The 72,089-nt window shown below is 38.0% G+C and overlaps 1 protein-coding gene and 1 non-coding gene across 2 annotated transcripts; one reads left to right on the forward strand and one right to left on the reverse strand.

Moving 5' to 3' along the window:
• Positions 1 to 29,556: 29,556 nt before the first annotated feature.
• Positions 29,557 to 33,152, forward strand: LOC133797070 (DNA-directed RNA polymerases II and IV subunit 5A-like). The gene is made up of 6 exons (XM_062234855.1): positions 29,557 to 29,870; positions 30,037 to 30,271; positions 30,572 to 30,782; positions 30,925 to 31,104; positions 31,590 to 31,703; positions 32,722 to 33,152. Exons 3-6 carry the CDS (start codon positions 30,582 to 30,584, stop codon positions 32,845 to 32,847), a joined length of 621 nt encoding a protein of 206 aa, XP_062090839.1. The 5' UTR covers positions 29,557 to 29,870; positions 30,037 to 30,271; positions 30,572 to 30,581; the 3' UTR covers positions 32,848 to 33,152.
• Positions 33,153 to 68,637: 35,485 nt separating this feature from the next.
• LOC133798947 (small nucleolar RNA R71) lies at positions 68,638 to 68,744 on the reverse strand. The gene has a single exon (XR_009876163.1). It is a non-coding gene; the product is annotated as a small nucleolar RNA R71 (small nucleolar RNA).
• Positions 68,745 to 72,089: the final 3,345 nt, after the last annotated feature.

The raw sequence follows: 72,089 nt of genomic DNA on the forward strand, positions 1-72,089 counted from the left end.
TAAGTGTCAGAAGAAGCATCCTGGAGAATGCCACACAAACACCAAGGAATGCTTTAACTGTGGTCAGGAAGGGCATCGTAAAAGAGATTGTCCTCAGCAGAAGCCAGAAGGGAAGAAGGACGAAAATATGGTTCCTGCTAAGGTTTTTACTTTAACCCAAGGAGAGGCTGATGCTAGCAACAAGGTGGTCACAGGTCAGGTTTCTATCCTCAATAACTTATGTTTTGTATTATTTGATTCGGGAGCCACTCATTCGTATATCTCGTTAGGAATGATAGAAAAACTAGACAAACCTTGTGAAAGATTTAGAACTAGGTTTGTAACCGAGTTGCCTTCAGGCAAAGTAGTTCTATCATCACGGATAGTACGAGGCGTACCAATCAAGATTGAGGATATAGAACTAGAAGGAGACCTGATAGAACTGGTGATCAAGGACTTCGACGTAATATTAGGCATGGATTGGCTAGCACGGCATGGCGCAATCTCTTTGCTTTTTCCACAAAAATGCCACTTTCATTTCCTTTTCTCTTCTTTTTCAAGCATAAAAAATTGCAAAGTACATCCTACAAAATAAGTAAATATTAAATTAGAATAAACTATTTTCAATTGTAAAATAACTCATATTAAGTCCATGAAAATACTAATTGAAATTTAATTTACTTTGGCAATTAAGTTCAATAAAATCACATTTTTTAACTTATGATCTAACAACACAAATTTCAAATAATTAAACTACAACATATTATAATAAAATAACTATAAAAACATATAAAAATCTAGAAAACTACAATAAGACTAATAAATTAAAAATTACATAAAAACTTTATAAGTTAATTAAAAACTCAAGAACTAAGCAACAATTAGCATATAAAATATGGTAAAATAACTCTATTTTGTAGAGTTATCATTAATGATGGGACTAAGAGCTCCCTATATCTGTATTATGTCATAGATGGTATTATGCCATGGGACATGTGATAAACGACCTAAGAGTGCCGTAATCAATATTTGCGCACAGGGCGCGGCTCGGCCACTGGTAGCTGAGGACAGCTTAATATTCACTGAGCTCGATTTAAGCGGGCCGGAGTCAGTGGGATAAATAGGGGGTGCGACCTAAGGGCGTTGACCCTGATTAATATGTGAATTGATGAGCTTGGTATGCGGAATGCCTGATTGTGTGAATATTATGGATTGCTGAGTATATAGCTATGCTTTATGGGTTGTTTAGCTGTTGATTTGTAAATTGATTGATTAATGGCTATGCTATGTTATCTGGTTTCTTGCTGGGCCTTGGCTCACGGGTGCTACGTGGTGTAGGTAAAGGCAAGGGCAGAGTGGACCAATCCTGAGTTGGAGAGCTTTGGGGCTGAATGTACATAGTCAGTTGATCGGCCACCACGACCGAGGAGTGGTACAGAACGGGAAAAGCCTAAATGTCTGTCTTTCCCTTAGAGTGGCTAGTAGTTGTACGTATATCCTGAAAATTTGTAAACTGTCTTTTAAACGTTATAACTTTTGGGATCCCATGTACAAAAAAAAAAAGTTTGATTATGGAAAATGTACTTTTGTGACCGAAATCTTTTAACCCTAGTTCAATTATAGTTTCAGTAACACTTTTCTAACTAAATGACTTGAATAACAAGTCTCGCACCTTTATAAACACACAGTGTAACGGTCTTGGCTACCCAGGGCTGTGACTTACTAGTCAAGTTCGACAGTAGTTTTGAACACTAGTCGTATGTTACTGACTTAAGAGTCAAGAATGACATAAGCGTCAAGAATGTAGAGCCAATGAAAGATTAGATCTAATCGACATCTGCATTGAATGACTCAACATGAGCATTAATTCCGGACCGACCCCAAATTCGATGAAAACTAAAAGCGCTTGTCTAGTCTAAAGGCTAGTTAATTAGAGCCAGAGCCAGAAAGGCTAAGGTGACCTACACGTCACATGGCTAGGAGGGTATGGGACCTCCAAGATTGACTTACTAGTCATCTACCTCAGAGTGAGAGACTTACTAGTCATCTACTCAGAGCATAGGACTCCATAAACATTTATTTGTACCTGCTTGCATGCGTGATTAAGCCTATTATTGCAAGGCATGCACATTATGATTTGATGACATGTTATTACTGTTCATGAGAATATTGAGTTTTCTTGCTGGGCTTCGGCTCACAGATGCTATGTGGTGCAGGTAAAGGCAAAAGAAAGCTGGACCATCCTTGAGCTGGAGAGCTTAGGTGACGATGTGTACATATGCGGCTGCTTGACCGCCACGACCGATGGTTTAAAGAATAACTAGGGTTAAACCCTATTTTTCCACTTAGGTCGGCTGGTTGTAAATATTTTATTGTAATTAACCTTTAAATTATATTTTGGGATCCCAATGTATACAGTAAACGTTTTAGTGAAACGTTATATCTTAACCAAAAATTTTAACCCTAAACCGCTAATCATACTTAGTTACACAATTATGACCAAATGACTCGATTAGAGAGTTTAGCCCCCTGGAGTTTAGGGCGTTACAAATTTGAGCTTTTCCTTCTACAATGCAAAAAACACAAAACCAAGGCTTATACACGATTCGTACCACTGTCCTAATTCTCTATTTCCTAGCCACCATTGATGCTTTAGGCCTTTTTCTAAGAGGAAATTATGATTGAGAATGAACAAGCCTATGAGGGCCCTAGAGAAAACTAGATGTTGACCGTGGTTTTGGCCAACGACGTGTAGACGTCAAAACGACAATAAACCTTCAAGAGAAAAATACGGCACAGAAATTTTTTATAGTGGTTCAACCCAAATGTGTTGGTAATAGCCTAGTCCACTTAGAGTTATGATTATGAATCTACACTCAAGATCAGATGAACCTAAGTCAACTGAGTTTCTTCAGTGCAAATGAAAAGAATACAATATTTATCTCAAGATACAAATACTCTCTTAGGAAAATTAGAACCTGAATCCTCTCTATGATGCCATGAGCTTTGTATTTATAAGCCCAGGATCTTACAAATGCAGTCCCTCATAATCGGGATCTTTTTGTTATTCTTTCAATATTTAATTAATAATAACATCTAAAATACAACAATATGCGATTCTTTGGAATAATATGAGAGATTCCTGCGCAGGTATGACCGATTCTAGATGAAGCTGTTACTGGGATCTCTTGCGTAACAATGATCTGTTTAGTCGGTCCACATCACACCCAGAAGGAAAACTGGAGGGCCAAAACACTAATCCGGTCGGCCAAACCCTCACTGGTCGGCCAAGACAAGTGACTGGTCGGCCAAACACCTGACTGGTCGGACAAGCACCTGACTGGTCGGACAAGCACATGACTGGTCGGACAAGCCCCTGACTGGTCGGCCATGCACTCCACCGATCGGTCAAGCACCTCACTGGTCGGCCATGCACTTCACCGATCGGCCATGCACTCCATCGGTCGGCCAAACACCTCACCGGTCGGCCATGCACTTCACCGGTCGGCCAAACACCTCACCGGTCAGCCATGCACTCCACCGGTCTAACATGACACATCTCTGGTCTAGCATGACAATTCTCTGGTCTAACATGACAATTCTCTGGTCTAACATGGCACATCTCTGGTCTAGCATGGCACATCTCTGGTCTAGCATGATACTTCTCTGGTCTAGCATGACACATCTCTGGTCTAGCAAAACACTCGACTGGTTAGTCAAAAATCTTCACTGGTCGGACAGAAATTCTATCAGATCGGTCAAATCACTTTATCACAACTCCAAAGAGCCAACAAATTTATTGAATATTAATGTGCCATTTACTGACCATGCATTGCCACTTGTCACTTCTGATTGCCACGTCATCGAACTAAAATTTTAGGGATAACACTAGAGATTCTTGAAAGTTAGAGAGAGAGAGAGGCATTGGAGAGAGTGATCAAGTCTTCCAAAAACTCTATGAGGACCCTTTTATAGTGTAGGCACAGTCATTATTTATAACCAATAGGATTAGAGATAAATAACTCGTCATTTGGAGTTTAAACTACGTGTTCGTACGGACATGCCAGGCAATACGTCGCCTGCATGTAGGCGATGTATCGCATGTTGAGGCTTTTAAGCCCCTTCGCATTTAGGTGATGCGTCGCCTCTTAAGACGTTTGACTCTTCCAATGGTCCTAAAATTGCTCCAAATGCCACCAAACTTTTTGTGGATCCTTAGATACCTCCGTGTATCACTTTGGACCCAAAATCACATTTTTTAGAGTGCCTACAATTGAAACTCAAATTTCACATCTACACTATGTGAAATTCACTAAGTATTTATACTTAGCTTGTATATTAACACTTGTCAGATTATTTAATCTAACATTATATTATATAAAATAATATAACATTCTCCCGCTTAAATTAAATAATCATTTTTTTGTAACACTTATTTAATCAATCAAACATTATATTAAAATATAATATTCCCCCACTTGATTAAATAATTACTCTCTTTATAGGATCCATTGCATTAGTGGATAAGGTAAAATATCTTTCGACTTGAATTTTACCTAAGTGTAATTATCACAAAGTTTGTTGAAATTTTGGTTGTCGAATCATTGAACCACTATTCCCAATAAGGCTTAGTGCATTGATTAGTGGGTCGGGAGGGTCTAATTGGATTTATATGTGATTTTATTGAATACTTATGCGATTATGTGAATTGCATGAGCTATATTATAATATGATTGATTATGCATGTTCAAATGTATTAAATGTGCTTAAAGGCCCGCTTTTCTTAGAAATGGGCATATTCGTAATTTTGACCCATTGAGGGTATATTTGTGATTACATGTTTATTATATGATCAAGACCACATTATTATGTGGATATATTTGAGATATTCGGCAGGAGTCAGCCCTTTTGAGCAAAGTAGCGGTAAAGTCACAATGAAGATAAATAACTAGCTCGGGGTGAGCCTAGGGGTATTTTGGTAATTTTGGGGAAAATACTGGGACTCGTTGGAGTATGAGTTAAATTTGGGGGAAAATATTTATGTTGACGCCGTTTTTTGTCCACTTAATTATGTAGAGCACTAAACAATGATTTGGAGAAAATAGGAGAAGTTAGGTATTTTAATGTGGTTCAGCACTTAAAATCTGCCTTCGTCCACGAGTCACTGTTGTTAAGAACACTCTCTAAAAGTTTCGGCTGAAAGCAATTTGGCAGTGTCTCTTCTTAGTACAAATTTGTGCGCTAATACAAATGACCTAGTCTAGACTATTTATAGACCTGGTTGTAGGAATATATTCCCCCCAATTCAGGGAAGTTACAATCAAATGTTTAAATTCAAATAAATATCTGAATAACGATCCCATGAAAATAGGGATTCAAGACATGGTTTTACCAAATCCGTAAGAAATAGGAAACTCCTAACAACTTTTATCGTGTGATAAGCGCTTCATCGAGCTCGAACATTGCTTCGACGCGCTTTCGAGATCATTCATAGATTCGAACTCATCATTTCATCTGTTGCCTTCTTCTCACTTGCTAAGTCGATCGAGCTCGTTCCTCAGATAAGGCTGGAATCCTCGAGCCTGCAACCCATGCTCGAACGCTACAACTCATGTTCGAGCGCTAATAGCAAATCTATAACTATTTGACAATTTGTATAAGTGTAATGCTAACACTTGTAACTCCCGAGCTTATCCTTTTCGAGCCTGCATTTCGAGGCTCTCTATTTAATATCAAAATTTGGGTGTAACAATTTATATTTGGAGGATTATTGAATTTAATTGGGAATATTAAGTGTAATTTAAGGTTTAGTGGGTTTGTTGGTGTCAAATGACCATTTTGCTCTTAGGGCCTTTGAAGAGAGGCTTAGTAGGCAGGGGTCTAAAGCCAAAGGAATAGCTTAAGAATACTAATACAAATTCTAAAGCCAACCTCACAATTCACGTTCTCTTCCTCTCTCCACTCTCACTCTACCTTATCTTCAAGAAGAACACTTTGGAGTTTGATTTTTGGAAGCTAACCTTGGTGGAATTAGAGTTGCTTCTTGGAGGATATGAGGCTGTCAAGCTAGGAGTCCAATTGGGGGAGCTCGATTCTCAGAGGTAATTGTCGTTTTGAAGCTTTCAAGTTTCTCAGGTGTCTACGGCAGATCCGATCAGTCTCGTGATGAAGAGAAAGATTTTTCGATCTTCCACTAAGAAATGGATTGTCATGAGAACTAAATTTTCCTAGCAAACAACTTTGGGGCTCCCCATGGTTTAGTAAAAGGGAGGGGAGATTTTCTCTTTATCAGGGGGGGTCATTTCATTCATTATGAACTAAAAAGTGTAAGGCACGCTTGTGTATTCGAATTGCAGGGATATGCAGTTTGTTTTACTAACTTGCTTGGTAATGGGGTTCTCGCTTTGACGGTCATCTTTAAGAATACGTTATTTGATTAACCAAGTTCCCTTTGTTCTATATTTTTTGTGTTTTTTGAAATCTCTGAATTCTGAGTCTGGGTCTGTGTTAGAGGTGTTTGATGGTTGGTTTCTGCATTTCTGAGTTACTGGAGTTGTTTGGGTGGTTGAAACTGGGTTGAAGTTGAGTTTTGATGGATTTTGGGAGAGTTACGATTTCTGAAAATTGCAGGTTTTTTCTTGGTTTCGGAGTGGTGCCGCGAGGCTTGTCAAGAGCACTGCAGCCCGCTCAACTCGATAAGCGAGTCGTTTGAACTAAAACGTGTAATTAGGGTTAATTAAAAACTTCGTATAAAATTTTTTGGTCAAAAGAATGCTACTTCTCATTAAAATATTTGATATGTACATGGGATCTAAAAAAAAGGGTTTATAGATGATACAAGTGAAAATAAATAAGGCACACAATATTCGTCCTAAGCGGCAAAACCACTAGACCCTAGATCCAAAAGAAGTCTTGACCGTGGCAGTCGAGCAGGCTGCCTATGTACACGCCACCCTCGAAGCTCTCCAACTCATTGTTGGTCCAGCTTCCCCTTGCCCTTACTTGCACCACGTAGCACCCGTGAGCCAAAGCCGAGCAAGAAAACGCAATTAAGCAAATAGATAATCGACATATTATAATTATAAACAACCTGCTTAATAATTATAAACAACACTCAGCAATATTCAATTTATTTATGTGGCCATAGGGCCACCCAAGTGCGCATCGTACTTGCTTCGTCCAGACAAATATAGAGTCGGACGTGCGTAACTGACGTTCCAGTCTCTTTTCAAGCGGCCATAGGGTCGTACCAGTGCGTACCGCACTTCCAGATATAAACAGACATACATAACACAACAATGTACAGCATAATTATTCATACTCAACCAAACATTTCAAAACCGAGTTATAGCCATGTTCATTCACAGGGGCTCAAGCCCTAATTTCGACATGGGTGCAGTTTTCTTACCTCGAGTTCCGTGTGAATGACGATACAACCTCAAGTGCGATCCTGATCCTGAGTCTTGCAAAAATCTAGTCACAACATAAACATACTCCTATTAGGGATTGAATCCAAATCTCGAGGCTCACTCCGAACCCCAGCTTATAGAGTTACTATTCCCAGTTGTTGGGATGTTAGAAACATCCCCCGAGCCCCCTAGTAGGCCCCCAAACGTATTCTTGAACTCCCCATGTTAGGAACCGTTCTTAGTGCGCAACAGAAGTTGCGGTAATGGTAGTATTGTATACAACAAAAATTTTCATATAAACAACTTTATATGATGTTCCTTTAATATGCAATATGTTAATCAACAAAATATGTATATGTAAAAATAATATGAAATCATTTACCTCTTGTAGCCTATCAAGAATCCTTGAATCTTTTCGTATATATTTCGATCTTCCTATCCTTGCTAGAGTACTCACACCAAGATCTTCCAAGACGTTCTCTACACCTCAAGATGTGGGTGGACACATAGAGAACAAGAATCAAATTTGTGAATCAAAAGTATTCTCAATACATGTAACTCTTGACTATAGGCTAGAGAGAAAGGTTTATCCTTTTTTGAGAAAAAAATGATCAGTTTTTCTTATTCATCTTGTAAAAACTATTCTTTTCCTATTTTCTATCATATAGAATATATAGGTATTATTATCATAATAATAACAGTTAAATAAAATTGATCATCTTAATAATAATAAAATAACTGATAATTAAAGACAAAGTCTTACATTTCATTTTTGTTAACCGAGATTTTCGGCAACTCTATTAATAAGTGATATTTACTGATAATAATAATGAAAGCAGAAAAGCAACATGGGATTTTTACGTGGTTGGGGCGTTAACTAGCCTTAGTCCACGAGTCTATGTTATTAGAGCTTGAAGAAGCTTTTACAATGGAGTTCTTCTTGTATATTTTGACAGAGTTCCTCCCTTTTTCTTTTCTTTTTTCAGAAGAGACCCCGTTTACGGTACTCTGTAGCTTATATTTATAAGCTGATGGGAATATCGGGTCTGGACCGGATCCGATCCGGGCCCATCGAAGAAATGGATACAAGGGGCCTTTCTAGTGGAAGCCCAATACAAAAAGATACAAAATTCATAAATCCAAATCCAGCTAAGGCCCAACAAGATGACCTTAGAGCTATATCTCGCCCGACAAAACGACGCTTTTGGCCTGGCCACTTCGAGTCACGAGGCAGATTCAGGAGACAAGACCAGTCAGAGTACTTGGCTGCGCAGTCCTGACACATTGGCGTGCAATCCCGAGATGACCTTTTCTGCAGGTGAAAAGTGGGGGACAACGCCCACGTGGAGCGAGGCGGCGTCAGGGTCCTGGAGGCCTGGCCCCTTCAGCCAGGGGTGAGACGATCCGGGTCCATTTACCTTTGGCCCGCTTTGTTTACCATCGGCCCGGACCGCGTCAGTGGTCCGGGATAGGGATCCGTAGGACGCAGCGGTTGGAACGCTCTGCAAGCCTCCCGGACTATCTTCGCTGAGGATGGACCCGGAGGGACATCCTGGACATCTCCAACGGGCCCAGTCTTGAGATCCCGGTTCATACCCTTCTCCTTGGGCATTCTCCATATCAAGGGGCCTTGGGCCGGGTCGACGTGCTGAGCTGGCCCCCTGACAGTGGGCCAAGACGAATGCCCCAAGCCCATGCAGGAAATGGGGATAACAATTTTAAAAACCATTTTCAAAATATGTTTTTAATTAAATAAATAAAATAAAAAACCAACAATTGATCACTATTGGTAATGGTACATGCATAGGGCAGTCCAGGAAGCCCTATACGTGTAACACCTCCCTAAAATAAGGAGATTTGATTTTTCATGCATTTTTATTTTAATTAATTAATAATTATAAATTAAAAAAATTATCATCTTTTTAAGAAAAAGATAACAACTTAAATTTCAACTTTTAAAATTTGAATTTCCATTATCATCTTATTATTAATTAAATAAATACAATAATCAAAAGCAATTTTGACTATCCATATTTATCCTTTCTCACTTAAATAAAATAATGGATTAAAATCAATTTCTTTTATTTCTACACAATTTCAAAAATTGCATTAATGCAATAATAAATTGTGCAACTTCAATTATTACATAATTGCATATTTATCCCGAAGAATAAATATTCTCTCAAATAGCCCATTCACAATTTGATCATTGTATCAATTCTTACCTTGAATAATGTTGATAGAGCCGCCCTGAGGACCTATGGACCAATAATTCCAAGCTCCAATAAATAATAGATTATTAACCAAAACTCTTTGGTTCAATAATCATATTTATTAATCTTATGATTATTCCACTATAAATATGAGACTGCACTCTTGAGAATTAAAGACATATATTTACTGAGTACCTTATTGTAACCATAAAGTGTCCATTGATGTAATCATTACATACAAATTAATCCTCTATTGATGATTCATAATTAAGTGGGAATAAAATAATCTGATTATGAATTTGACGTCAATAACCTTTTCAGTTCCAAAAGCCAACTCAATAGGAAACCATCATTCAATCTATAAGAAGGTATAAATTCCATATCTATTAAGCTATGTCCCCAGCTATATACATCATTGAGTCCTCAAACACAATAGTTCTTAGCCTTATCATCCTGACAAACCGTAATGCATGAATCAAATTATCAAATGACATATATAGGAGTTCATAGTAACTTCAGGATTAAGATCAGTTTGTATATAATCATCAATTGATGTGTTTTATAATATTATGTGTTGACCCACGATTTGGCCAATTGACACGGAGTCAGAATATGCTTGATATTAATGAAAGTAATGAGAAGAACGTAATGACAAAAGTAAATAAGACACAGTATTTTATAGTGGTTCGGCCCCAGGATCTGGTAATGACCTACGTCCACTTAGGTTGATATTGATATAAAAATAAGATGAGTGATCAAAGAACTCGGGTTCAATGAGTTTCACTAATCTCTGAAGAACAATACAATCTTACTAGGAGAATTACTATAGTCTCGAGGGATTCAAAAGCCAAAAGTCCCCTCCCTTGAGCTATCTCTTGCTATTTATAGGCTCAAGGGGGATTACAAAAGATTGTTACAGATATTCTCTCCTGAATAATCGGATACTCAGGAGATTGTGTGAGATAAATTCGGGATTCAAAAAGATCTTCCCATTAATGTTGCCTTGTACGCGGAACTATCGACCAGACTGGTCGCAGGTAAGACAGGTTCGTACCGCTTCCAATGAGTCTTCTGGTCGATACTCTAGCAGAACGTTTCCAGGTGTCAGCCACGTGTCCAGGGATCACTTGCCACGTCATCAATGCTAATTTTTTGGATAACATTTGCCCCCTAAGTTTATTTACCACGAACAGTAAATAAACTTTTGAACGAACGACTCTTCGGTAACCCCACTTGACGTGTAGAACCCTTCGTGTGTTCTTGAAAAAAGTAACCTTTCTCTGTCCAATCACGTCCTTTCGGTTCCCCAGAAAAGATTTTGACGGCCATCCCGCTTCCCCATACTTTGAAAAAAGGGAAACTGATGATTACATCTTTTTAATGCCACAGACAAACTTATATAAGACATTCGAAGTCTTTATTTTCTTTTTTACGCACGCCATCGTCTCCACAAGAAAATCTAAAATCCAGAGCCCTTAACGTTCCTGAAGACCGTTCCATCTGCACTTTCAGAACCCCGTCCGAGAGCTCCTTAATCACCGAAGACCTTTCTTCCATCTCCACGATCACTTTTCTTGGTAAGTTTTCGAGTTCCCACGCTTTTAATTTTTCGTGGTGCATGCTTCTGAATGTGTACTGTTTGAGTTTATCTATTTCTGGTTTGAGATGCTTGTAGACATAATATTTTGTAGGCAAAATAGGGTTACGAGTTAGTTTAAAATTTAGGATCATGCTTTTTAGGACGTAAAATCGAAGTAAAAATTCGATCTTTAAGCTAGTTGAAAAACAAGTTTTTCCCGCCCTAAGGGGAGTTGAAAAAGCTTTTTTAGAAAAACTTTTTACTTTCACCCTTTGATCCATTTTTCAAACTCTTCGTGTAGAAAAATTTAGCTTTTTGTTAGAATGCTGTTGTATAAAAACTTAATTTTTATACTCGACTAGCGCCATTCTAAAAAGCTTTTAAAAGTTTTCTATCCTCACCTCCCCATTCTTCTGTATGCAGACTTTAATGCCAGATTTGTGGGGAGGTGAAAGGCCTATTGACGACGACCTTCTCGCCCAATTGCTCGAGGGAGAAGAACAACCAGCTGACCATGTCCACGAGATCCCTTTTTCGCGATCCTCTTCCAGACCCCATTCTTCTCTTCCAATGGCCCGTTCCAAATCTTCAGGCAAGAAAAGACCCGAGTCTGAAAACAACCAAAATTCTCCTGCTCGGCCTGATTCGCAGGTAAGGGCTCCCTTGACCAGCGGTCGAGAAAATCTTGCTCCTGACCCTAATATCCAAATCAGGGCCAGCCCTCGCCATCAAAACTTGCCTGATGTCGAGTGGTATACTTCCCCGACCAGTTCAGTGACTCTTCAGATGATTGCTAACTTCTTCAGGAGATTCCCTCTCACAGGGGTTTCCATTATACATCCTGCCGCAGACCAGAGGGCTAACCTCCCCGGAGGTGTCAACAGCGCCTGGTCTCGGTATCATATTGAGGCGGAAGCTTATCTCCCTCTTCATCCCTTTTTTGTGGGGGTGGCCAATTATTTTGGTGTCGCCCCCTTCCAAATAACTCCAAACGGATATAGAATGCTGGCCGCACTCTATATCCTGTATAAACTTAAGAAATGGCCAGAACCTTCACTCCACGAGGTCAACTATCTCTTTGACCTCAAGTCTAACCCGCAACAACACGGAACGGGTTTCTTCCATTTTTGTCACCAGGAAACCAATCGAACATTCCTGAGTGACACTACGCATATCTCGAATGTGGGGCAGTATAATAAGGAGTACTTCCTTACCCCGGACATATCCAGCAACAACCTGGCCTTCGCACGAGGAGGTAAGCGTCGTTTCTGACTGGTCGATACTTTTACTCAAGGTGTCTCCTTTCGTTTTTCTTAAACTGTAATCTGTTTTTCAGGCCCTTGGTTACGTTCAACCCTAACACCAGACATGGTGTTGAGGTCTAATACTCTGGCCAGGATGTCTGACGCAGCAAAAAGCGTCAAGATCCTGGTGATTGAAGAAAACTTGAGGCGGTCTGGCCTCCTGGCTCCTCGCCATGAAACTAGAGGGTCCGTGGTGGACGAAGCCACTGCCGAGGGGGTTCCCGAGCAGCAACCTCCTGTGTCTCCTCGGAGGAGGAGGCCAACGGGGATTACTATTAGGGAGCCCACGGGCAATCCTTCCGCAGAAAGGCCTTCTGCTCCCCAAGGCAAGGGGAAACAAAAGGCCAAAGAGCCAGCTGTGGACTTGGGAGAGTCCTCTGATGAGAACGGTAACACTATTTTACTTTTAAATGGTTTGCCAATTCCCTGTCATTTGTTCGACGAGGAAGGCAACTTTACATATACTCCAAAATTAGGGCCAGACTTCTTCATGCCAGATAATGAGTATATGACTAACAGAGTCAATAGTGTAGCGACCAGTAGTTGTAGCTCGGGTATTCACTTTGTTACCTCTTTTCTGTTGTATAATAACTTTTCACTTGCCTCTTGTCTTATCATTTTCCTATGTTTACTTGCATGCAGACATGGCCACTCCCAACATTTTTGACATGTATCAGGCTGAGGAGGAGGAGGAAGTTCCTCAACTCCAACGGAGGTCCAAGAGGAGAACTGGTGAATCCAGCCGAGGTCCTCCAGCCAAGAAGGGTCGAACAGAAGACCTTCCCAAGGACGGGCCAACTGGGCAAATTCCTGAGCCAACTGGGCAAACTCATCCACCAGCTCCTTCTGAGAAGCAGACCCCTCCTGCCCCATCCAACCCTCCGGCCGCACCTGCCAGAGAGGAAATTACTCGTGAAAAAGCTCTCGGGGCCAAACTCATGAGCCGTACCCTTCGATCAGCCAGGGATCGCCTTGACCGCATTGGCAAAGGTGACCGTGTCAGAGATGCAATGGTCGAGGCTGAAAACATGGGGGTCGACCAGGTTCTGAACAGGGCCCTGAATGAAATCTCCAGTGTGAGTATTTCTTCACTTTTTAAGCCTTAGTCTTTTATTCTTCACGGCAGGTTCTAACTCTTTCCTTTGTTCATAGGCCTTGCTATCTGCTATCACTGCTCGTACCCGTATCCAAGCTTCCATCGAGCAGGCCAAGGCAAAGGCCACTGAGAGGCATCAAGTGAAGGTAGCTGAGGAGCTTTCAGCTGCAGAGGCTAGGCACGCCAAGGAGTTGGAGGCAATGGCTCGAGAAAGGGATGCTGCGGTGACCAAATTGTCAGAGGCTGAAGCTGCAAAAGATGCCGCGGTAAAGTTGAGGCAGTAGTATCGAGAGTCCAACCAAACCCATCTTCGCGAGATCAAGCATTTGGGAGAGACACTCAAGTCCAAGGACGAGGCTATTGTCACTCTTGAAGGCAAGGTGAAGCAGCTGGAGCTTGACAACTCCAAAAATCTTGAAAAGTACAAGAGGACGACGCTCCGATGTTTCTACAACTTCTGGAAACATAATCAGGATGCCGACTTTAGCTATCTTTCGGAGGAAGTTAGGACTGCTGAGTTGGCTCGTTGCACTGCCCAACTGGCCGAAGAGGAGGCAAGATTGAGGATTTCTGCCTCTCCAAGCATTATTGGTGTAGAAGAAGAAGAAGTTGTCGAGGACACGACCAACCAGGATGCTGCCCAGGACCCTCCGGCCCCAAATGCCTCTTAAACTTTCCATTTATTTTTTTCTTTCTTTTTGGCTACACGACCCACGGGTCGTGATGTAAAGACAATATATTTTCGTTTTAAACTTTGCTGCACGGGCAGTAAATCTTTTTCCTTTTACTTGAACAGTTACATCTAAGCAGCGATGCTTGCGGTGTAAAGGCTTAAATCTTGATGCTATAATATCTTTATTTATTATAACATTCGTCCGAATGACCGAACTTAGCATAGTACTTTGGCATGATTTAACAAAACATAAATTTTGAAAAATACTCTAAGTACTGTAGCATGCTTTCACTCATTTTGTTCATGTGTTTACATACCTTGCGAGTATGCTTTGCTATCGATGTGCCTTATATGCCCCCCAAGTGATCGAGGAGCTTTAGGTCCTTGGTCACTTGCCCTGACCATGACCTGTTCGAACATTCCTGTTCGTATGAAAAATGATACTTGTAATACAGAAAAACAACACACGTAATGAACAAATACTTGTAAACGTAAATTCACAATGGTTGGCAAGAATAACTGGCTGCGCACAGTCCCTTATAATCTCGTATTAAAAATGGACTAAACATGTCTTTACGAATGATTCTATAATAGAACCTTACATATACGAGCAGTTAGCCATACAACGTGGCTAACCCTCTTTGCAAAACTTGTAAAAATTGAAATTTAATACAAGCCAGTCCTTTAAAAAGGGATGTTTACTGATAATACTTGCGCAGGTGTTCTCCATTCCAATAGCGAGGAACGAGATCTCCATTTAAGCGTGCAAGTTTGTATGTGCCTGGATGAAGGACTTCTTCAATTTGGTAAGGTCCTTCCCAATTGGGTCCGAGCACTCCAGCTGTAGGGTCGCGGGTATTTAAGAAAACTCGTCGTAACACCAAGTCACCGACGTTGAATTTTCTTTCTTTAACTTTGGAGTTAAAGTACCGGGCGACTTTTTGCTGATATGCAGCAACTCGGAGTTGAGATTTCTCTCGTATCTCATCGATTGAGTCTAGAGACTCCATCATTAGCTAGCTGTTCTGATTTTGGTCGTAAGTCAAACGCCGATGTGAGGGGGGATCTAACTCAACAGGCAACATGGCCTCATACCCATAGGCTAAGGAAAATGGAGTATGTCTTGTCGCTGTTCGGTGAGACGTTCTATACGACCAGAGGACTTCAGGCAACTGCTCTGGCCATGCTCCTTTAGCCTTTTCAAGTCTTTTCTTCAGGGTGTCCTTAAGAGTTTTGTTCACGGCTTCGACTTGCCCATTCACCTGGGGGTGTGCGACTGAAGAAAAGCTTTTAATAAATCCATGCCTCTCGCAGAAATCGGTGAATAAATCGCTGTCAAACTGGGTCCCATTGTCTGAAACTATCTTTCTGGGCAAACCATACCGACAGACAATGTTCTTGATGACAAAGTCGAGAACTTTCTTGGTCGTGATGGTTGCGAGTGGTTCAGCCTCGGCCCATTTGGTGAAGTAATCAACTGCCACAACTGCGTATTTCACTCCGCCTTTCCCTGTAGGCAGGGATCCAATTAAATCTATCCCCCATACTGCAAAAGGCCATGGACTCTGCATTTGTTTCAATTCGTTTGGAGCTGCTCGTGGAATCTTGGAATACCTTTGACATTTGTCACATCTTCGTACATATTCCACCGAATCCTCGTTCATCGTTGGCCAGAAGTAGCCCTGCCTTAGAATCTTTTTTGCCAAACTCTGCCCCCTAGCGTGATCCCCGCAGAAGCCTTCATGCACCTCTTTCATGAGTTCCTTAGCTTTTTCTGGTGTAACGCACCTGAGTAGTGGCATCGAATATCCTCTTCGGTACATCACACCATCGAGCAGTATGTATCTAGCAGCTCGCCTTTGTAGAGTCCTAGCCTTGTTCCTATCTGTTGGCAGCGTACCGTTCATCAGATACTCCAAGAAAGGACCCATCCACGTATCTTCCATCCGAATCTCCATACTGGATTCTGTGGTTTGTATGCTCGGCTTACTCATTCTTTCTACTGGGACGATGTTCAAGGTGTCAGCATCCTTTGCGCTCGCGAGTTTGGCTAAGGCATCTGCGTTTGAATTCTGATCTCGCGGGATTTGCTGGAGGGTGTACTTCGTGAACTGGGCTAACAAGTCTTTTGTTTTATTTAAGTGGGCCACCATTTTCAAGCCTCGCACTTGGTATTCTCCCAAAACCTGATTGACCACCAGCTGTGAATCAGTGTAGATATCAAGCGTCTTTATGCTCATATCCTTTGCCATTCTCAATCCAGCGAGGAGTGCTTCGTATTCCGCTTCATTGTTTGATGCAGTGAAGTCGAACCTGATGGCGCAGTGAAATCGATGCCCTTCCGGCGTTATCAATATCACTCCCGCTCCAGCGTGGGATTCGTTGGATGAACCATCCGTGAATAGCCTCCACGAAGGAGTTTTATCGTGAGGCACAGGTGCTTCAGGCTGTTCGCACTGCTCGCTGTATGGGAGTTCGGTGAACTCTGCAATAAGATCGGCCATGACTTGTCCCTTTACTGCTGCTCGCGGTGAATAAGTTATATCGAACTGCCCTAGTTCGACTGCCCATTTTAACAATCGCCCCGCCGCCTCAGGTTTTTGGAGGACTTGCCGAAGGGGCTGGTCAGTTAGAACTGTGATAGGATGGGCTTGGATGTAAGGACGTAACTTTCTAGAGGCTAGAATTAGGCAATATGCTAACCTTTCGATTGGCGGATATCGTAATTTTGCATCGATCAGCCTCTTGCTGACATAATAGACTGCTTTTTGTACGTCTTCTTCCTCCCGTAAAAGTACCGCGCTAGCAGCAACTTCGGTAGTCGCCAGATAAATGAACAAAGTTTCTCCTTCGATCGGCTTCGACAAGATGTGAGGTTGTGCCATATGAGCTTTCAACGCCTGGAATGCTTGCTCGCAGTCTTCCGTCCATTCAAACTTCTTATTCCCCCTAAGTAGATTGAAGAATGGGACGCACTTGTCTGTTGATTTCGAAATGAATCTACTTAGGGCCGCGATCCTCCCGGTCAAACTTTGTACATCTTTGATCTTTTCTGGTGACTTCATGTCGATCAGGGCTTTTATCTTGTCGGGATTGGCCTCTATTCCTCTTGAGTTCACGATAAATCCCAAAAACTTCCCTGATCCGACTCCAAAGGAACACTTGAGGGGATTCAACTTCATCTGGTACTTGTTTAACACATCAAAGCATTCTTGTAAATCCCTCACATGTCCTTCTGCCTTCTTAGACTTTACCAGCATGTCATCCACGTATACCTCCATGCTTACACCGATTAGCTCCTTAAACATGTGGTTGACAAGCTGTTGATAAGTCGCACCTGCATTTTTCAGTCCGAAGGGCATTACTTTGTAACAGTACAAGCCCGTATCGGTCCGAAAGCTGGTGTGATCCTCATCAGGGGGATGCATGCTAATCTGGTTGTAGCCTGAATATGCGTCCATGAATAAGAGGATCTCATGTCCTGCAGTAGCATCGACCAGCTGGTCGATCCTTGGGAGTGGGAAGCAGTCTTTTGGGCAGGCTTTATTGAGGTCTGTAAAATCCACACAGGTCCGCCACTTGCCGTTAGGCTTGGGGACCAGCACCGGATTGGAGACCCATGTCGGATAAAAAGCCACCCGTATGATCCCATTCTCCTTTAGCCTTTCGACTTCTTCTTTTAAGGCTCGTGATCTGTCTTTATCAAGCAGCCTTCTCTTTTGTTGCACGGGTGGAAAGGTTTTGTCTATATTTAGGACATGGCTGATTACTATAGGATCTATCCCAACCATGTCTTTATGCGACCAGGCGAAGACCTCCTGGTTTTTTCACAGGAATTCCACCAGTGCGTGCTTCGTGGTAGGCTCTAAGTTTTTCCCAACCTTAACGACTTTGGTTGGGTCTTCTTTGTCGAGTTGGACCTCCTCCAGGTCCTCGACGGGTCCAACATTTTCTTCAAAATCCCCAAAGCGAGGATCCAAATCTCCATCCTCACTTTGGGCAACACCCTATTTAGTGACTTCATCACCTGATTGGGCTTGCGTATCAACTGCCATCTGCAATCTATCTGGGGTGGTGCTCCTCGACGTTCCACTTTTCGCCTTTGTGATCGAGGCGTTGTAGCACTCCCTGGCTTCCCTTTGGTTTCCCAAAACGCGTCCTACCCTCGCGTCTGTCGGGAACTTCATGGCTAGGTGCCACATAGAGATGACGGCCCGTAGATCAACCAGTATGGGCCTTCCAATAACGGCGTTGTACGCCGAAGGACAATCGGCCACTACAAAAGTGGCGAGTAATGTCCTTGTTGCAGGCGCTGTACCCGTCGTTACTGGGAGTTTGATCAATCCGGCTGGGGCGAGTCCTTCTCCAGAGAAGCCGTATATCATTTGATTGCAGGGCTCTAAGTCCTTCATGGACAATTTCATGCGTTCCAACGTTGACTTATACAGGATGTTCACTGAACTTCCTGTATCGACCAGTACTCTCTTCACCATCATATTGGCCATCTGGATGTCCACGACCAGCGGATCGGAATGTGGGAACCGGACATGTTGGGCATCACCATCAGAGAAAGTTATCTCACCTTCCTCTGACTGAGCCTTTTTTGGTGCACGGTCCTCCATAGTCATCATCTCAATGTCCTGGTCGTGGCGCAGAGTCCGAGCATATCGTTCTCTGGCCTTTCTGCTATTTCCCATGAGGTGCGGGCCTCCACAGATGGTTAAGAGTGTTCCAGCCACGGGGAAGGCTGTAGTGGTGGCGAGCGTTGGCGTGTGGACGCCTGCTCGTTGCCACCTGGAGCTTCTCGTTGGGAATTTCCCGAGGCCTGTACGTATCTTCTCAAGTGTCCTTGTCTAATAAGGAACTCGATTTCGTCTTTTAACTGGTTGCATTCATTAGTGTCATGTCCGTAGTCATTATGGTAACGACAGAACTTGGTGGTGTCTCTTTTCGAAATGTCCTTTCGAATGGATCCAGGTTTCTTGTAAGGCACACTGGAACTTGTGGCCTGGTAAACCTCTCCCCGAGACTCAACGAGGGCAGTGTAGTTAGTGAACCGAGGTTCATAACGATTACCCTTGGCTCGTTTGTTGTCGGAGGTGGAAGGCTCGTTATACGGCCGTTTTCCACCGTTCTTGCCATTACCGTTGCCGTTCCCGTTACCTTTGCCGTTGCCATTTGGTTTGGAACCATTGGCGGCTTTGGCGGGTTCGGATGCCTTCTTATCCTTGCCTGAGGGCTTTCCATCATCGACAATGGCCTCTTCAAGCTCGATATAGCGATCAGCTCGATCAAAAAATTCTTGGGTAGTTCTCACCTCTTCCTTTCGGAGACTCTTCCAGAGGGGAGAACGACGTTTTACTCCTGCAGTTATGGCCATCATCTTCCTGTCGTCCCCGACCGTCTTCGCTCCAGCTGCTGCTCGCATAAAACGTTGGATGTAGTCTTTCATTGACTCCCCATCCCGCTGGCGAATTTCGACTAGCTGGTTTGCTTCGGTCGGGTGTATACGACCAGCATAGAACTGTCCGTAGAACTCCCGTACGAACATTTCCCAGGAAACAATGCTTGCGGAAGGGAATTTGAAGAACCACTCCTGCGCAGCTTTAGAAAGTGTTGCAGGGAAGATCCTGCACCGAGCGTCTTCGGACACTTTCTGAATGTCCATTTGAATTTCAAACTTATTGACATGCGAGACTGGGTCCCCATATCCGTCAAAGTTTGGAAGCGTAGGCATCTTGAATTTGCTGGGAGTTTCAGCATTAGCTATCCTTTGTACAAAATGAGTGCTTTTCCTCCTATCGTGGTCGATGTATGAAGTCCTTCCCCCAACTAGTTGCTGCACAGCCTGGTTGAGGGCGTCTATCTGGGCCTGCACAGCGGCAGGAATTGTTGTGGCCTCTGTTGCTGGGGGGACGTTCTCGCCATGCCTCTCACGGCGATCATTGAGTACATCTCTCAGGTCCTCTTCTCTTCTCAGCTGCTCGCTACCCCCAAGCCGATCGAAGACATTATTCTGTCTGGGCTGCCCCCAGCATCCTGTCTATTTGGTTGGTCATCTTGAGGTACCTGGCTCCTGCCTTTACCTCTTTCTCCATTCCTCCCACCGGCATTTCCTTTGCCTGAGTCGGCCTCATTGTATCCGTGGCCATCTCTGAACCTCGACTGGCTATGGTGAGATCGATTGTTCCCTCGATGTCTGTTCCTGGCTGAACCATCCCGAGCGTTAGAGGGTGGCCTGCGCTGGTCGTGGTGTCCCCGTGCATCATCGTGCCGTGGGGGGCCCCGGACCGCAGAGCCTAACTCTGAGTCCCTCTTGTTGCCAGGAGGGTACTGACCTCTGTTCGGTAGGTTTGGCCCATCATCCCTACGACGCCTAGGGCTGCGAGGCTGATACTCGGCCCTATTCTGCCTCTGTTGCGGGGGATTACCCCGAGCAGCTTGGGATGGTGGCTGTGCCTCAGGATCCAGTGGGACATCGTCATGGGGCATCTGAGGCTGCTCGGGCCTTTACGGACTCGAAGGCTAGATCGGTGGGCTTGGATTTGGACCCCTCTGGGGTGGTCCATTCACCGGTTGGTCAGGCTGCGAGGCAGGTGCAGCCTGATTTCTAGCCAATAGCAAGGCTGCCTCGAGGGCTGCCATGGCTTCGCCCTGGCGGCGGTCCACCTCCGCCTGCCTTTCACTCAATTCTGCGCGCTGCCGTTCAATCTCCTGCTGCTGCCGCGCCATAACTTCAGCGGCAGTCTCCTGACTGGCTCTCAGACTAGCCAGTTCTTCCTGCAACGCGCCCAGGGTACTCTTCAGCGTTGCATCATCCATTTCCTCCTCCTCAAAGTCCAGTTGTGGCTCATCCTCTGCCATGCTTGCAGGAGGAGGAGGAGGTGGCGGGTTTGACGGTGCAGCGGCGGCCGCCTGTCCAGTTTTCTTTCCAGCTTTCGCCATTAGTTTTCTCAACAACGATAAATCAAGCCCTCAATGAAAGCACCAGAATGTTGACCCACGATTTGGCCAACTGACACGGAGTCAGAATATGCTTGATATTAATGAAAGTAATGAGAAGAACGTAATGACAAAAGTAAATAAGACACAATATTTTATAATGGTTCGGCCCCAAGATCTGGTAATGACCTACGTCCACTTAGGTTGATATTGATATAAAAATCAGATGAGTGATCAAAGAACTCGGGTTCAATGAGTTTCACTAATCTCTGAAGAACAATACAATCTTACTAGGAGAATTACTATAGTCTCGAGGGATTCAAAAGCCAAAAGTCCCCTCCCTTGAGCTATCTCTTGCTATTTATAGGCTCAAGGGGGATTACAAAAGATTGTTACAGATATTCTCTCCTGAATAATCGGATACTTAGGAGATTGTGTGAGATAAATTCGGGATTCACAAAGATCTTCCCATTAATGTTGCCTTGTACGCGGAACTATCGACCAGACTGGTCGCAGGTAAGACAGGTTCGTACTGCTTCCAATGAGTCTTCTGGTCGATACTCTAGCAGAACGTTTCCAGGTGTCAACCACGTGTCCAGGGATCACTTGTCACGTCATCAATGCTAATTTTTTGGATAACATTAGGAAACAATATTTAAACAAGTATTATCAAATCACATCTAGTCGAGTTCTACATACTCTCAGTATGCAAAATATCTCCACTAAAGTGTCCTACTACACTAGTAACCTGGATCTAGGTCACATGTATTCATAATACTAGTGGACCATACTAGCAGTATTTAATCTAAAAATTCCACAACTTTATTTTACTGCGAAATATTTAAGTCCATTGTCTCAATCTCGATCATCTTATACCAATATGAGATTGAGACCACATAGATGAACTTATGAATTTACTTAATATTATTAACAATAATATAGTACATAAGCTACATATACACAATAATTCAATTCATTAAAACCATTGTCAACTACAATTGCTTTAAGGACACAATTCCCAACACCCTAAGCCCTAGTCCTAAAAATTAGCAAAACCCTTTTTCGGGGCACCTAGAGCTGTCGCGCCCACAAAATTTTTAAGGTTTTTGGGGCACTGGCGCGATTGCGCCCTGCCTAGCGTGATCGCGCCTCAAACCTCAAAACTCCAAATAAAACCCAATTCCTAAGGCTTTGGGACCCTAGTTTCCAGAAACCCAAAATTGCCCAAAAATCATAGTGTTTTTCCCCAATTGTTCCTTTGTGAATTCACTTACAAAACCAGACCTAAAACTCAACCCCAAATGAGTTTACAATAAATTTTACATCCCCAATCAACCATACAACAACAACATAACTCAACCCTAACATAAAAACACAGAGAACTAGAACAAAAACACATTAAAGCCAAGATTTGCATATTTTGAGTTTTAAGCCAACCCTTACCTTAGTTTGAGAGTCATAGCCCAAATCCAAGTGAAGATTAGCCACCAATCATGTTTTCCACCAGCAATACCAATATCAAACCTCCCTGGAAACATTAAACTCTCAGAACCACCTTAATTTCTAAAGAAACTCATCAAAACTTTAACCCCCTGAATAGTCAAGACCATTACACCGTGTGTTAAAAATAGTGCTTAACTCGTTAAGTGAGTCATTTGGACTTAAAAGTGTAATTAAGGTTAAACGATAGTTTAGGTATTAAAATTTTTTGGTCGGTAACTTGAACTTTTCATTAAAAAGGGTTGAATAGTTACAGTGGATCCCAAAAGCTTCTAAATAAAATATAAGATAATCAAAATTACAGACTTAGTCGACCTAAGCGACAAATTTCAACTAGTGACTCCTGCTCCTCAAAATATCTCGACCATGGAGGTCGAGCAGGCTGAGTATGTACACGCCGCCCCTACAGCTCTCCAACTCATGGCTGGTCCAACTTTCCTTTGCCCTTACCTTCATGACAAAGCACCCGTGAGCCAAGGCTCAGCAAGAAAACCCAAACAAATCATATAGATATCCAGATAAATATTAACATGTATTGCATACTCTATAACCACAACTGGTTCACATAGATTTTCCAAACAATATACGACTCATGCCGAGTAGATGGATATCTCTTCTTCATAATGGCCCCGCCACTACGACATACATTACGCATGTAATGCCGATAACGACCTCCTGACCGAGCGATCAGTACAAACAATTTTTGTTATATTATTTTATAATATAATATAATATTATATTATATTATAATATAATGTTTTAGATTAAATAAATGTGACAAAGAGTGTCACATATTGTAACATATAATAAAGAGTTACAATATTTAGATATATGAGATATATCCAAATAATGTAACATATTTGGTGTTACAAATTTGTAATTTCCAAATATTACCCTTTATTGTGTAAATTTGTTGTTACACAATGTTGAGATGAATTTCATAAAGCCATATGTGATATGGCTATTAGAGATATGATTTTAACCCCAATAATGTGTTTTGGGAGTTACAAAATCATTTGGGAGGGTTTGGAACCGTTTGGAAAAATAACACATTTTTTAGTGCTGAAAATGGTTGGTGGCCGCGGCCTGTGGGACAGAGGCTAGTAGCCGCGGCCACAGGCTAAAAACTGACCATTTTTTTTCTTCAGTTTTTTCAATCTTTGTTGAACGGCTCAAAAAACCCAAATAACTCCCAAATCTCATTTTTAATTCCATATTAATCCAATTAAACATTGGTAACAGCCATGGGGGTTGGTGGAATTTGAAATTCAAAGGGTGTCTTTAAACTCAATAAATAGGAGCCTATAGCTCACTTGTAAGACACAACATTTCTATCCATTAGAGCATGGCTAAAAACACCTTGAGGCTTGATAATTCCAGAAAGCATTTCCTATAATATGTGAGAGATCCCTTAGTGCTTGAGTTAGGGGGAAATAAGCTTTTGGACAAAGGTTTCAAACCTTGTTCAAGTTGGTGATCCCCAACACTCTTCACTAACACTCTTCACTTTGGTAGTGTGAGTGAGAGTTATTTATCTTTTGTTTCTTATTCTTTTCTTTCATTCTATTGCTTTTCATTTTTATATTGTTCTTCTCTATTTACTTGTATTTCTTGTTCAAGAGTTGTAATCTTTTCTTTTCTTTTGTTTCAAACACTTTACTTTATTTGTAACATTTTGCTTAGAGTTGTATTTTACTATTCTCTTATTCTTCATCCTCTTCTTCATTTCCTTAGTTTATTTGTAATTTTCAGTTATAGAGTTGTAACTCTTTTTAATCAATCATTATTTATTTGTAATATATTGCATAGAGTTGTAATTTATTATTATTTCCATTGAGGCAAAATATATATTTTCCTAACAGTTTTAACAACATAGATTCATACAAAGCATACATTTAACTATAACAGATTCATGACACAGTCATTCCCATGCCCTATAATTGGGACGCACGCCCTACACTCGGTGCAAGTGTCAATTTTCTTACCTCAAGTTATGAGCGATAGGGTGAAGCAATAACGAGCACGATCTTTTCCTCTCGAGCCTTGCAGTACCCCTAGTCACAACATATTAACGGATATCAATCAAGAAATAAACTAATTAAGAGCTTCAAGATTGAGTCCTAGCCTCCGGGACCTCGAATTCTATTAGATCGGGTGGTAGAATCCTTTCCAAGCCCTTAGGTTTGAGTCCCCGCAACTCAAAACCTCATTTGGCCACTTTCCCCAATTAGAGTCGTGGCCTGCCTCTGAAGGGTCGCAACGCGCCTCTAGGCAGAGAGCCCCGAACCAAAAAGGCATAGGACACGCACCGCGACGCATCCTACCAAGCGCTGCGGCACCAAGGTAGTTTAGAGGGACCCCAACACCTCTGAGTTCATGCAGGCCACGACTCTCCAAGAACAACGCCATAGTGCAACCCTGCGAACCCAGAAATTTCAGCGATTTCAGAAATCGCAAATCCTCCCAAATACACCCAAACTCAATTTTTAACCCAATTTGACCACATAATCACATCGACAATACAAAAAATACCATAAACAATTATCAAAACACTCTAAATACCACCAAACTCAGAATGCTAATATTTTTTTTCAAGAACACCAAAAGACAAAACTTAAAGCTTTAGGATTTAAACTTACCTACTAGAATTTGAATCCCCACTGAGTTCCCAAGCTTAACAGCTCCTACTCTGCAATAACAAGCCTCCAATTTCCTCAAAAGCCACTTCTAAACTTAGAAATCTCCATAAGTCTTCAAGGTTCTCTCTTGGAGCAAAGGAAGAATGAGACAGAGAGAGGGCAAGGGGAAGAGAACGTGAGAGTGAGGGCAGCTGGTGACTTAGCAAAGTCTTTATCTGAAAAAGAAGAAGCAAAAGACCCATTTACCCCTGCCTTAAACAACCTTCACAACTAACCCCAAGAGTGTTTTAGTCATTTGACACCACAATCCCGCTACACCTCAAATTTCACTTAAGATTCCCAATTAAATCCACTTATCCTCCAAATACAAGTATTTCTCCCTCGTTATACATACCCCAAAAATCTCCAGTAATTCATCAAATTACCAAAATATCCCTAGACTCCCCTAGCCATGTATAATTCCCCTTTGTGACTTTTCTACCAAATTGCTCACTAAGATCGCCTCATGTCGAATATCTCTATATCCACATGATAATGTGGTCCTACTCATAAAACATATATAATTACAGATATATTATCAGTAGATCAAAATTGTGAAAATGTCATTTTTAACAGAAACGGGCCTTTAAGCACATTTAATACACTTAAGCATGCATGAGCAGTCATATCATAATATAACTCATAAAATTCACATGTATAATCACAATTAAAGTATATTAACACATAAACATCAAATTATATCTTCCTGACATAGTAATCAAGGCCCTGAGCCTTATTAGCAAATTTGAGACGTTACAAAAACTATGAGGATCACCTAAGAAAAAGAATGAGAAGGTTAAAGGGCTTTACCTCTAAGTTGTGATCTGAATTCTATGCCAAAACCACACCCCCAACAGTTGACAATTATTTCTTGAGCTCAATTTTCTCCCAAATTCTCCAACCTTAGCTTGTAATTCCCCTAGCTTCAAAACCCATTGTAACAACCTGGTTACTCCAAGACCGTTACTGTGAGCTTTGAACCGTGCTTAACTCGCTAATCGAGTCATTTGGTTATAAACGTGCATCTAGGTGTTATTAATAGGCTAAGGTAAAAAAATCGATCAAAAGGAAAGGATATATTTTGTTTAAAACATAAAACTGTACATGGGCCCATAAAAACGTTTACAAGTTATTTACAATTCAAAATGGTCATTACAGTGTAAAAATTACAACCCGCCGACCTAAGCTACAAAAATAGAGTTAACCCCTAGTTTCTCTAAGAAACTCCTTGGCCGTGGTGGTCAAGCGGCCGCATATGTACACATCGCCACCTAAGCTCCCCACTCAAGGCTGGGTGAGCTTTACTTACCCTTTACCTGCACCTCATAGCACCCGTGAGCCAAGGCTCAGTAAGAAAACTCAAAACTGCATGTATATAATATCAAATGATGATCATGATAATCATATAGAGCTTATAACCCTAAACAGATGAGTGAATATCACTTCAAGATTCTAGTAACCATGCTAAGGCTTGCAGCCCTAGTCAAATAATATCGAGATTCTGATAATCATACTGAGGCGTGTAGCCCTAATCAGATAATATCGAGATTCTGATAATCATGCTGGGGCGTGTAGCCCTAATCAGTTTGGGCTCCGCACCCTTCTGGCCCTGGCTCTAAGTAACTAGCCATTAGCCTAGACAAGCGCTTTTGGTTTTCATTGAACTTGATCTCGGTCAAGCATTAATGCTCATGATGAATCATTCAATGCTTATGTTGATTAGATCTAATATTTTCGGTTTGCGTTAAACACGCTAATACCGTTCTTTACTCATAAGTCAATACCATACGACCAGTACTTAGTACTACTGCCAAACTTGACTAATGAGTCACAGCTTCACAGTCAATATTGACACCATTGCCAATTCCTGACTCATAGGTCAGTGCCATACACAAGTAAGCAAGATTTGCTAAGCATTTGGTATGTAATTAATGTCCACATATACATCACTCAACATGCCTCATGAATAACCATGCATGTCACATATGGGGTGCAGTTTTCTTACCTCTGGTTTGAGCAAGAAATAATAAAAGAATGACCATCGAGAATGATCAATCCTTTGATCCCTTAGCGGTCACCTAGTCATAACCAAATATAACTTCCGTCAATGAAAATTAGCAATGAAAGGTTCATGACCTAAACCTCACTCCCGGGACCTCGAATCATACCCAAACGGTTAGTAGATTCGATCCCGAGCCTTAGGAATTGAAACCCCAAGCCAAAAACCCTCAAAAGTGCCTAAAATAGAAATCGGGAAAAGTGGGTAGCGCTGCCCCCCTAGTGCCCCAGCGCTACAAGCAGAGTTGAATGGCCCCTGGCTAGCGCTATGGGTAGCGCTACAACCAGGGTTTTCAGCCCTGGTTTTTCCCTCCTTCAACTTCTTCATTTCCAGCCTTCATGAATTGATTCTAAACTTCACCCAAACTCACAAAAGAACCCCAAAAACAAGTCCTAGGCATCAAAACCTAGCCAGTCTTTGCCAAAAACCTCATTGAATCCCCAACTATCCACTTCAAAATCTCAGCTGAAAACTAATAGAAAAACAGAGCAAAACCAAAGTTTTAATGGTTAAAAAACTTACCTCAAGCTCAGTATAGAACCCTCTTCAATGGTGGAACATAACTCTAAGCCCTCAAGACTCACTTCTCTAGCTTGGTTCCTCAAATGGAGCTCAAAAATCCAAAGAAAGAAAAAGGAAAAATGGTGCTCGGGAGAAGAAGAAAACGTACTCTATTTTTGCAAGTTTCTACAACCTTCAATGGTTATATCTATCCTTAGGTAAAAAGACCATATTGCCCCTAGACTTAAATAAAACCCTTAACAACCACCAAGGGCAAAATCGTCATTTCCTGCCTATCTCGTTAATCATAATTAACACCCTCCAATTCTCGTTATTCTCAATATTCTCAAGTACTAATAAATCATATCCCATTACCCTTTAATTCCTGGTAATGATCAAATCACCAAATTACCAAGAGACTCACCCCGAGCCCTGAAATCAACCTCGTTATGACCAAACCGCTAACTTGCACTCAAAGATCGTCTCATGCCGAATGACTTGAACAAATCCACATTATAATGTGGCCTCATCAATAGTTCACCAACATGCATGAAAATACACAATTTTGCCATCAACATGCCAAATTACCAAAATGCCCCTATCATGAAATGTGGACCCACATGCATGCATTTAACATCATCTAACAATATAATTCACATAAACATGCATATAATTATTTAATGACATAATAAATCAATTATGACCCTCCCGGCCTACTAATCCGATCACTAAACCTCATTAGGGATTTTGGGGCATTACACCCATGAAGAAAGGAAACCAAATGAGTAAGAGGAGCAAACTAACATGAAGGTGAGATGAGCTTCAACTTAGTTCAATTTTGTCTATTTTCATGGTAAAAGACCATTTTACGCCTCACTTTGACAAATCTTTAAACCACTCTCAAGGACGTTTTTGGTCATTTGGCATTAAATTCCCACTAACCCACAAAATTCACCTAAAATTCCCAATTAAATTCATCAACCTTCCAAACACTAATATTTCCCTCAATAATGTTATAATAATTCCCAACATACACAAAATTAACAAAATACCCCTTGGCTCACCCCGAGCATGGTATAAATCTCCGTTGCGACATTTCTGCCAAATCGCTCTAAAGGGTCAACTCAAGTCGAATATCACAAATATATCCACATAATAAAATAGTCTCAATCATGTCAAAATTACAAAAATGCAATTTTTAACGAAAATGGGCCCACAAACATATTAATTCACATAAACATGCATAACTAGTCATATCACAATGTAACTCATATAATTTACATAATCACACATATATTCAATTAAATTCACATATAAATCCAATTATGCCCTTCTGCACGCTAATCAAGGCACTAAGCCTTACTGTCGCAAAGATATTGGACACTAGTGATGCCTCTTAGCATTTCTAATTTTTTTTTTGTTAATTTCGCAACAAATTACTCAATTTATAATAAAGATATCTTTAAAATGATTTTTTAATCTCAAGAATATTTTGAAAGGAAGAAAACTTCAATAAAAATGTTTTACCATAATAATAAATATAGAGCAAAAAAAATACTTTTTAAAATTAAAAGATAGCAAACCGCGTTCATCTATCTATCGTATAAAAACAAACCCTAACTCTTTCTTCATTTGAAACAATCGCTCGTTTCTCAGCCCCTGACGTCGACCCTCACTCTGTCGCGCATCTCCCCGACCCTCACTCAATCTCAGACTCAGTTTCCTTTCTCACTAGTCGGCGGCGCAGCCTCCTCCCTTCGATTGTTAGCGGCGCGGGCGAACGAAGCTTCTCCTCTTCCTCTCTCGTCGGCGCGGGCGCAGAGTCTTCTCCCCCTCACTATCGTAGGCGGCGCAGCATCTATTTCCTCTTCCTCTCTTTCGTCGGCGCCTGACTGCCTCCTTCACCCACGGCCACGGCCGGTCACTTAGAGAAGAAGGTACTGTGATATTTTTATTTTTAGTTTGCATAATAGACTTAGTAACTTACAAGCCTAACACACGTTGCGTAGGTTTAGGTTTCAAATTGAATATATGTGATTTTCTTAAATTTTCTATATATAGTATACTTTTTATTCATACTTTTGTTTTTCCCCTTTTTATCAGAATATCGAAGCTGCAATTTGTGGATTGGACCTCTTGAGGGTATTCAATTTTTTGAGGTGATTTTGAGACGTTTCAGTGGATACTTTTGAGGGTTTTGCATCAAGTTTGAAGCGTGAGGTACCCGAACCCGCACAAAACCGTTTGTGCCAAAGTTGTAATCATACTCCATCAAAAATAAGAATTAGCTCTTCCCTTTCCCTTGCCGCCTTCATCACAACTAATCAACACTACACAGGTATTTTCCCTTTCTTTATCTATAAATATATATATATATATATATCCCTATACAGACACACATACATATAGTATTTGATATTAAAAAATTAGGTTTTGGCAAGATATTGATACAGTCGTATGTGGAAATTTTTTAAATAGGGTTTTATGGAATTAGTAATTGTAAATAATGATAATCTGTTACTGTTGCCTGTGTTGGTTCTGAGATGTTGAATAAGATTATTTTGGTTTGAGCCCTTCGTTGTTGACTTGTTGGGGTTTAAGTATTTCATACTTACTAACAAGAAAAACCCTCTTTCAGAGAGGGAAAGATGGTTTTGCCAGAAGATGAAATTACAAGGCTTTTCAGGGTTAGAAAAACAGTGATGCAAATGCTCAAGGATCGTAATTATTTAGTTGGAGATTTTGAGATTAACATGACCAGAGAACAATTCAGAAACAAGTATGGTGAGAGCATGAAAAGGGAAGACCTAACCATCAGTAAAGCTAAGAGGAACGATAGCTCTGATCAGGTATTTTTGCATATTTGCTGATGGTATTCAAATGTTCATTGGATGATTCTGTGTATAAGTTTTGCTGTAGCCTATAGCAGACTGTCAACGCTAGCATATCCTGGATTTTATAATACCAACAATCTGTGTTCTTGTGTACTAGATTTATGTGTTTTTCCCAGAGGAACCGAAGGTGGGTGTCAAGACAATGAAGAGTTACACCAACCGGATGAAGTCAGAAAATGTTGTCAGAGCAATGTTGGTTGTTCAACAGAATTTGACTCCCTTCGCTCGCACTTGTATAAGTGAGATATCTTCCAAGTTCCACTTGGAGGTTTTTCAGGTGAATGTTGTTATTAAATAAAGCGCGTGATCTCAATTTCAATAACCTGCTTAAATTGCTTGTCTTTGAAGCTCTTTTCTAAAATGAAATGTAGTTTTCTTTATGGTTCTTAGATTAGAGTGGGGAGATTATCTGGTATAATACATACATTAGGTTGTTTATGTAGTTAGTGCAGTTTGACTATTGAACTGAACCTCGTCAAGTAATTTTTATTTCACACATACATGGACTGATGCATTAGATTTGAGGTGTTTTCTAATAAGATGATTTTCTTTTGCACTTTGAAATTCTTGTAATCTAAGTTTACTATGCTATTTGACATGGAGCTATGGCAGCATTACATTCGTTTTCTATTTGCAGTAAATCTTCATCTTGAACTTGTCTTTATCTTTTTTTACCATGTCCTACCCTGATAGTAGTACAATTCTAGTTACTTTGTGGACATTAGATAAACTTACTACTGCTTTCTTAACTCTTTGATTCAGGAAGCTGAATTACTAATCAACATCAAAGAGCATGTTCTTGTTCCTGAGCATCAAGTCCTCACAAATGAGGAAAAGAAGACTTTGTTGGAGCGGTATACAGTGAAAGAAACTCAGGTTAGTACTGAAGAAAGTTATATTACTTTGTAAGTATATCCTAATGTGTTTGAACATAGTGGACATTAGTTTTGTCAGCTATATTTATGGTGTTGACATATGGTTGATCCCAATACTTTTTTGGTGCACTGTACACGCTATATGGGATCACTGAAAGTGAGAACTTAGATAAAGAAGCATTAAGTGCTAAGCCTATGTTTGGTAGAAGACAAAAGGGAGAGGAAATTGTTTGGTTGGAAAGAAAAGATGGTGGAAGAGAAAAATGGATGTAAAAAAATTAGTGGGTCCCATTAATATTTCTCCTTCCAAAATTAGAGAAAAACTTTTAAATATACATTTAAATTCAAATTACTTATTTATCATTGTTTTTAATTCAAAAGAATATATATAAAATTGTAATTTTACTTTCATACTTATTTTCTTTCCTTCATCTACCAAAACAACTTAGGAGAAATATATTTTCTTTTCTATCATTTCTATTGTCTATCCCTTGTTACTTTACTTTCCTTTCAACCCAACATAGAAAGTGAAAAACATGCATGGAGAGAGGAAAGGATTCAAAGATTTGTGAGAGAGTCATCAAACTTCTTCAAAATTATTCTCATTATTTGTGAGCTGATAATTGGTCAGCTTCCAGGGATACATTTGAGGTATATAGATCCATGTTTTAGGTATATGCTCATCAAGTACTTATGTCATTGCTACTTAACCAAGTGACTAGTTCTCAAGTTGCACTGTTGCAATTAAGCCTAGCATTGCAATTCACACACACACGAGCGTGATATACTAGAAACTTTTTCAAGGTGTAATGCTGAGTAGAAAATCTTGAAAAATGTACACCTTGAAAAATGTCATGATATGTATGCAGTGTTTTACAAAGCGAATCTAAAGTTGCAATTTGTGTAGTAGTGTTCTTCTCTTTTATAGTTTTGGTACATATCTCATCCTGCATTTATTATTAGGCTTAATGGATATTCTTCTATATTGGTTCCCCCTCACTGTTTTGGGTTGTGTTCAGCTTCCTCGCATTCAAGTTACTGATCCTGTGGCAAGATACTATGGACTGAAGCGTGGACAAGTTGTGAAGATAATCCGGCCGAGTGAGACAGCAGGGCGATATATTACCTACCGATACGTTGTGTAGTAACAAGGCCGAGAGAACTGAAGGGCAATGCCACTCCTTGTTTGTTGTACTCAGTGTTTGAGAACCTAATTTAAAAATTGGCATTTGAGCCTAAATTAAGGTTGAGTGAAGTGTCTTGATCCCATTTTTAGGCCAATTTAAAGAAACAGAGAGTCTTAGCTACAACTCATTTTTGGCCTCATCATCGTCCAACTCTAGGCATGGATTAATAGAAGCTAGAAATACTAAAAATTTCTCATGTGTTGTAAACAGAAATAATCAGTCATACTTAACTTACTCAATTGGGATGGAGGCCCCTTTCTTCATTTTTTTCTTCTTCTAATAAGTATTGAAGCTAAAAAATATCAAGATAGTCTTGGTTTAAATAACGGCAGTGAAGCCCCTTCAAATGTGATCAGCTGCCAAAAGAAACTTTCCAACTTCCTCGTTCCTTGAAAGGGAGATATAATTTAACTTTTAAGGGATTTACAGAGAAAATTAAATGTTAGACCAAGAAAGTGCAAATACAAATTTAGTAAAAAAATAAGGATATTTCGGTGAAAATTATTAAGAAGATTGAAAGGTTGTACTTAAGTTATTAAGTAGATTTTTTTGGTGACAATAGTCAATGAGTGAGCTAAAAAGAACTTATTTAAATTTTTTGGTGGTAAAAATTAGCAAGAATTTAAAATATTGCACTTGAGTCAATGAAAAAATAAAAAAAATTATTTGAAATTTATTTTACAAATAAAAAAATTAAAAGTTATAATATGAAAATTATTTAATTTAAAAAAAAAAAGTTTTAATTCAATTTAAGTTGTATTATTTTTTAAAATTTAGTTTAATTAATATTGAATAATACTTTTGTATTAGAAATTTTAAAATCATTTTTTATTTTTAAAAAAAGATTCTATTTATATTGATGTTATGAATATATATTTTTAGATATTTATTAATTAATTGAAATTAAGATAAAATTTGTGTAAAATATGATTTTTGCTACAAAAACAGCTACTTAGTGACTTAAGTGATACATTTTAGACTACTTACTGTCTTTTGTCGCTAAAAAAACTACTTAATGACTTAAGTGTAATATTTTAGATAACTTATTGACTTTTGCCACAAAAAAAAACTACTTAGTGATTTAAGTGCAATATTTTGAACTACTTAATAATTTTGCACAATATTAAAAAAAAAAAAGAAGATAAACTAATGTTCATTTAGGGTGTGCCTGCTAAACTTGGCTGTTTTGTCTATTATTGTTTATTATATATATTTTAGTTTTGTTTGTAAATTTTCTCTCCACAAAATCTCAAAATCCAAAAACTACAAATTGAAATAAAAAATAAAAACAATAAGCAAACTCGTATTTTTAAATTTGGTAATTAGTCGCTAAAGTCCTTGTTGCTTTACAAGTGTAGCATTTAAGTTTTTTTTTTTTTTTTTATTGGCAAAAGTCCTTAATGTTACATAATTGGTGCACATTTTTTCCAAATCGTTATACCTCTGTTAAAATGGAGACTAAACATGAATGTTAAGGACTATTGCCGCTAAAAAAGAAAAGATCGGGGACTTAAATGCTTCAATTTCAAAAGAATGCGAACTTTAACCGTCAGGTTCCATATAATTATTTTTCTCTTTCAAGAAGATCAAATACTATGTAATTAACATATAAAAATAATTATTTCTTAGATTTTTGAAGGGGTTGTTGACTACCCTAAAAAAGTTGTAGTTCTACCACTACATAATCCCATATATATATTTTTTTAATTACAAAATTAAGACAATTTTTTTTTACAATATATCAATTTCTCTATATTTTCTTTATATTATTTAAATATTATAGTTTTAAACATTTTCATTAATTAAAATAATAAAAAAGAATAAATAAAAAATATAAAAACTAATAAATTTGGAGAGAGAGAAAATTTAACAATTTTTAAAAATTTTTTTTTAAAGGAGCTCTAAAATATATAAATGTAGAGAAGGAAATTATTAATTTAATCTTATTTATATTTATAGATTTGTTAGAACTCCTTAAAACATTTAAAAAAAAAATATTTATTCAATTTTCTTTCTCTCTCCAAATTTATTTATTTTATATTATTTTAATTAATAAAAATGTTTAAATATATAATATTTAAATAAGGTAAAGAAAGAAAATAGAGAAACTGATATATGACGAAATGTAAAAAAATTATTTTCTCATAATTTTGTAATTAAAAAATTAATATGAGATTATATAGTAGTAGAACCACAACTTATTTAAGGTAGTCCACAATCTCTTAAAAAATCTAAAAAATAATTTTTTTATATGTTAATTATTGAGTATTTGATGTTCTTGAAAAAAAAAATAGGGAAATTGGTGGCTAAAGTTCTCGTTCTTTCAAAATTGGAGCATTTAAGTCTCCGATTTTTTTTTTTTTTTTTTTTCGACAATAATCTCGAACATTCATGTTTAATCCCCATTTTAACAGATATATAACGGTTTAAAAAAAATATACACCAAATATGTAACGTTAGAGACTTTTGTTAGAACAAAAAATATAAGAGATTTAAATACTACACTTGTAAAAAAAACAAGGACTTTAGCCGCTAATTACCCTTTCAAATTTCATAAACTATATTTTTACAATTTTGGTGTTGTTCTTTCCATTTTTTTACATGGCTTTTTTGTTTTTAATTTTGTTGAAAAATGATTTGAGATACTTAAAGTATTGAATTATAAGAACTGAATATAAACTTTGGTTGTTATCTAAAATTAGTTCTAATTTAGGTCTGCAATTCAAACGTGAATACAATTTCTAGGAAATAGTTTATTTTATTTTTTCCCAATTTTTCCATCAACAGTTGATGTTTTAATTTTACCAAAATTTCCGGGAAAATAGATGATGTTTTTACTAAACTTTCTATAAAACAATTGATGTTTTATCATTTTTGTAAAATATGAATCAACATATTACCAAACCAAATCATGGCAACACATTAACTAAAATTGTGCAAGTGTTAGCTTTTTTATTCGCACATTATGAACAAGTTTATTCTAAGTGTCTTTTTTATTGTTTAAAAATATATTATATTCTATTATGAATATTGACTCAGATTTTAGTAAATTGTTAAACTAATTGAACAAAGACAGATATTGTGCGAAGAATCATTAATGTTGAATTTGATTACAATAAATGAAGAGAAAATTTATAGTGGTTCCATCTAAATCTATTTAGTCACTTTTATTGCTATTAACTTTCACAACCACCAAATAAGAAAACTTGAATCTATTGAGATTTTGGTTAATGGAGAGCTTTAAATTACAAAAAGAATGAGGGCTTTTTTTTAATTTTTTTTTTATAGAATATAGTCTCTAAAAAATGCTAAGGTCTCTTCTCCTTTTATTTATAGTAGGAATTGAAGTTACATTTTTTGGGGGTGATAGTGGAAAAGTTGACAGATAAGTCACCCTTACTGCCACTCTACAGAACCGTAGATGAGCTTTTCATCTCATACGGCTCCTCGTTCAATTCTTTTGAAGTCATTGGATCTTTTTCCTCGTTCGAGAACCTCTCCCTTCTTCCACTTCGTTCCGAAGAGTAACTAGGACCAATTCAGTCACGTTTTCATTCATTTAGAATCTGAGCTCTTCTACTTCATTTTTATTTACCTTAACTTTTTTTTTATTATTTTATTTTTCCCTCTCTTTTCTTTTTTTATTTTCTTCGGAGTAGGTACATCACTCATTATCAGTAGACTAAAATTCTTAAACTTCGGGTCTAACATTTTTACCAATTGAATAAAGCAAATACAAAATTACACGTTATCTGCATGGTTTAATAATCAGATGAGACCAAGAATCATGCGAGCATCTCCTTCCTTTGGGTAGTGAGCAACTATTTCCTTGTAGCAAAACAATATTTCTGGGTCTTAGTTATTATATTTTCGCTATTGGTGTGTTATTGTACCAAAAATGGGTATAACAATAAAATCGTTTGTTTTAAGTTTTATTGTAATAACTCTATGAGTATTAAGTTTGTTACAATTTGTTTTTTTAGTTATTAAAGCTATTGATGGAGAATCGATTTGTGAAGAGCAAGTAGTAAGATTGAATAAATAAAATGGTTGATATTATATTTAAGAAGAATTATAACACTAAAGTTGATTAAAAAAAACATAAAAATTAATTATTTTTTATAACCCGCTGGTTTCAACTGTATCTATATATTTTATTTTAGGCTAAATAATTATATTTTACTATTTAGCTTGTCAGAAAAATAAAGTAATTCAATTGCCCAATTGTATTTGATTTTGTATAACCTAAACGAGTAACTTAATAATTGTGGTAACTTCAAGAAAGTAAAGATGTTGACTTTTGTGCGTCAAAAACAAATATTGACTTTTGACAGAGCAGGGTCTTGTCAAGCTTGAGCGATGACATACGACAGAAGGGATGTCAATTTAAGTATCAAACGACTATGTACTCAAGTAAACGACACCAAAAATTTACGTAACAAACAATTAAGGTTAACTTATTAGAATAAAAATAGAAACTTTTCGATGGAGGGCATTTGAGACATTTCATCTTTCTTTCCTCTCCCTATATATAATCCAATCTTCCTGTATCATCTTCCTTCTCAAAATTGTTATCTCTTTCTTGGCTTGCTCGATTAAAAAATGTGAGGCTTCTCTCTCTTATTTTTTGTTCTTTTTCTTGTTTTTATTTACTTTGTATAACGTACAAGTTTAGGCTTTTTGACATTAATAAATTAGTACAGGTCATCAATTAACTTTTATGAACTTTACTACTCTAGTGAGTATAAAGTAACAAATTTGGTTCTTTTTATTAATAGAATCCATAATCCATCCTAATTAGGGTTTAAGTGAAATAAAATTATTTTATTAATAACTATTGGGGGTTTCCTTGTAGAGCAAGTTATTATAACCCATGTTTGTTATAGTAGTATCATCATATATAGTTCCAATCCAAAAGTTGGATTATTAACAAAGTTTGATGCATTAATTAGAGAGATGGAGGGTATCCATGATGAAGAGATAACATGGCTTTTCTGTGTAAGGAGAACATTGTTGCAAATGCTTAGGGATCGAAACTATTTAGTTGAAGATTCTGAGGTCGAGATGACTAAACAACAATTCATCGACGCTGAATGTGCCCAGAAAATGAGGACAGAAGGTGATTTATTTTTCACTACGGCAAAAAGGAATGATGACTATGATAAGGTACATATATTATATATATTTGCCTCTTTTGTTTCTAAGAAAAAGTTTGCTTATTATTTTTAAATCGTAATTACAAATTGCAGCAGCCAAAAACACACACACACACGCATATATATATATATATATATATATATATATTTATAGATTCTCATGTCAGGATTGTATCATTCAGTATTCTCTACTTGATGATGCATATATGTTGTTACTATTAATATTTCTAGATGCTATGGGACAATAGTGATAATTTTTTTCTTTTCTTTTTTGGGTACAAGATTTGTGTTTTTTTTCATAAGAATAGAGCCAAGAAAGTGGAAAAGAATATACAAACGTACGTGGACAACATGAAATTACACATTTTTAGCTTAATTTGAATTGAGTAAACAACCTTGACTAAGCCCTCTAACGTTTTCAAAGCTGTTGACTGACCATAGGGTATTCAAATTTTAACCTTAATAAATTTAATCCTCAAAATACTTAATCATATTATAAACCTATACATGACATGTGCTATTATCTTATTGGTTCTTATTTTAACCTTATAGTATAATAAATATTATCCTCAATATCAGTCATATTAATCAAACCTTAGGTTAAAATTAATATTCCTAACTATAGGTTAAACTTAGAAAATCTACAAGCACTACTATGAGTGTCCAAATAAGTCCCGGTCTGAACCAAAAATCCACAGTCATAAAGATAATACTATTATTACTATTATACTACTATCTAACTTTGCTAAATAAAGCTCTTGGACTCTACAACAATAGTTTAATAGTGACCATTTTTGCAACAGAGGCAAAGGTGTCAAAATAATACACTCCTTCTTGTTGAGTATAGCCTTTAGCAACTAACCTAGCTTTATATCTTTCAACAATACCCTTGGAATTCCTTTTAAGTTTATGACTACACCAAATACCCTTTTTCATAACTTAACTTATGAATATAAGACTACTCAAAAAGTATTATGATAGTTAAAATAATGAGTGGCAAAGTAAAAATAAAAAAAGGCGGTAATTTTTTGGGAGCACGCGCTATATTGGTCTCTAATTATTATTTTTTAATTACAATTGAAATAACTTTATGGGAAATATATCGTTGTTCGACCCCTCCGCCTACGGTGTCTCTGAAGTCCCCCGTCTACAACGTTTGGGTCTTCGGTCGGCTCCATCTTCGACGTTTCCAATCTTCTACAGAGTATTGTTTGTGGTATTTTTTTCCAATCTGCTTTTTATCAATTTGCTTTTAACAGCTTATGTCTCATTTTTATTCATCTTTCTCTTACTAGGTCTGAATCGAAAAATACAGAGTTTTCTTATTCTGTGCAGATCTTTTGGGATTCTTTATTTGAGATTTTTGGGGTTGTGCAACAGAAGTGAGCGCCATTTTTTTATGACTTCATTCAATTTCTTGATGTACTTCATTTTCGGGGATCTTTATTTGAGATTTTCGGGGTTGTACTTCATTTTTTGTTACCCACTGCTGCTCAATTAATTACAATATCTTGCTCGTTACTGTTCATGGCTATAAAGCCTTTACTTCTGGAGATTGTTAATACATACCGTCTGTCCAAATATTTTACTTTTTCATGGTATCCTTGCCCTTCTTGTAATGCTTTAGAGTTTAGATAATACTTGGTGATCGGTTCTGCTTTCAACTTGTCAAGTGAGATGCATAAATAATGCAGGTTTTTTTTTTTTTTTTTTTTACACTTTCTAATGTTATAGTTAATTTTCTGACATTTTTCATTAGTTTCTTCTTGTTTGAAATATATTTCAATATTTGTAATTGTAAGGGGAAATTCATCTAAATGCTACCATGCTTCTTTAATTCTATGTTGTTTATTACACTCTTTTTTTTGTGTGCAGTCCCTGAGAAACTTATTATTTCAATATCTTGTCAACATTCTTGAAGGTGATTTTGTACCACGTGATTTTGCATATGAAGGCAGTTCATATGATTGTATGTATAGTTTTACGGATTTAACTCCATGGCTACATTCTTAACCTGTAAGTCACTGTTGTTTGTAGGTCTCATGAGCTGGGTGCATTTGAAAGAGCCTTTGCTTAACATGCTTTTGGTATGTACTATCTTAAGAAAAGAATAATGAAGGGATTTATTCTTGTTGATGTGCTATTTTCAAAGTGATTTTTACTGCAGCGTGGCTCTTATGTTTGAAGCTATTCTTCTATTGTAGGGATCACGTAAAATAGACTACAAAAACATGGTGAAGGATTGTTTAACTATTATGTGTCAATTGTACTAGAATTCTGTAGCATTTAATGATGATGTAATACATCCAGAAATTTCTGAAGAAAAATCAGCTAAAAATTGTGATATAGCTGTGATAGTTGCTTTATTTGAGGTTGGAAAGAATGTCTGCATTGCTATGCATAAATTTCTCACAATTGTAAGTCCCCCATGAGAATTCGATTTGTATTATTTTGAGCCAATTTCATCTGAGTCACTGATTTTTAGTTTTACACGATATTTAGATTATGGAGCTAGATACATCTAAGAAGAAAGCTGATAAGGAAGGTTCTACTACAAGAGCTGATGGTGTTAGGTATACAATAACTCTCTTTACAAATTTATTTTTTCAGCTCTTTTATATAATAATAATAAAAAAAAAACCCAAAAATATGATACAGGACTCTGATGGTGGAGCTAATTGTAGATGGGCTTACTTATAGTAAGGATATTTTCTACCCTTTTCTTTAGGGTAATCATCTCCACTTCATGCTTTTTTTCAGGCCATTTTTTAACATATTTTATGTTCCTATGCGCGCATAGTATAAAACATAAATCTCTAAAGTTTTGAGACAACTCTTTTGTCCAAGATCAATTTTATGTATCGTCTTTTTAACATTCTTATGGTTACAAATTGTGGCTTATAATATTTGATGGCTCTACAATAACTTTCTTACTGGTTTAGGAACAAATAAGATTTCATCTAAATTCTAATCAATGAATTTGCCCCGATTTGTTCCCCCTGTTTTATGGTTTTATATATGATGAATTTGTAGTTATTTTTTCCGTGTAAAATATATATAATTTTCCAAAAATGTGGTCACTCAGCCAATCCTGAGGATGTTTTGTAGGTATACGCACGATGAACCTAAATGGAAGCTTAAAGTGGTTTTGCAGTACTTATGGAAATATGTGGGAAAGGTAAGTGTCTTCTTGGATGACTACTTCTAGGCCCTCCAGGAGCAGGGAAAATGACCTTGTTGCTGGCGCTAGCCGGAAAGCTTGATCAAGATTTGAGGGTCTGGCTTGATTTTTAATTTATAATCAATTGTAGTTAATAATTGCTTACTTTTACACATATTACTTTTTCTGTTTTTTAATTCTAAACAGAAAATCTAGTGTTGAAGGATTTCAATATTGACAATGAGGCTGGTGGAGTTGGTAAAGAAATTATAAAAAGTTTTACTGCCACTGTTAGTAGTAACACTGTTGGAACCTTTTCTTTTGAATTATTAAAAAATTGATACATTTGTGTGTGATATGGGAAAAATCCCACATGGATTTGGAACACTTTTCATGGAGTGTATCTATATTGCAAGTGCAATGACTTGGGGTGTGCCCCAAGGGGTACCCAGTTTTGTGCGAATGGGTGAGGACTCACACACTTGACCACCGCGCGCGCCGCCGTCCGACCGACCTGAGCTGGCGGGTGAGTGGTGTGGTATTAACGTTTTATTTTTTTAAAACAAAGGTATCTAAACGTTTATATCATCTTATTAATTAAATTGATTTTAAAAACGTTCTTTTTAATAATACCAAAAACAGTTTTATTTTTATTAATTGAATATAAACGTTTTTTAGCCGTTTTACTCCTCTCATTTATTAAAGAAAAAAACGTTTATGACCGTTTTGGGGATTTCTCTGTGTATAAATAACAACAGAACCATTTTGGAAAAAATAGAACAGAAACACAGAGTTCTTGGTTCTACGAAATTTCTCAGAGAGCAATATTATAAAGGGTGTACAAGAACGATCCTCTCGGTGCAGGGAGGATTCGTACAGAGGCTGTTTTATCCTGGGGACGGCGTGGTTGATAGACTGCCGTGCACACTTGGGGCAGAGCTGCGAAACGTCTTAAAGAGAGCAACTTTGTCCGCGACTCAGCCAGAAAAATTTGTTCGGTAAATTCGTTCCATTTTATTTTTCTATTGTGGAATATCAATTTTAAGACGATTTCTGTTCTGCTATGGCTGCGACCGATGATTTTTCTGGTTCTACCTCTGTTGATATTAACAAACCATTTCGCTTTGAGGGTTTACACTTTAAGCGTTGGAAACAGAAGATGCTTTTTTATCTGACCATGAAGAAGGTGGCGTTTGTGTTCACTGCTCTGAAGCCGGTTGTCCCTGAAGCCTCGACTGACAAGGACTTGGACTCATGGGTGGAAAACGATTTCCTATGTAAGAATTTTATTCTTAACGGTTTATCTGATGATCTATATGACTATTATAACTCAGACAAGTCAGCAAAGGAGATTTGGGAGGCGGGGACTAAAAAATACGCTGTTAGTCGCTACCTAAAGTATCAGATGGCTGATGACAAATCTATGGAGGCCCAATCTCACGAAATTCAGAAAATTGCTCATGAGATTATCTCGGAAGGTATGGCCCTTGATGAACAGTTTCAAGTTGCTGTTTTAATTGACAAATTACCTCCTTCCTGGAAGGACTTTAAAAATGTTCTTAGGCATAAGACTAAGGAATTTTCCTTAGAGAGTTTGATCACCCGCCTTCGAATCGAGGAGGAAGCAAGGAAACAAGACCAGAAAGAAGAGGTGCTTGTTGTCTCTAACAGCATCCCTAAGAAGCCCACACCTGCGGTTCTGAAGCCAAATGGCAAAACTTTTAAGAATCAGAACCGCAACTCGAATTCAAATTCCAACCGCAACGCGAATTCAAATCCCAACCGCAACAACCAACACAATCCTCGAAACAACAATCAGAATTGGAACCATAACAGGAACCAACATGGAAGGCAGCAGCCTCCACCTAAACAGAATGACTCTGGGCAATTCCTTTGTTACGTTTGTAACAAGCCAGGTCATATGGCACGTAAGTGTAGGAACAAGCCAAGCACTGCTCCGCAGGCTAACTTGACTGAAGAAGCTTTTATAGCTATGATTTCTGAGATCAACCTTATTGGTGGATCAGATGGGTGGTGGGTAGACACTGGCGCTTCTCGCCATGTCTGCTATGACCGTGCTATGTTTAAAACATACACTGCTGCTGATGATAAGAAAGTGCTGTTGGGAGATTCCCACACCACTATTGTTGCTGGGATGGGAAATGTGGAGCTTAAGTTTACCTCAGGAAAGACTTTATTACTGAAAGATGTAATGCATACTCCTGAGATGAGAAAGAATCTGGTTTCTGGTTTTCTGCTTAATAAGGCTGGGTTTACTCAAACTATTGGGGCTGATTTGTACACCATCACTAAGAATGGTATTTTTGTTGGGAAGGGTTATGCTACTGATGGTATGTTTAAGTTAAATGTTGAATCCAATAAAGTTTCTCCTTCTGCTTATATGTTGTGTGATTTTAATGGTTGGCATGCTAGACTTTGTCATGTGAATAAGCGTATTATTAAGAACATGAGTAACATAGGACTGATTCCTAAAGTGTCAGAAAATGATTTTGAAAAATGTGAGTTTTGTAGTCAAGCAAAAATAACTAAGACTCCTCATAAGTCTGTTACTAGAGAATCTGAGCCACTAGATTTAATTCATTCAGATATTTGTGAACTTGACGGAACGTTAACTAGGAATGGTAAACGTTATTTTATCACTTTTATTGATGATTGTTCTGACTTTACTTATGTGTACTTGATGAAAAATAAAAGTGATGCACTTGACATGTTCAAATTATTTGTGATTGAAATTGAGAATCAATTCAATAAGAAAATTAAAAGGTTTCGTAGTGATAGAGGAACTGAATATGATTCAAACATGTTTGTTGAGTTTTATAATTCACATGGCATTGTACACGAAACCACTGCACCATATTCACCTGAAATGAACGGTAAAGCTGAAAGGAAGAATCGAACTTTTACTGAATCTGTTGTGGCTATTTTATTGAATTCTGGTGCTGCATCTCATTGGTGGGGTGAAATTCTTTTGACTGTTTGTTATGTGCTGAATAGAGTTCCTAAGTCTAAAAGTAAAGTTTCACCTTATGAGATCTTGAAAAATAGGCAACCTAACCTGTCTTATTTTAGAACTTGGGGTTGTCTGGCTTATGTTCGTATACCTGATCCTAAGAGAATTAAACTAGCAAGTAGAGCCTATGAATGTGTATTTATCGGATATGCAATGAATAGTAAAGCATATAGGTTCTATGATCTAAATGCGCATGTTATTGTGGAATCAAATGATACTGATTTTTATGAACATAGATTCCCTTTTAAATTGAGAAATAGTGGGGGCGCATCTACTAGCAACATTCCTGTGATTAGGAATAATGAACATATTGAGGATAGAGAATCAGAACCTAGGAGAAGTAAAAGAACTAGAGTTGCTAAAGATTATGGTTCTGATTTCTGTGTCTATACATTAGAGGAGGATCCTGCTAACCTCCAAGAAGCCTTGTGCTCTCTAGATGCTGACCTCTGGCAAGAAGCAATAAATGATGAGATGGAGTCTCTTGAGTCTAACAAAACGTGGCACTTAGTTGATTTACCTCCTGGTTGTAAGCCTATAGGTTGTAAGTGGATTTTGAAAAGGAAATTGAAACCCGATGGTACTGTTGAAAAATACAAGGCTCGTTTGGTAGCCAAGGGTTTTAGGCAGAGAGAAAACATAGATTTCTTTGACACCTTTTCACCTGTTACGAGGATAACATCCATTAGAGTTTTGATTTCCCTAGCTGCAATACACAATCTAGTTGTACACCAAATGGATGTTAAGACTGCTTTTTTGAATGGTGAATTAGAAGAAGAAATCTATATGGATCAACCGGAAGGGTTTGTGATCCATGGCCAGGAACATAAGGTTTGCAAGTTAGATAAATCTCTGTATGGTCTTAAGCAGGCACCTAAGCAATGGCATGAGAAATTTGACAATTTAGTTATCTCACATGGATTTAAAGTGAATGAAAGTGACAAATGCATTTATTATAAATCTGATAATGACATTTGCACTATTCTATGTCTATATGTGGATGACTTGCTCATATTTGGTTCGAATATCCATGCTGTTAATGTTGTGAAATCTCTGTTGTGTGCTAACTTTGATATGAAGGACCTCGGAGAAGCGAATGTAATCCTTGGTATTAAGATTACTAGGTCCGAAAAGGGAATTTCTCTGGATCAATCTCACTATATTGAGAAGATTCTAAAGAAATATAATTACTTTGATTGTAAACCTGCTTGCACACCGTATGATCCAAGTGTAAAGTTATTTAAGAACACTAGTGACGGTGTAAGACAATCTGACTATGCGAGCATCATTGGCAATCTTCGATATGCCACTGATTGTACGAGACCCGACATTGCCTATGTCGTAGGATTATTGTGCAGGTTTACTAGCAGACCTAGTATAGAGCATTGGCATGCTATTGAAAGGGTCATGAGATACCTAAAGAGAACCATGAACCTTGGATTACATTATCAGAAATTTCCAGCTGTTCTCGAAGGTTATAGTGATGCAGACTGGAACTCTCTGTCTGATGACTCCAAAGCAACAAGTGGCTATATCTTTAGTATAGCTGGTGGAGCTGTTTCTTGGAAATCAAAGAAACAGACTATTTTGGCACAGTCCACCATGGAGTCAGAAATGATAGCACTAGCTACAGCTAGTGAAGAAGCAGGTTGGCTGAGAAGCCTGCTAGCTGAGATCCCTTTATGGGAAAAACCGATACCAGCTGTGTTGATCCACTGCAATAGTACCGCGGCTATTGCAAAAATTCAGAACCGTTATTACAATGGTAAGAGACGACAGATACGTCGTAAGCATAGTACTGTTAGAGAGTTTCTCTCAACAGGAGCTATTAGAGTGGATCATGTACGCACTGATGATAACCTAGCAGATCCTTTGACGAAAGGATTAGCTAGAGAGAAAGTCCATAAAACATCGAAGGGAATGGGACTATTGCCCTTAGAATGATGAATCACTCATGATGGTAACCCAACCTAAAGACTGGAGATCCTAAGAACTAGGTTCAATGGGTAATAACAAGTTGTGAAGTGATATGAGTTGAATCATGCTATTTCCATTAAAGCAAATAGAAGCATGAATTCCTGAAGCGATGAGAGGATGAGTTAATAGAAACTCTTAATGAGATCTATACTCTATGTGGAGTGGAGTACCGAGCTACAGGAGTACTCTTGATAGACTCACCTACGTGAATGTGGAAGTGGGGCCGCTTCCTATGGAATTTGGGCAAAATTTCTAGAGCATTCACTATACTGGGATAGACGTGCATGGCCATTAACGCACGGGCTGTTTTGATTACACCCTTGAAAGGTTGGTGCGTGGTACGATGTTAAAAATAGAGTTCAAGACTACGTGTCACTCTAGTATAATCTAAATCGTATTCACTACGCAAATGTTCAAATCGAAAGATACATTTGTTTATGCACAATCTTATAGATTCTGAAATTGCTCAAGAAAATATTTTTAAAAATTCAAGTGGGGGATTGTTGGAACCTTTTCTTTTGAATTATTAAAAAATTGATACATTTGTGTGTGATATGGGAAAAGTCCCACATGGATTTGGAACACTTTTCATGGAGTGTATATATATTGCAAGTGCAATGACTTGGGGTGTGCCCCAAGGGGTACCCAGTTTTGTGCGAATGGGTGAGGACTCACACACTTGACCACCACACGCGCGCGCGCCGCCGTCCGTCCGAGCTGAGCTGGCGGGTGGTGTGGTATTAACGTTTTATTTTTTTAAAACAAAGGTATCTAAACGTTTATATCATCTTATTAATTAAATTGATTTTAAAAACGTTCTTTTTAATAATACCAAAAACGGTTTTATTTTTATTAATTGAATATAAACGTTTTTTAGCCGTTTTACTCCTCTGATTTATTAAAGAAAAAAACGTTTATGATCATTTTGGGGATTTCTCTGTGTATAAATAACAACAGAACCATTTTGGAAAAAATAGAACAGAAACACAGAGTTCTTGGTTCTACGAAATTTCTCAGAGAGCAATATTATAAAGGGTGTACAAGAACGATCCTCTCGGTGCAGGGAGGATTCGTACAGAGGCTGTTTTATCCTGGGGACGGCGTGGTTGATAGACTGCCGTGCATACTTGGGGCAGAGCCGCGAAACGTCTTAAAGAGAGCGACTTTGTCCGCGACTCAGCGAGAAAAATTTGTTCGGTAAATTCGTTCCATTTTATTTTTCTATTGTGGAATATCATTTTGTTTCTAAGAAAAAGTTTGCTTATTATTTTTAAATCGTAATTACAAATTGCAGCAGCCAAACACACACGCACGCATATATATATATATATATATATTTATAGATTCTCATGTCAGGATTGTATCATTCAGTATTCTCTACTTGATGATGCATATATGTTGTTACTATTAATATTTCTAGATGCTATGGGACAATAGTGATAATTTTTTTCTTTTCTTTTTTGGGTACAAGATTTGTGTTTTTTTTCATAAGAATAGAGCCAAGAAAGTGGAAAAGAATATACAAACGTACGTGGACAACATGATTTATATGGGATTTGTCAAAACAATCGTAGTTCTTAAAGAAAGATTGCCTTCATATTATATTAATCGTTTACGTGGGATGTGGCAAGGCGTTGAGATTTTCCAGGTGAATTAATATATAATATATATTAACATGCACTTATTTAAATTGATGACATATATAATATTTATTTAAACATAATCAAACATATTAATGGATCTGTACCTATACTTAATAATGGAAAAGAAAGAAAAAATAGGGGTGCGTACTGGTATTGATTGTTTTTGAGATTGAGACACGGATACAGGAAGACGAATTGTTGGTTAATGTGACTGAGCATGCTCTTGTTCCTAAGCATGAGATTCTGACAGAGGAGGAAAAGAAGGCTTTGTTGGAGTATTACACAATCACTGAGTCACAGGTATATAATATATTTATTATATTCTATTATATATGCATGGAGATGGAGTATTATATATTAATTGTAGTGATAATTAAAATGAATTAATAATGATCATCTTGATCAGCTTCCACGGATACGAACGACTGATCCGATTGCAAGATATTATGGGTTGAAGCAGGGACAAGTTGTGAAGATCACTCGGTATAGTGAGACTGAAGGCCAATGTGTCACCTACCGCTGTTGTACCCACTCCTAATCTTTATTCACTTTTTTGGATTCTCATTTGTTCAATGCTCTTTCTATTTAATATTCACTTACAAAAAAATTAGCTTAATATTTTGGCATGTTTGATGAGCTTTATTAAATTGTTTTTTTTTTTTAGTTTTTAGAATTAAAAGAGAGTTTGGATAAAAAATAAAAAAATTATTTTCTAAATTAAAAGATTTTTTTTAGAGGAATTATTATTCTGAAATGAAAATCTGAATTTAATGACTAAAAATATGTTTATTAAAAATGTGATTGATTCGTTGTTTGTCAATTATTTATGAGTTTTAAAAAACTAAAAAGTGATCAGTTGAAAATTTGAAAACATAACAGAAATAAAATATAATTAGCTGAATACTATTTTGATTTAATAAAACATTAAAACTAAATAGAGAATAAATTTTAATTTAACAACAAATTTAGTTAATCAAAATTTAAAATTTATATATCTATTTTCTTTTTATTTTTTGTAAGATTTACAAAATTGAATTTTTTTTTTGAGAAAAATATTGGGAAAAAATTCATTAAGAATATGCAATCCTTCATTATAATAAAATTATACAATTTAATGATAAAGTATATTGTAATATCAAAACACTACTCGTGGACATGGTTACAAGATACAAAAAGTTAATGATAGCAAGTTAATTTGTAGAAAATATATATACAATATATACAGTACATCAAGTTAGCCATCATGTTGAATGGTGTTTGATGACTAATGTGTTTCATGAGCCTATTCGGCCAACCCTACCAACCATCTCTAATGTATTGCAAGTGACAAAATGGTGTCACCATTCTCGACCATTTCATTCCTAAATAATCCATCAACCAAAGTATTATAAGTCCATGAAAAGGTGCTCAATTGAGTCGTTTTCTCAAATTTGATACTTTATTGCTAACATAGATTAATCTATGCAAATTGAACAAAAAAAAAAGCAGATTAAATGCCATATATCTTCCTCTTCAAAGAGTTTTACTAAAGCATGTTTAAAATACAAATTTATCTTGAATACTATCTACTCAAGCATTTGATTTGTATTATTGCTTCATTAATATTCCAATAATTAACAAATATTTTAGAGGCTAACAAAACAGGAAAAAGTACATCTCTATGTATCATTAGTAAAAATTAATGCATATAAACACATAAAATTCAAGCATGGTGGTGATTGTAAACTACCATAAACAAAATCATATATACCACACTCTAAAACTGAAATAATAAGTGTTTAGTCAAAACTAAAGAAATCACAAACTTGAAAGCAGAAAAGTAGTTTTGGTTAAAATTCTGATGCAATGTAATACATTCTCATCTGTTACTTTTTTTTTATCATAGTTTTGTATACTAGTTCTACTAAATTTCAAAGTACATAATATAAAGTTTACAATAACTGATGAGTTATATGATTTGATATACATATGTAAATATAATTTGATAAAAATGAGCTATGCACTATAACATACAACATATATATAATATATGTGTAAATATAAAAAACAAGTCAGATGTGTCATGCCAACTACTAATCATGGAACCAATTTATATTAGAAAAATTGTGTTGATAAGGTTTGTTCAAAATAGAAATTCGAATCATTACAGACAAAAGAAAATAGAAGCACAAACTTGAAATCTTTGCAACCATAATGAGAACACATAACAGAAGATAGACCAGAGATGAGACCCAATACTAATGCTTGTATTCCAAGGATAAACCCCAGAAATGAGAAGTCCATCTAATAATAGTACAAGTGAAGGCATAAACCCAATGCCAATACAAGTCTCTCAGCGGCATAGTACTACCAGTCTCTCACCTTCACTAGTGAGAACTCATATGCATAATCAACACAGTACTGCAATCTCTCAGCAGAAACATACAAGTCTCCCAACTATATATAAGAAACCTCCCCAACTTCATAAAGAAAATGTGATAACAAAATTGCTTCATGTTCTAACTATAATACCAGTGGCAGTTATAAAAAACTAACACCACTCGCACCGTTTTAAGGATATAATTACCTACACAAGAGTATGGAAGTAGCCATAAAAATGTGGGCTTCTTATGAGCTTGCCTTTTCACTTGAGAAGAATTGTTGTTAGAAAATTATTTAACATAAACCAAGCTCAAATTCCAGCCTTTAAGAACTTAAACAAGAAAATGCAATTGTTCAAACATAGTAATGAAAAGAAATAATAATAATAATAATAATAATAATAATAATAAACAGTTTAAGTAGAAATTGTTGTTGACATTAGTAAATATTTGTCATGCTTCTCACTTTCAAAGATCGATCCTGATATTTAAGCATTTGTTTATGGTCAAATCTTCAAGAATCATGTAAGTAATCCTGAAATAAGGCCTACTTAGCCAGCCTCATTCAACTTCACACATTAATCATTATGATCTAGAGACAGAAAAAAAAAACCCAAAACACAAACACTAGCCTTCAACTTCACTCAGGCAATTTACCAAACAGAATGAATGCATTAAAAACAAGTACATCTAACTAAAAAACAGGGTACCAAACAAGGGCCTATTTAGTTTCATAATTGCACAAACCATCGATCATTATTATTTTCATGCTGAAATTGAAATTGATCATATATTATTTCAATACCAAGACAGCATAATCCAAAGATCACATATATATAATATAAAATCTTACATTCTATTGATTCCCAATGATGTTAGATTTAAATAAAATATAGACATATGAACAATCTTATACATGTAAGAGAATTAATATATAGATTAAACATATACAAAGAGAGGATCGAATATTGTATAACTCTAGCCATTGTAATTAATAATCTCGATCTAGCTTTAGATCTACAAAAGAAAAGAAACAGAAATTAGAACGAGTACACAGATTTCCAAGCTCTCACTAACTCTTTTAGATGGAATTACTGATAGTCAGAAATTATGAGCAGTGAGCTTGAGGACCGGTACTCTATATGTATAGAGTGAGACCTACCATCAGAGTCTCTGCCACATATTGATATATTCTTTCAATAAGTTGGGATATGCATAATCGGGTAACAAACAAAATCGGGTAACAAATAATGTTGACCATTAATTAGAATATTTTGTCAATAAATAAAATATTGACTTTGATATATTAAATCAATTAGTTGTAACAAATCGATTCTATATACCATATAAATAAATATTCTAACATTCTCCCACTTGGTCAGCATTTAAATTAATGTATTACTTAAGCCCGACGATTATCCATGTTAGATAATAAACACATGAATCATGGCGATATGTCCTCTTTTAATGGAGAGTATTATCTTCCATGTATTATAATATATTTATTACATAACAATGTAATTTATGTGGCTATTACTTAAACGAATAAACCCTATGTTTATTCAGGTCCTATACAATTTTCTCAAATAAAATTAAAATGCGCATAAATATGAGAAAACATAAAAATAAGAGTTTCATTGATAATAACTTCAGTTTGTACAATAAATTTACATAAGGGAACCAAGTCCCATGTTTACTACATGATCCTTGAATTTATGAGGTGGCAAGCCTTTCGTCGTAGGATCAGCAATCATCAATTCAATGCTAATGTATTGAATGACCACTTTATTTTCTTTAACACGTTCTCTCACGGCAAAGTACTTGATGTTGATGTGCTTGCTTCGACTACCACTCTTGTTGTTCTTAGCCATGAATACAGCAGCTGAATTGTCGCAGAACATTCTCAATGGCCTAGATATGGAATCTACGACTCTAAGGCCTGAAATTAAACTCTTTAGCCATACACCATACGATGTAGCCTCAAAACACGAGACGAACTTGGCTTCCATAGTAGAAGTAGCGGTCAAGGTCTGTTTGTTACTCCTCCATGATATAGCTCCACCAGCAAACATAAACACGTAACCAGATGTTGATTTAAGTGAATCAGTACAACCAGCAAGTCTAAATCTGAGTAGCCAACTACTTCCAGGTTGTCGGTTCGTCTGAACATGAGTTTGTAAACCTTAGTACCCTGAAGATACCTCATAACTTTCTTTGCAGCTTTCCAGTGGTCTAACCCCGGGTTACTCTGAAATCTTCCTAGCATTCCAACATCAAAGGCAATGCCGGGTCTTGTGCACACCTGAGCATACATAAAGCTTCCAACAGCAGAAGCATATGAGATGTTCTTCATTTCTTCCTTTTCAAAATCATGCTTTGGACACTGGCTCAAATTTAATTTATCACCCTTAACGATAGAGCAACACTTGGTGAACAATCTTTCATCTGAAATCTCTCTAAAATTTTGTTAATGTAGGTTTCTTGAGATAGACCTAAGATACCTTTGAATCTATCTCAATGGATCTTAACGCCAATGACATAAGACGCATCACCCATATCCTTCATCTCAAAGTTCTTTGAGAGAAATTGCTTCACCTCATGTAGCATGCCCTTATTATTGGTTGCAAGAAGAATATCGTCCACATATAAAACAAGAAAGCAAATCTTACTTCCACTGATCTTCTGGTATATACATTGATCCATGACATTCTCTTCAAATCCAAAAGAAGAGATGACATCATGGAATTTTATATACTATTGGCGGGACGCTTGTTTTAAACCATAGATAGACTTCGTAAGCTTGCACACCAAATGCTCACCATCACTAGAGGAGAATCCTTCTAGTTGTTTCATGTATACCTCCTCCTCTAGGTCACCATTTAGGAATGTAATTTTCACATCCATCTGCTGCAGCTCTAAATCAAAATGAACAACTAATTCTAGGATAACTCTGAGGGAATCTTTCTTAGATACCGGAGAAAAGGTCTCCATGTAGTCAATTTCTTCTTTTTGAGTGAATCTCTTAGCAACGAGTCTCGCTTTGTGTCTCTCAATGTTGCCTAATGAGTCTTTCTTTGTTTTGAAGACCCATTTACACCCAATAAATGATCCCATGTATATAAAAAAAATTAAATGGAGAAGAAAATATGCACCAAAGTCTCATGAGCTCCATGAGAGAGAGAGGGAAGGAGAGTTGTCGTGAGTGAGTTGTGACACTAAGGAAGGTGAAGGAGGTGCCGAAGTGAGTATGAGAGAGAGGCAAGTTTACCTACAGTAGTGACGTCACCGTGGGTGTGAGTTTGGAGTGCAGAGGCAGATTGGAGGTGGTAGACCGACCAACGTCCAAGCTTTTTTTATCGTCGACTGATGAAGTGAAAGAGAAGAAGTGGGTAATGAGAATATATGGGTAGTTGTTCTTACCTTATATCTTACCAAGTTATCCCAAGGCCAAGTTGACAAGAAAGCAGCCATCTTTTTCCTCCTCCTCAAAATGAAGCTACTACCTCAAAAATCTCCCTTTTGGTACCAAAGTACTTTTCTCAAACTCTTTTTTTTTGTTATGTATGTGTTTGTTTTTTATATAAAATATCCAAGCTATATATAAATGAGACATATTGAAATATGTTATAAGCTAAAATGAAAGGTTATATATCGTTGATGAATTTGTAAATCAATCAGTTTCAAGTGTACTCTGCAATCTCATTTGGAACATCAAAGTATACACAAACAGAAATGAACACCTTTTTATATATTTTGGTCCCCTACTTTATATATACAAAATGCCATAAAAGATAAGGGACCAACATATTTTTGTTAATTAAAACCTCTGTATATATCCAATATATCTAGCTAATTATTAGAATTACTGCATGGGTTGGTCTAGGTGAAAGAGTATGGTAGCTGTCAAAATTTAGAGATAGACCAATATATAAGGACGATTGTGATATAGCCATGAGGGGGTAACATGCAAGGGATTTGATTGTTTTTTGTATGTATGCTTGAGGGCTTTGAGATGAGAGGGATTTTCTTTACCAAAGCATGTATAATCAAACAAACTAGAAGCCTAGAATAGAAAAAGTTATGAAGTTCCCAAATAGAAGATGAATGAGAGAGAGAGAAAGAGAGAGAGAGAGAGAGATGTAACAAATTGAGGTGAAGAGAAAAATGCGCTTTCTTTTGCTACTACTCCCAAACGTTCCTCCTTTCACGTGATCTCTCTTTACATTTAAACTCAAAGGTACCTAGCTAGCTACTTATATAGCTCAAACTTTTCTTGCAATGTATATTAGGGGTGTTCATAAAACTGCCCACATCGCACAAACTGCCTATACTGCACCACACCGCACCATAATTTGCGGTTTAGAACCCTTCGCGGTGCGGTTGCGGTTTGTATTTTTGTCAAACCGCGCGGTGCGGTGCAGTTTGCGGTTTTAAATTTTATAAATGCGGTTCAAACCACACCGCACCGCATCATTATATATATTAAATTTTTTATATTATTTTTTTTCAATTTTACTACATTTAAAGTTAATGCATAAATATTTATATAGTATAATATACACAATATCTAGAAAAAAAATATAATGTTTCATAGGATGCTAACACATATTCTACTTCAATCTAAAGATATTCCTCCTTAATTAAAATAATATTTACTTTTATATTACATTTTTTCTTTGTTATTAGTTTGTTATATTTTTATTGTTTTGCCTAAAGTTTATAAGCTTGTTGTACATTTAATTATTTTGTTAAACACTCTATGGTTATGAGATTTATTATGAATCTTTCTTAATTATAATATTTAAATGTTAAATTATTTGGCGATAGGTATAAACCGCCTACATCGCACCGCACCACACCACACCACATTTTTGCGGTTTGAGGTCTATGCGGTGCGGGTTGCGGTTTGGAAAATTGTTCAAACCGCATATGCGGTGGAGTCCAAAAAATTAGAGAAAAACCATACCACCCGCACCACGAACACCCCTAATGTATATGAAGGCAATTAAAGCTTTTAAATCATATCATGACCACCTTTTTAAAATGATTAAAAATAAAAATCTATGTCAACAAGTTGAAAATTGGAGGTGAGAGAATGATACAGTATTGACACCAAAATGGGATGGTTCCCTAGCTGGAACGATGGGCTAGTGAGTTTGCCCCACATTTTACAGTGAGAAGTTTTAGTAGATATAGGCCTTATAATATTTTATAAATTTTAGAAGAGTTTGAATATCTTACATATTCATCCTTAGTGAAGTAGGTTATGAGATTTTTGTGTGCTGTGGTGATAACGGAATGTTGAGAACTTGTGTGTCTTAATGAAGTAGGTTCTGAGAAATTTGTGTGCTGTGGTGACATAAGGATGAAAACTTGTGTGTTGTTTGATTGTTTTAATTGGTATTGACATACGGTTAGGTCAATAAAATAAGAGAAATGCTGCCCGATGTTTTATAGATCTAGTTATCATTTTTTTTAAATTTTTGCACGCATCATTATTTTGATATATTTTATAATGTGGATATGATGTAGGTTAAATCAAACTATAAGTATGTCTACCCAAGGTGTTACCGAGACTAATTTTGTGGATGATGTTGATTTTGTTCCTTCAACAAATATGCAAAAAGTGCAATCTCTTAATAATAGAAGTGATAGAAATGAGAGTAGAGGTATAAAAGAAAAAGAAAACTTTTCCTGCACGGGATCATTTTATATTGGAAAAGATTGATGGTAAAATAAAAGCAGTTTGCAATCACTGTGGGAGGATATTAGTGGGAGAGAGTAGTAAGGGGATTAAACACTTCCTTCTTCACATGGAAATATGTCCAGTAAGACAGAAACAACTTGCCAAGAATCCTAATGCAAGCCCTTCAGTTCCCTTCAAACTTGATCCTGAACTAGGAGGAAAAAAGTTGGCTGAAATGATCATTCTACATGAGTACCCTTTGTCGATGGTAGAGAATAATGATTTTATAGACTATTCGAATACTATTTCACCTATGTTTCAAATGGTATCAAGGAATAAAATTAGGTTTGACATTTTGAAAAAATATAAGATTGAGAAGGAAAAATTTAGAGAAGTTTTGGATAAAAATAAAAGTAGAATAGCCTTAACCATTGATATATGGAATGCCAATCATCAAAATAAGGGATATATGGTTGTGGAAGCTCACTTTATTGATGACTCTTGGAAGTTGCATAGTCAAATTATAAGCTTTAGATATGTGTCATGTCCACATGACGCTCCAACATTTACATAAACTCTAAGTTCTTGCATATCTAAAAGGAATATTGAACACAGGATTAGTACAATGACTGTAGATAATTGTACTACGAATGATGCAATGATTCAACTTTTGAAGGAATAACTTGATTCTAAGTGTTTCCTTTTAAATGGAAAGCTACTTCATATGCGTTGTTGTGCGCATATTTTGAATCTAATTGTTAGGGATGGCTTGTCTGTTATTGGTGATAGAATTGAAAAGATTCGAGATAGTGTTGCTTATTGGTCAGGCATACCAAAGAGGTATGAAAAATTTGAGGACACTGCTCGTCTTCTCGGAGTGACATGTACTAAAAGGTTGTCACTTGATTGTGTGACAAGGTGGAATTCAACGTACTTGATGCTCAAAACAACTTTACTGTACAAGAAAGTGTTGAACGATCAAAGCTACGTGATCCAAAGTATAAATGTCTACCATTAGAAAATGATTGGATTAGAGCTCAGAAATTACGTGACAAGTTGGAAGTGTTTATTAGGTGACAGAGTTATTTTCTGGAACTAATTATCCTACTGCTAATCTTTTTTTTTTTCCAATGATATGTAAAATTAAGATGAAAATTGAAGCATGAATGACATAAGATGAGTTGTTTATTAAGAACATGGCAACTCAAATGATGTCTAAGTTTCAAAGGTATTGGGGAGAGATTCATGGACTTATGACTATTGTAGTTGTTGTGGATCCAATGGAAAAATTTATGTTGATCAAATATTTTTTTCCTAAGATTTATGGAAATGATCTATATGAGATTGAAATTGAGAAGGCCTACAAGCTTTGTTATGATCTACTAGATGAGTATAAATCTAAATGTCCTGATTTGAGCGAAAGAAGTCAGCAAATGGATAATGTATCAGCATCTTTTTCAACACAGGATGATCTATCTAACTATGATACATATGTTAGAGTTGCATCTGGTGTAGAGAGTGTGAAGTCAGAGTTAGATGCCTATTTGGATGAGAAAGTGTTACTTAGGACTGATGAATCATAATCTTCTGCACAAAAGAAAAAAAAATCTAAAATTTTCAATCATAACTGGAATTACATAATTAATTGCACAAATTTTTGCACTTTATCTATGCTTGATTGATTCGTTATTATAGCTATTATGATTATGACTAATATTAAGCTTATGCTTATGAATTTAAGTTGTATAGACTGGTATGAGAGTTTCTTTATAAAATAGTGTTATTATAACAATTGTGATATGTATGAATAATGATTATATGCTTGTTATGAATGCATTTTCCTTACTGAGCTTAGAAGCTCACTCCTTATAGTGAAATTGTGCAGATCAAGGTAATTAAAGAGATAGATGGCTGATGGCGAGTTGGACCTGGATAATTGTTGGTGTATTCGTGAGGGCTGTATAGCTGCTGGAAGATCTAAGGCTTATGTTTTTGTTTATTTATTAGCATTTTTATCTATTTAAATAAATGTTGTTGTATTTTGGTTTTAAATATATATTTTTATTGTAAAACCAGGATCTCCTCTACTTTATGTTATTTTCAATAAAAGGGCAACATTTATGTATAAACGCTAGTTCTCGGGATTATAGTTATGAAAAAATAAGGGTGTTACACCACTACAATTGAGACAAGAAAACAAAATTATAAAATATTATTACAATTAATAATAGTTTTAACCAAATTTGAAGGAGAAATTTGAGTTAGGTGGGACAAATATAACTATAATTGTAATCTAAATTGAAAGTGTATATATATATAAAAAACTAATTGAACTCTAAAACTACATAATTAAAATTATTATTCTATCTAATTTTTATATGAAAATCTGAATATTTAAATTGTGTAAAAGAAAATTAAATTTTAGTTATACTATTTTAAAAATAATATATTGGTGTAACATGGATAATTTACCTTATAAAACCAAAAGCTAATAATTTATAGTCTAGATTACTGACTTATATGTTACATATATAACTATAATCTATCATCCAAATTAAAAGTATAAATTATTAAAAGAATTAAATAGTAATGATAGTATTTGCTTATGTTATTATAGTATATGTTTCATATATTAATAAATAAAATAAAGTAAATAACAAAACAATTTTATGCTAAATGGAATAAGATTGTGATGGGTTGGACAAGTATCTATAATTATCATTCAAATTTAAAAAATATATAAATGTATAAAAAATTAATTGAACCCCAAAATTATATAATTAAAATTATTATTTTATCTAATTTTTATCTTAAATATTTGATAATTTGAATTAGGTAAAAAAATTAAATTTCTGATTATACTATTATACTTTTTTTAATAAACCTTAATACGTTGGTGTAACATGACCAATTTACCTTATAAACCCAAAAGTTGATATATACATTAATCATATATTTATAAATTAATCCAAATTATGACATATATAATTATTGAGAAGTCTTTCATATAACTATAAACTATCACTTAAATTAAAAATATAAATTATTTAAAAAAATTTAAAAGTAATGATGGCATTTCCTTATGTTATTATAGTATCCATGTTTACCTTAAGCGAAGTAAGAAAAATCCTACGTGAACGAAGAAGATCTTCGATATAGTTATACAAATTGGTTAGACAGCTCAATAGTAGTGTTTGGCTCACTTGAAAAGCCTGAAGGTCAATACAAATCTGGTTTAGTGTGCTAAACCTCAATTGTGTTACTGGAACCGAGAAACTTAGAAATTCATTATTCATTCTCATCGCTAGAAAAGCATGTTTATCATTATCTAAACTAACAAATCCACTTAAATACGAAATGAGGTTCGGTGGTGGTGGGTTGGGGGAAAAGAATTGGTAGTTGCTTGTTGTTTTAATGCATGAGACATTGTTGTTGTCCTCGTTGTTCTTGTACGGAAAGGCATTGTTGTTGTGCTAATTCTTGTGCAAAGGCATATGCATTAACAACAACTGGGGAAAATCTATTTGAAATCAAAATGAACAAAATTGAAATTAAAATATACTGGAAAATAACATGGCTTATTATAAAAGATTATTAGCCCTACCTCGTCTGTACATAGTTTCACTTATGCCTGCAATTAAATCTCGATTAACTAAGAAATTTTATTATATATATATAAAGAAAGAAAAACTATTGGTTGGGTCTCTGACTTGCATATCCCTCATTTAAAAAAATTAGTTAATTAATTATATATAAGATATTTATATATATTATTAATAATAAGATATTTATATGTGTTATCCTCGTTTCTTCCAAAATGTGCGGATCCACACTCTAAGTCCATGGGCCGCTTTTCTGGGAGTTAAGGCCCAGACCGGACCCATCAGGCGAAGGGAAAACAGATATTGGCTGCCCAAGTCTCGGCAAGGCCTAGATAGGCATCCGGGAGAGTAAGCCGGGACCATCGTCGGGGCGGGTTGTATAGACTCGGGACCACATATCGGGATGTCCCCTGATGTACGGTAAAGGAAGTCACGGGCTCCCAAATCCAAGATTGGGCCGGGACCCCCATAGATGGAACCGGGTCCTGGTAAGTGAACCGGGGCCCTAGTAAACGGAGGGGGACTTTTGTAAACGGACATGGCTTGGTTGGCCGAGTTTGGCGTGATAAAGTACCCCCGGTGCTGACATCGTCCCAAGAAGCGTGGGGGTTGTCCCCACGCTTAACCTGTAGAGGAGGTTACCTCGGGATTGTACGCCATTGGTTCAGAACTGTGCCGCCACTACTCTGACCGATCTTGTCCCCCAAATCTTCCTTGTAGCCCATAACACCCAGACTGAAACGCCAGTTTGTCGTGTGTCTTAGAATAAGATCTTGTTTGGGCTGGCCCAATGGGCTTTGATTAATGTATGTTTCATATTGCAATCCTTTGTATTGGGCTCCCATTAGAGAAGCCAATGGTATTTACACCCTTATTGGGCCGGACCAGCCCAGCCCAAGCCCAGTGCACTCATGCGCCTATAAATACGAATATTGGTGCACTGAGGAGGGGATCTTAGATTTGGATTGTAAGCAGTTACTTTACTCAAACTTGTAGAGAACTCCATTGCCAAAAGCTCTCTAAGCTCTAATACAACTGTCTCGTGGACTAAGGCTCATTAACGCCCAAACAACGTAAAAAACCTTGTTTACTTCTCTTAAATCCTTTCTTTTAAGCTCTTTGATCTTATATAATTCTAGTTTTCAAAAAACTCGGTAAACATTTTGGTGCTTTTATTGAGAGATTGAGAAAGCTTGAGTTGATCTTGAACGTCTGCAACGATGGTGAACACGAGATGTAATGCCCCGAATTTCCTAATAAGGTCTGGGACCTTGATTAGGAGGCCGGGAGGGCCATTATTGATTTATTATGGTATTTAATGATTATATGCATGTTTACATGAACTATATTATTGTATGATGGTGAATGCATGCATATGGGCTCATATGTTAATTATGGGGGTAATTTGGTAATTTGGCCACTGTGGGCGTAAATGTATATTTTGGGTGCGTGATGGTGATTAATTAATATAGCCACATTATAAGGTGGATTGGTTCGAGCTTGTCGACATGAGACGATCATGAGATGCAAGTGTTCGGTCTAGTCATAACGGGTTTAGTTTGGGGCTCGGGGTGAGTCTCGGAGTGTTATTGGTGATTATAGCGTTACCGGGGATTTTAGGGTAACGGGATGTGAATTATTGGTGTTTGAGGATTTTGAGATTAGCGGGAATTGGGAAGCGTTAATTATAATTAACGGGTTTAGCGGAATGTACCAATTTTGCCCTTGAGTTGGTTTAAAAGGCTTAGGATGATACAAGGGTATTTTGGTCTTTTTGGAAGGATATATGTAACTTAAGGGGCTTAGAAAGCTGTAGAACAAACAGAGTAAAACAGGGGTTTGCCTCCTTCATTCCCGTACCTTCTCCTTGCTTCATCTTCCTCACTCCTCCTTTGATGGTTTTGTGTTCTTGGTGGTAATTCAAGCTAGAGAAATTTAAAGGCTAGGTTGGGGACCTGGTTCAGCTTGTAAGGGAGGTTCAAACAAGTTTTAAGGTAAGCTTTGATCATTGAACTTAAGCTATGCTCTGTTTTCGTTTTAACTTTTCAGTCATGGGTTTTGTTGTGGAAAGTGTGAATCCAAAGGGGTTTTGGTGTTAGTTTGATTGGGGTTTGGTGTGAGTGAGAAAAGGATGTTGTTTGGGGGTTCAACTATATGTTTGGAAGAGGTTTAGAGAGGGTTTGAAGGTCTGGTTTGAGAGGGGAAATGCAGGGTTGAAAATCTGGTTCGTGCGTGGGGCTTAGGCTGAATTGGGCTGGGTGCCGCGGCACAGCTTTTGCGTGCCGCGGCCCTTGGCATCTGGCAGATGGGGGCCTCTCTGTTTGGGGGTGTGCCGCGGCACAGCTTTTGGGGGCCGCGGCCCTTAAGGCCAATTTTGCTAAAAAGTGGTTTTTAGCTTAGGGATTCAAACCATAGGCCTCGGGGTTGGACCTAGTACCCGGTTGGGTAGTATTTGAGGTCTCGGGGGCTGGGATTTGGTTTGGGAACCCTCAGTTATCATTTTTATTAATGATACCTTATATTTGGTTATGACTAGGTGACCGCTAAAGGACTAAAAGTTTATCGTTCTCAAGGGTCGTTCTTTTAATCGTTATAGCTCGGCTTTGAGGTAAGAAAACTGCACCCTGTGTATATGGGACATGCATGGTTATTATTGGTGCATGCCGGTTGATTAATATGTATGACATGCATGGTTATTATGATGAATGTTGGTTGATTATTATGTATGACATGCATGGCTATTCTTGATGCATGTTGGTTGACTGTTAAATGTGACATGCATGGCTGTTATTGGTGCATGTTGGATTGCTGGATATATTGCATATGATGCATGAGAAACATGTGATTAGGACATGCTTTGTATACTGGGTGTGATATCGTTCAGAGCTTGAGCCTCTGTGTTAATGCATAGTCCTAATTGTACTAATATCTGTTGAGTAAGCATGCTGAATACTTGTTATTGGATATTGGACATGTGGTATATGTTGGTGGCATGGCTTACCTGTGTATGGCGCTGACTTATTAGTCAGAATCAACAATGGTGCCAGATCCATCTGTGAAGCTGTGACTTATCAGTTAGGTTCACCACGGGCTGAGCACTGGTCGCGTTTTACCGACCCAAGGGTCAAAAGTGGCAGTGCGTTGTGAACGCCGGGCCGATTAAAGATTAGATCTAATCGAGACCGGCATTGAATGACTCATATGGGGTATTAATGCCGGACTGACCAGAAGGTCAATGAGAACTATAAGCGCTTGCCTGGTCTACGACCAGATGACTATAGCCAAGGTATATGACCCCGGTGACTGTTTGTCACATGGCTAAGGGACGTTGTCCATAGTTTCGACTCTAGAGTCGTGAGGAAGGTTATGTTGGTGACTAATCAACTTGCACCTGTCCTAACCAAGCTTATGAAAGAATCTCTTATCAGTTGAGCCCTGGTGACCCTATCGTCACATGGCTAGAGGGAGCGATGCTCATTATCGTGACTTTTGGCTATTGTCACCTATCTGGATGGACTGTTGGTTCTGGATGGTTACTTTGGTTATTGTTGATATTATATCATGATATATTATGTTTTCTTGCTGGGCTTCGGCTCACGGGTGCTACGTGGTGCAGGTAAAAGCAAGAGGAAGTTGGACCATCCTTGAGTTGGAGAGCTTAGGTGATGACGTGTACATATGCAGCTGCTCGTCCGCCACGGCCGAGGTTTAAAGTGGAACAAGGGCTGAACCCTGTTTTGCCGCTTAGAACGGCTTGTTGTATATATTTTCTGTAATAAACTCTGAAACTTTATTTTCGGGATCCCAATGTATATATTAAACGTTCTAGTGAAACGTTACAACTTATCCAAAATGTTTAATCCCTAAACCGCTAATCATACTTAGTTCACGATTTTGGCCAAATGACTCGATTAGCGAGTTTAGCACTGTTTACAAGGCACACCGTAACGATCCCTGGAGTTGGGGCGTTACACGAGACACATCACTTTTGACCCTACTAACCAAGAACAAGGTGATGGAGAGCCACTGCCTAGCCAACCTCTTCCTCAGAGCCAGCCTGAGGACACACCTCATTAGATGTCCCAACCTGACGAGTTGCAGAATGATGAAGGTGGGGAAGAGTATGAGGAAGATTACTATGAGGAAGAGGAGGGAAATGAGGGGGAATATCACGATCTCGAAGCTGAGGATCCCGCAATCCCAGAAGAAGTAGACCCCAACCAGGAGGACCTGGAGGTGACCAAACTAAAACAGCAAGTCCTGGACCAAGAGACCAAGATTTCCGAACAAAAGGAAGTCACTCGACGGATGCAAGAGTCCCTCAGGGCCCTGCAAGCTTTCATAGCCGCCCAAGGTTTGGTGGCTAGTCCTCCAGTTGTTCCGCCTACAGGAACACAGTCGACCGCTCTGCAGGTTGGGAATAGCACGCCCGAAAATGCGAGGCTGATTCCTGCCCCAGGACAAGCTCCTAGGCAGGGCTCGGTTAACCCGGCCCAAGAGAAAGGGAAGGCCAGGGCAAACCCCTACAGGGAAGTCCCTCCCGTCCAGAAAACCGGGACCCGCCCTCGGAAACTCCCTAGGAAAGAGAAGGTGTGCCCTGTCCCAGGACAGGGCCACCCAATCAATCCGCGAGGGACGCGCCCGCAAGGTACCAGGCCCCGACCCGCCCTAGGGTGGACTGGACAGGAACGGTCTTTCCACCCAAGCGCTTCTGTGAATAAGAGCCACTGGGGGAGCCAGCATAATGACGAGCCGAACACCCTTAGCTCCAGGTACGATACATCCCGGGTAGACCTGTGCGACGGGCTGAACGCTCGAAAAGAACGGGCCCGCAAAGAAAAGATCCACCCCCGAGATGGCGATTTGAGAAACAATCTCAACGACAGAAGGAACGAGAGAGTTCCTATAATGCCCCAAATTTCCTAATAAGGTATAAGACCTTGATTAGGAGGTCGGGAGGGCCATAATTGATTTATTACGATATTAGATGATCATATGCATGTTTATGTGAATTATATTATAATATGATGATAAATGCATGCATATGGGTTTATTTTTAATTACAAGGGCATTTTGGTGATTTGGCCTGTTGAGGGCGTAATTGTGTATTTTCGTGCATGTGGGTAAGTTATGAATGGTACCACATTACATGTGGATTTGTTCGAGCCTTTTGTTATGAGACAATCATGAAATGCAAGTGTTCGGTCTGGTCATAACGGGTTTAAGTTCGAGGCTCGGGGTGAGTCTCGGGGTGATTTTAATGATTAGAACATTACCAAGAATTATAGGGTAATGGGATATGATTTATTGACATTTGAGAATATTGAGAATAACGAGAATTGGAGGGTGTTAATTATGATTAACGAGATAAGTGCGAAATGACAGTTTTGCCCTTGGTGGCTGCTAAGGTTTTATTTTAGACTTGAGGGCATTTAGGTCTTTTCACCCTTAAGGATTTATATCAGCCATTAAGGTTGTAGAAGCTTAACAAAAATAGAGTCCCACTTCCCTTCCCTCCCGATGGTCATTTCTCTCCCATTTCTCTTTGAATTTTCAAGCTCTTTTTGAGGAATCAAGCCAAGGAACCAAGCTGTGATAAGCTAGGGTTATGCTCTACCATTGAAGAGGGTGTGTTGCTGAGATTGAGGTGAGTTTTTATCCATTAGAACTCTTGTTGTTGCTCTGTTTTCCTAGTTGAGTTTCAGCTGGTTTTTGAGTTGGAAAGTTGGGAATTGATTGGAGTTTTGGCAAGGGATGCTTGGGTTATGATACCTAGGTTGTATGTAGATGATATTTGGGTTCAATTGGGGGTTTAAATGATGTTGGGAAGCTTTTGGTTTGGGTTAGAAATGGTGGAGTTGAAGGGAGAAGTTTCTGGGCATTTTTAGGCTGGAGGTAGCGCTACAGCGCCCACAAGGGGGTGCTACAGTGCTACCTGAAGTGGCTCTGGGGCAGTTTGGTTCTGTCTTGAGCGCTGGGGCGCTAGAAGGACAGCGCTACCCTGTTTCTTCAGAATCCCGTTTTGAGTGTTTTTAAGGGTTTTTGGCTTGGGGTTTCAATCCTTAAGTCTCGGGATCGAATCTACTCACCGTGTGGGTACATTTCGGGGTTTAGATCAAGACCCTAATATTGTTGATTTTCATTAATCAGAGATTGTATTTGGTTATGGCTAGGTGACCGTTAAAGGCTTAAAAGGGTCGATCGTTCTCAAGGGTCGTTCTTGTTCTAATTCTCGCTCAAACTAGAGGTAAGAAAACTGCAGCCTGTGTATATGTGACATGCATGGTTATTCTTGATGCATGTTGGATGTTTAAATGTGATGCATGTGACGCACGAGAAACATGTGATTAGGGCATGTCGTGAATATTGAATATGAGATTGGTTAGAGCTTGAGCCTCTGTGTTCATGCATGATCCTAATTGTGCTAGCAATTATTAAGTAAGCATGTTGAAAGCCCTGTATTCGGATATTTGACATATGATATATGTTTAGTAGCATTGCTTACTTATGTATGGCACTGACTAGTCAAGGTCGACACTGGTTGCATATCAATGACCTGAGAGCCGAGAACGACATAACCGTCATGAACGCAGGGTCGATAAAAGATTAGATCTAATCGATATCAGCGTTGAATGACTCTGGGAGCATTGATGCTGGATCGACCCTAAGGTCGATGAAAATTATAAGTGTTTGACTGGTCTTGGACTAGTTACTCAGAGCCAGGGCCAAAGGCCTAGGCGAGAGTTTGTCACGTGGCTAGGGAGCGGAATCCCATGGTGGTGACTCTATGGTCATGCGGTAGGTTATATTGGTGACTAGTTCATCAAACACCTATCTTGATAAGCTGGTGAAAGGATCACTTATTTGCAATGCCCCGGTGACCCTATTGTCACATGGCTAAAGGGAACGGAACCCACCTTAGTGATTTGTACAACTGTCACTCTTCTATTTTAGGGCTATAAGCCCGGTATTGTTACCGGAACCACCAGTGTTAAATCACTTATCTGATTTGGATTGACTTGATAGTCATCCACTCAGGAGGACAGGATTTCTTATTGTTGAGTCTAGTTTTTATTATGTTTTGGTGATGTTTTTAGTAGTCTTTTATTTTGTTTTTCCTTCATTTAGCGCGGGTTAATGCTTTGCTTGGTTGTTTTTGTGAATGTCAGGAAGAATTGAGCATGTGGAAGAAAATGCCAAAGAAAGGGAAGAAATAACCGAGTTTTTTATCATATTTCGACCAAGAATGGTTTTTAACACAATTTGGAAGTGTTAATGAAAATTTGGGATGAAAACTTGAAGAATTGAGAATTCCCTTAAGAGCCACGGCATGAGCAAAGGGGAGCCGCGGCTAGGTGGGAAACAGAAGCATTGTTTTTCAGGAAGTCTTCGGGCCGCGGCATGGCTAGATAGAGCCGCGGCATGGATGGGCACTCTGCCCAGAAAACGATGATGCGGGCCGCAGCATGGCTTCAGAAGAGCCGCGGCATGGAAAGGGCTTTTTGCCCAGGAATGTGGATACGGGCCGCGGCATAGTGTATGTAGAGCCGTGGCCCGCCTCTCTAAAATCTAAAATCCTAGGTTTTAAAGGATGAAAAAGGAGAAGAAAAGACGTACGGACGAAGGGAGAAGTTCTGGTTTTGAAGGCTCAAGCTTAGAGTATTTTTACATGTTTTTCTTCCTGATGTTATCTTTAATTTCTGTTGTGATTAGCACTATGACTATGAACTAATTTTCTGTTTAGGATGTTCAATTGAATCTCTTGAATTTCTGTTATGACCTAATGCAATTTTAATTTCCTCTTCTTCAATCTTCTTCAATTCCATATAATCTGTTCTTATAGAGTGATTATTGATTGGCCATCTTTAGTCACATTCATATGTTTTTAAGTCAAAATCTGAGAAGTGAGATTTAATTATGCTTTGGTTATATTGGACATAATTTTGATTTAGAACGAAAGTATCTAAATTAATTGTGTAACTGTTGTTAAGTTGTGGAAATTAATGCTACCTTTGCGGTTCAATTTACCATAGAAATGTAGGAAATTGTCACCTAGGTTGAGTTTATAATTCATAGTATGATTATAGGCTGCTGTATCAACTTGTTAATTGAAGTAGGTAAAAATAAGAAGAATTCACATTTTGCATTAGGGAATAATAGGAAGGATAGTTGATGAGATTGAATATCCTAATTGTTTCTCAGTGATTAAAGTAAAAGTTTACTATTAGTTTTTATTCCATTTAATTTCGATTATTATTTCTGCATTTTATTGTTACTTTTTGCTGTATTTTAAAAAAAATCAAGAATTTCAATTCATCAAATAGAACAAGAAATTAATTGACTGGTAATTGATAACTCAGTCCTTGAGGACGATACTTGGTTTTACCAGTTTATTACGAATTCGCGACTGTGTGCACTGGCATAGCAAAATTATCGCAACAAGTTTTTGGCGCCGTTGCTGGGGACTGAAAATTATCAATATCAGTCTAATTAATTTTTATTCTAATTTGATTTTAATTTCTCTCGTTTCTAATCTGTTTAGTTGCTTAATTTGTCTATCTCAGGTGAATTTTGGTATATGCGTGGCAGAAAAGGAAAGGACACACTTGTTCATCTGAATCTTGAGATTGAGAAGTCTTGCAATCAAATCAAAAAGAAGAAGAGATAGGCCCATAAATCTGTAAAGATGGCACAGAATGAAGGGGATGGCAGGAATGTTCAAACTCCTGGAGTTGTACGAGGGGTTCAGGCTCAACCCAATGCTGAGAGGAGCCTGCGAGATTATGTGCTACCCACTCTGACGGGAGTACAAAATAGTATACGCCCACCAACTGTAGAGGCCAACAACTTTGAAATAAAGCCCGCTATTCTACAAATGGTGCAATCTTCTGTGCAATTCAATGGATTACCCTCTGAAGATCCTCACACCCATTTGTCCAATTTTCTGGAGTTATGTGGGACCTTCAGATATAATGGAGTGAGTGATGACGCAATCAAGCTCAGGCTTTTCCCATTTTCTCTAAGGGACAGAGCAAAAATTTGGTTGAACTCTCTGCAGCCAAACTCTATCGTCACCTGGCAAGATCTAGCTCAGAAATTTTTGTCCAAATTCTTCCCTCCGTCCAAGGCTGCTAAATTGAGGGGAGAGATAAATAACTTTTGCCAGAATGACGGAGAGTCATTGTATGAGGCGTGGGAAAGGTTTAAGGAACTCTTGAGAAGATGTCCTCATCATGGCATTGAACAGTGGATGCTAGTACAGAATTTCTACAATGGTTTATGTCCGACAACCAGAACCATTATTGATGCTGCAGCGGGTGGCACTTTTATGAGCAAGAGCGCAACTGGTGCTTATGAGTTGCTGGAGGACATGGCTACAAACAACCATCAGTGGTCTGAGGAGAGATTATCAGGAGTCAGAAAGATAGCTGGGGTGCATGAGCTAGATGCAATTACTGCTTTAACAGCGCAAGTAGCCTCTTTGACCAAGCAGTTGCAACAGAGCAGTGTATCTGCTAATGCGGTTCAGATGGCATTGAGGTGTGAAATGTGTGGTGGTGCTCATTCTGTCGATCAGTGCCCTATCTGTATGAATAACACCCCAATGGATCATGCTCAAGTTCAGGCGGTGGGAAATTTTCAGAGGCCACTCAACAATCCATTCTCCAACAACTACAATCCAGGGTGGCGAAATCATCCAAATTTTTCGTGGAAGAATAATCAAGGCCAACAACCTCCGTTTCAGGGCCAGTTTCAAAATAACATGCCTCAGCCACCTATGAATCAAGCTTCGTCATCACTGCAGCCTAGGCCTCAACAATCAATGCCTCAACCTGAGAGACCTAATGAACTACAAGCTGCCTTGTTGACTCTTACTAATACACAGACTCAATTTATGACTGAGACCAGATCCTCCATTCGAAACCTTGAGACACAGGTTGGGCAGTTGGCCAATATGCTCAATAACAGACCCCAGGGAAACTTGCCTAGTAATACTGAAGTCAACCCCAAGGAGCAAGTTCAGGCAATTACTCTGAGGAGTGGGAAGCAAACAGAGCAGCCTAGACCTCCACAGGCAGTGGGTCAGAAAAAAGAGATGGGTGCACAGTCTGAGTCAGAAAGGGTTACTGAAGACCATCAGAAGTCAGAACAGAGTCCCCCAGTTGTCATTGAGCAGCCAGTTAGAGTTCCATACCCTCAGAGACTTAGAAAGACTACCCTTGATAAACAGTTTTCTAAGTTTCTTGAGGTGTTTAAAAAGCTGCACATAAACATTCCTTTTGCTGAGGCCTTGGAGCAGATGCCCAGTTATGTTAAGTTCATGAAGGAGATTTTGTCAAAGAAAAGGAGAATGGAGGACTATGAGACTGTAGCACTCACTGAAGAGTGCAGCGCTATTTTACAAAGGAAGTTACCCCAAAAGCTGAGAGATCCGGGGAGTTTCACCATACCTTGCACCATTGGAAAGTTTGAATGCAAGCACGCCTTATGTGATCTGGGGGCAAGTATCAATCTGATGCCCTTATCGGTGTTTAAAAGACTTGGTTTGGGGGAGGCAAAACCAACAACTGTCACTTTACAGCTCGCAGACCGATCGTTAACACATCCACGAGGTATTATTGAGGATGTTCTTGTGAAAGTGGATAAGTTCATATTTCCCGCTGACTTTATTGTTCTGGACATGGAGGAGGACACATATGTCCCTATTATTCTTGGTAGGCCATTTCTAGCCACAGGCCAAGCTCTTATTGATGTTCAAAAAGGAGAGCTTAAGCTTAGAGTTCAAGGAGATGAGGTGGTCTTTAATGTCTTCAAGTCTATGAAGTATCCGGTGGCTAGTGACAGTTGCTTTAGTGTGGATGTGATAGAAAAGGCAGTCTCCAAGAGAAGGATGAGCAGTGATGCCTTAGAGGCAGTATTATTGGGTGATGAAGGCGATGATGATGAGGATGCTGAGATCAGAGAATGTGTAAATTGGATCAACTCTTTCCAACCATATTGGAAGAAGTTTCAAGAATTAGCGGATGCGACTGATAAACCGCTAACCTCCATTCAGCACCCACCACCGTTGGAACTAAAGGTCCTCCCAGATCACTTGCAATATGCTTATTTGGGAGAGAATGAAACTTTACCGGTCATTGTGTCAGCTGACCTGTCAAAGGTAGAATTGGAGAAACTGTTGAGGGTTCTAAGGGAGCATAAATTGGCCATTGGGTGGACCTTGGCAGATATTAGAGGAATAAGCCCAGCGACAGTGATGCATAAAATCTTATTGGAGGAGAATAGCAAGCCATCCATAGAGGCCCAGAGAAGACTCAATCCAGCCATGAAGGATGTAGTACTTGAGCAAATTCTTAAATGGTTGGATGTTGGGGTGATCTACCCAATTTCTGACAGTGCATGGGTGAGCCCTGTGCAAGTGGTACCTAAGAAGGGTGGAATGACTGTAGTGAAAAATGAGAACAATGAACTCATTCCAACAAGAACTGTAACGGGGTGGCGGATTTGTATTGACTACCGCAAGCTCAATAAGGCAACAAGGAAGGATCATTTTCCTTTGCCTTTCCTTGATCAGATGCTTGACAGATTGGCAGGCCATAGCTACTACTGTTTCTTGGATGGGTATTCTGGGTATCATCAGATCGCTATTGCACCAGAGGATCAAGAGAAAACAACCTTCACATGTCCTTATGGCACATTTGCTTTCAGGAGAATGCCATTTGGACTGTGCAATGCCCCTGCAACATTTCAAAGGTGCATGATGGCCATATTTTCAGACATGGTAGACCGGTGTATTGAGATTTTCATGGATGATTTCTCTGTTTTTGGCTCATCATTTGACCTCTGTTTGGGTAATTTGGAGAACGTGTTGCGTCGTTGTGAGATGGCTAATCTGGTGTTGAATTGGGAGAAATGCCATTTTATGGTGAAAGAGGGGATCGTTCTTGGCCATAAAATTTCAAGTGAGGGAATTGAGGTAGATAGAGCGAAAATTTCTACCATTGAAAGGCTGCCTCCACCAGTTTCAGTCAAAGGAGTTAGAAGTTTTCTTGGTCACGCTGGGTTTTATCGAAGATTCATCAAAGATTTCTCAAAGGTGTCTAAGCCTCTCTCGAATCTGCTTATGAATGGAGTTGTCTTTGATTTTAATGACGAATGTTTGAGGGCGTTCAATTTCTTGAAAGAAAAGCTTATTTCTGCTCCAATTGTGATAGCTCCGAATTGGGAATTGCCTTTTGAGTTGATGTGTGATGCCAGTGATTACGCAGTGGGGGCAGTTCTGGGACAGCGAATTGACAAGGTATTCAGGTCTATTTACTATGCTAGTCGGACTCTAAATGATGCTCAGCTGAATTATGCCACTACAGAAAAAGAGTTGCTAGCTATTGTGTTTGCTTGCGACAAATTTAGACCATATCTGATTGGCAACAAGGTGATTTTCTACACTGATCACTCTGCCATTAAATATTTGATGTCAAAGAAAGATGCCAAGCCCTGCCTGATTAGATGGATTCTGTTGCTTCAAGAATTTGACATGGAGATTCGTGACAAGAAGGGCAGCGAGAATGTGGTAGCTGATCATCT

This window comes from Humulus lupulus, chromosome 8 (genome assembly GCF_963169125.1).
Source record: "Humulus lupulus chromosome 8, drHumLupu1.1, whole genome shotgun sequence".
Lineage (NCBI taxonomy): Eukaryota > Viridiplantae > Streptophyta > Magnoliopsida > Rosales > Cannabaceae > Humulus > Humulus lupulus.

Bases quoted from the DNA above. Each gene is read 5' to 3' on its own strand.
- LOC133797070 (XM_062234855.1), top strand. From the start codon at position 30,582: ATGGTTTTGCCAGAAGATGAAATTACAAGGCTTTTCAGGGTTAGAAAA. The intron at 30,783-30,924 runs GTATTTTTGCAT...CTTGTGTACTAG, and splicing joins GGAACGATAGCTCTGATCAG to ATTTATGTGTTTTTCCCAGA. The intron at 31,105-31,589 runs GTGAATGTTGTT...TCTTTGATTCAG, and splicing joins TCCACTTGGAGGTTTTTCAG to GAAGCTGAATTACTAATCAA.